Genomic DNA, 72,089 nt, shown 5'->3' with positions numbered 1-72,089 from the left:
AATTGAATCAATTACTCTCAGAAGTTGCCAAAGAGGTGCAAATATCTAAATATAACCATTAAAAATGGAGTCACTATATAGGCTGGTCTCAACACTGTATAACATTAAAAAAAAAAAAGACACCTGTTTGGAATTCTGAGCCTGTTTGGAGTTCTAAAAAACTTGAACAAGCAATTTTAATCTTTAAAAACATAGTCTTTCCAAAATATAGCAAAACAAATAAGCAAATGAAATACAAACAAAGCTGAACAGAAAGGATTTATAGTCACAGTATATTCTTAACCTGTTAAAATCATCTTTTCCCTCTACCTCTTTAGAAATGTCTCAAAGGTGTTCTCTATCTCTGCCTGAGCACCCCACAATCTCCTACCCTCAGCTTTTGCAGGTTCCCCGGGCTCCCTAGTGCCTTCTCTCTGCTCTTGCCAATAGAAACTCAACTATTCTTTTTGGTTTTTCCAGTTTTCCCCTCATCAGTGCCCCCATCAGGGTCACAAAAGCATACCAGTTGGGGGATCTTGGTAAGCCAGAATTCCTCTGGATGGATGTGAGTCAGGGATTTTGTGGGTAACCCCCTTCTCCACTTACAGAAGCTGTTATGGTGCATTTAAATTCACTAAAGACAGCCTAAAATGGGTGTTCCACTAACGGTTTCTGAGACAGGGAATTGCCATTACTTCCTAACTAAAAAAGAGCATGTAAGAGCTTGTTCTGGGCTTGGTTCCTGATGGCCTTTTTTTGAGTTGGGCCTTTGGACCAAACAACCTCAAACCAAGGTCTGTGGGACAGTGGTCAGCTAAGTGGAAGCCGGCCTTGCTGCTGGTTGGCAGACATCGACTCCCAAGCCACACGTGAGAGTGTGAAGAGCCGGCACCTTCAAAACCATTTGTTACCCTCGATGACAGGAGGCTGCCCCCTCCCAGGGTGTGAGTTGACAGTAAGCATTTTTCAGCTTGTGCTTTCAGAATGTAACTAGTGTAGTATTTTTTATTCCAGTGCTGCTTGACTTGCTTCATTTGCTTTTATGACAGTGCTTGGGTACGATTAAATGACAATTTAATGCGTATAATAACTCATTTAAAGTTTTAGCGAGGGCTTGAATGAAGGTGATGGGGCTTGGGCACATTTTTGAGCAGACTCTACAGTGTAAGCCTAAGCAAGAGGGTAACTTAGGAAGATTTCTTACCTTAGAACAGCTCGAATTTCTACGCCTTTCTCTTTAATTCAGCAATTTTTTCATTGCATTTAGTCCTATATCTCAGTTGTGTAAGAAGGAACACAGGGGGTTCTGGGCTTAATCCCTGCCTCCCATTCCTTTATATCTTCTCGTGATTCACAAGCCATCTGAAAATTATCTTTGGTCACTGAAATTCCTCTTAGCCCCAGGCTCTATGAACCAGGAACAGTTTGGAGGGCTTTGAGGTTTAGGACACAAAGTCTCCAGCCTCTTGTTCTTTTCCTGTCAGAACGTGAAGAGAATATACCTTGTCATTTATTTGCCTCATATATGTCTTCTGAGGATGGTCATATGATGTTTGGTGACTTATTTTGCCATCATCCAGTGAGTAGCTGGTGGAGGAGAGGGAGGATGGGAGACAGGTGAGTTTTCTGTCCTCTGCAGGAGATCCCAGCCTGGATCCAGGAACTTGGCAAAAGGGAACAGGCACTGCCACCGCTAAGCCGATGGCGCACCGTCCCCACCAACTGCTGCCTTCTGGGGCTGACTGCTGTGCTTGTGGCCCAGGAAGGGTGGAAAGTGATGGAAATGCTCACCCACGGGCCATTTCCAGCTTTCAGTATCCTCCTCCAAGTGAAAGTGGGCTGAGTGGGTTGGAGACTGGCTTTTTCCTAGGACCAAAGCTTTTGGACCTTAAGCTCTTAACAGTCTGCTAATGACCAGAAATTAATTTGAAAATTAAAGTTTTTTTTTCCTTTACCTTTTCAAACTTCGAAATGGCTATTACAGAGCACATCAGTTTTAGAATAGTTTATTCGTAACTAATAGTAGTTCTCCTTAGGCCCAGAGCTCAACTTGCTAGGAACCTAGGGCGCCTGCTCCCCAGGAGGAAGAATTGCCTAAACTTCAGCACAGACTGAAGCAAAACTGCTGAAATTTGAGAGCCACTGCTTTTCACTCTAGATGTCCTTAATCCTGATTCCAGGAACCTGGAGTTGTCTGCCCCTAGAAGACATTTTTAGATTCCTTGTCTCTTCTTGGCTGCTTTGTACTGGAGGGTGTCTAAGCTGTGCCAAACTGGCACGGACAGAAATGGCCCAGCTTCTAGAAATGTGACCTATCACGATGTCTTTTTTCCTTTTAAATTATTACGTATTAAAGTTGTGTTTTAATTCTTATGTTAGTCCTGGGTGTCATTCTGGGGAAAAATAGCTTTCTTTCTCTTTCATAACTATCTCTTGCCTCCAGACCAATGAATAATCCCAACGTAATGACTTTAGCTTGACCACCAGTCTCTGCTTTATTGCCAAGCAGAGTCTTGCAAAAAGGACAGAAAGGCAGGTTTCAGCAGCTCATTTCCTCCCTGTTTGAGAGGCATCTGAGCAGAAGTATCTTAGCACAGCTGACTGTGAAGGGGCTGTTGAGAGAGGCTGAGTGGAGTGTGAGTGGGCAAAGAAAACAAGGCTTGGAGGCTCTTACTGGGGAAGCCTTTCGAATCCAACTGGAAATACATGTCTGAATTACAGAAGCTTTTGTTTTATTTGTTTTGTTTTTTCTTATATAAAGAGGCAGTTAGTTTCCACAAAGCACAACAATGGCGTTTTGGAATGTCGAATTTGACATTCATTTGGTTTGTGTTTCAATGCTTATTTTCAAAACAGGTTCAAGAGATCTATTCTACAGCACGATGACTGTAGTTAATGACAATATATTGTATTCTTAAAAAACACTAAGATAGTGGAATGTTGTGTTCTCAACACAAAAATGATAACTATGTAAGGTGATGCATTTGGTAACTAGCTAGATTTAACCATTCCACAACGTATACATACTTCAAAACATGATGTACATGATAAAAATCATACCTACAATTTTATATGTCAAAAAATAAAAAAGAATGGATTAAAGACAGACTTGTTTTGAAACGTAAAAGAAAATTGTGAGAGAACAGAAACACAGAAAAAAGCAACCAAACAAAAAAAAAAACACAACAGAATAGGGGCAAAGAGAGTGGTTTGAACATTCTGAGAATAACAGGGTAGCCAGAGCAACAGTGGGGATGCCACGTAATAGGGCAATCAGAGGGAGAGCTGAAATCACAACCTCTCATTTATCCACTGGTAATAATGCCCCCAGAATTACAGGGTGTTTTACTGGAAAGAACATTTGTTTCTATAGAACAGGACTAGATTTGAAAATGCATTTTGGGCTAGCAACCCCATTTCCCCCTGATGGGGGGATAAGGGACGTGAATACCACTTTTGCACTCACTGGCTGATTGTGTGTGTGTGTGTGCACCCACGTGTGTGATGGAGGGATGGGAGGGATGGGAGAAGGCCATGCAGGAGGAACGTGAGAAATAAGAAGGAACATAAATATTCTCCCAGTCCTTTGGAAAATGCTTTTGTTCCTGATTTTTACCCTTGGTGCCCAATCCAAGCAGGAGTGAGGAAAGAGAAATGGGCACTGAGTGGGAGAATGATGAAAAAGATGGAGGACCAAGGGGTGCATTTACTCTTTGTCTTTATCACTAGCATCTAATATTTGCCTCTGAAGGCTAAATTTCAATTCTTTTTTATTTTATTTTATGTTATTATTATTATACTTTAAGTTTTAGGGTACATGTGCACAACGTGCAGGTTTGTTACATATGTATACATGTGCCATGTTGGTGTGCTGCACCCATTAACTCGTCATTTAGCATTAGGTATATCTCCTAATGCTGTCCCTCCTCTCTCCCCCCACCCCACAACAGTCCCCAGTGTGTGATGTTCCCCTTCCTGTGTCCATGTGTTCTCATTGTTCAGTTCCCACCTATGAGCGACAACATGCGGTGTTTGGTTTTTTGTCCTTGCGATAGTTTGCTGAGAATGATGGTTTCCAGTTTCATCCATGGTTCAATTCTTTAAAAAATATTCAACTTAATTTTAACTTTTATCTTAGAGGACTCAGCTGTATGCCACATATTTAATTTAATCAAGATTGTGCTCGGCACTGCTTTCAGTCCTTGCTGAGAGCTCTATTGAGTCATTTATTAACTTGATGACTTAAATGGAATTCACAGGCCAGACACAAACCTAAGAGAGAGGAGGAGGCTAGGCTTAGGAAGGAAAGGGGAAGAGAGTTGGCTTATTTCACCTTGGTGATAGAAGGCCTTGGACAATGTAGCAATGGTCTCTAGACCCAGGAATGTTTATTATGAGAAGGATGGAGATCACTGTCTGCCATCAGTATAGAGTGGACAAATAGTTCATTGCTTAATTTTGTTGAATTTTAATAGTCACTTAGAGGCTGCTCCTGATCAAGGAGAGCTTGTCATTTGGGGGATGTGTCTCTTTGTTCCAGTGGAAGCCTCTGAAGACAGGACGTCCCCTTCACTACTTGCTGCAGTAGCAATACCTTGCCTACTCAGTGATGAATGTCTCAAATGCTCAACCTAGTCATTCAGGCTTACTGAACAGGGAGGTGTGTCCCAGAAAACCCGGCCCAGTTCACCTCAGACATGAAAGTGATGATGGGACTCCAGCTGCTGGCATGTGAGAAGATCTCTTGTTCATACCAGGACAGTACTCGGTGACTTCTACAGGTCTTATTTTCCTGATAGTTCTTTTCCAAGCCTGTTACTGCTCCCAACCAGTTGGGGGTGGGCACATCTGTATGTCACACCCTCTGCTTTCCACTTTTGATATCTTCCTCTATTTTGTATGCTCTCCACTGTGTGAAGGAACAAATAGCAAAGGCCCCCTTTTCTGTGATAGGTCTATAGCCTTATCACAATCAACATTCTCCCATGCAGCCACAGTAGCCTGTCTGGATTCCAAGGTGAGATGTGATAAACCGGACGTGGTAGCTCCTAAGTCACCCAATCAAGCACTCTGGCCCATATAAGTATCTGATTATGGCAGTTACATTCTCAGCATAGCTTTGGGGCCTGTGACCCCCAAAACAGGAGCTGAGGTACTGGATGGTTCTACAATAGTCTGCAGCAGCAGACACATTCCAGAGTGGAGGGATGTCTAGGCTTCAATCCCATCATGTATATTATCCTTCAGTTTCATGTAATAAACTTCTCTTTTAGCCAAGTAAGCTACTCAGTAGTTGTTTTCAGTTTCAAAATGAAATGAGAAATTCACAAACCATTCCCTAAGCTTGGCAGCTGCTTCCTAGATTCCCTCAACAAGGCCCTCAGACCAGGTCTAAGTGAGAAGACTCTGGAGATGGGTGGCAGAGTGCAGCTGTCATCTTCTGTGCTGGAAGACAGAGCTACACTACAGTTCAACAGTGAAGAGTAGGGGGTGAAATTTAGCCTGTGTCTGAAGACAATGTCAGCTTTCAGGAAGTGGTGCCTGGTTTTTTTCCCCCAATTTGCAAAAAGGCAACATCTGTTTGCCAAGCCCTGCATGGAGTGACTTTTTTTTTTTTGCACACAGATCCTATATATTAGTTCCCCCTTATTTGTGTGGAATATGTTCCAAGATCCCCCAGTGGATGCCTAAAACGGTGAATAGTGTTGAACTTCTTATACCTATATGAACTATTATTTCCTGTATATGTGTGTGTATATATGTATGATATCATAAAGTCTAATTTATAAATTAGACATAGTAAGAGAATAATAATAATAAAATAGAACAATTACAACAATATATTGTAATAAAAGTTATGTGAATATGGTCTCTCTCACTCTCTCTCTCAATATTTCAGTATTTTTGGACCGTGATTGACTGTGGGTAACTGAACTTGCAGAAAGCAAAACCACAAATAAGAGGGGACCGCTACATGCTGTCATCCTTCTGCATCTAGCATGCCATGGGTCCCATTGCACATTGCAGAGCCAGCACAGGGGCTAAAGAAAAGGTTTAAGATGATCCCTTAACTGTCAATCCACCCAGCTTCCCCCAATAGAGTCATCATACTTATCGAGAGCAGTGTTCCATTTTTTGAGATCACAAAGAATATTCTAAAAGCCTGCCCCTCCCAGGGCTCACATTATTTCATTAGCAGCAAAGTATTTGACACAGTTGATTACGAAGGAACGTAATCATGTTATGGGAGGGCTCAGAGGAAGCAGGACAAGTGGAGGCAGAATGGAGGACTCTCACTTTCCCTTTTTCTTTTGTATGCAGCTCTCATGGTTGTCTAGTAAAGGGAGGGATGCTGAGTTACGAAGAAAAGCAGAGTAAATTTCAGGGAATTGATACACTCCCATAAAAAGAAATGCAATGTAAAATGTCCCCAAATGTAAATGCAAAGCGTGGAGTTTGTCTTTGGGCTGTCCTCAAGAAACACGCTTAAATCCAATTGCTATGGTTGCACAAGACTCATCTGATCCGCAGGCCTTCAGTTCCACAGGGGCTAGAACTGTTTTGTTTTCAAAGGGGAAAACCTATCTGTTTGCCCTTCTTTGCTTTGTAAAATTGAATTGCAGAGAACTCATGAATAATAGAAAGAACACTAAGGACTGTGAAATTAACACTGGCACGAAACAGAATTTCTAAAAGGAGAAAGTCTGAAGGAAGGCTCATTTCACCCTCCCCTAGTCAGGGGCTTGGAAACTGGGGCATCTTAGCATGGGAGGGTGGAATAGGTTGTTTAGAGGTCTACTTTGGTTCCTGATCTCAGAAGGGTGAATATTTTTAAATCCTTTAGGTTGGATTGGTGTTTCTTGTCTAATGAAGATCTTCAAGTGTGGGAACTATGGTGATTTATGGCTCCAATGAGAATCATAGATCAAATGATGACATTTTCCCACGGGAGCCATTGCCTTACTCTTTAATAATAAAGATTGCTAACTTGTATGCACCAACTGTATGCCAGGCACGGTACTTTACACACATTTTCTCGCAGAATTTCATAACTACCTAGTGAGGAGGTAACAATGACCTCCATTTTATAGATGCAGAGACTAAGGTTCAGAAAGCTTAAGTCACACAGCTCACACAGCTAGTAAGAGATGGGGCTGGATGCCAACCTAAGCCTGAATGACTATGATTACCTCTTTAACCGATCACAGCAGCCCTTCATCTTTATGTGTCCTCTTAGCCTTTTGTCTGCAAAGCTGTCCTGCAACCTACAGGGAAGGCCTAGTGACCTCTCTTTTTTCTCCTTTCTGCTCCCCACAAGGCAGCTTTCTGCCCTGTGGATGCTTTGTGTTCCAGATCTTCTCCAGGTTGTCTTGGGGTCCTATAGAATAAGCCGGGGGGAAAAAGAAGCATCCTACAAAAGTGTACTTTTTGAGACAAATGATGCTGTGGGCTGTTTCAACGCTGAAGTCACCACATCATATGGGAACGTGCTTAAAAACTGTGAAACACTGGGTAAATGCCCATGGAGTCTGAACTTTGGAATCAGACAGACCTGGGGGTTTCATTCATTCATTCATTCATGTGTGGATTGTTAATTGACCACCTGCTATGCGCCAAGCACTGTGCTAAATGCTGAGTTTGAATTTCAGATCCACTACTTACAGCTGTGGACTTTGGGGGATTTACTCAACCTCTTTAATAAGAATAATAGTTATGTCTGGGCTTTCTAAGCTTAGGAGCTGGCACATAGTAAGAGCTCAGTAAATGGTATTGTTAATAAAAGGACAAAAAGTGATGTAGTTGGGCCAGTGCCCGCTTATATTACTTTCCTTTGGGACCATGCTTGCCAAGGTTTCAGCTAGCTCGTGTGCATCACCAGGGCCTGGGAAGTTAATGTGCTAAACTAAGCTATTAGCCTTTGCAAAGGCCTTTTAGAGAGATAATGACTTAGCGCAAAGCAATACCTAATTCTGGGCACTTGGCAGACTCAATGGGAGTCATTTCAGCAAGGGACTTGTGTATCAAACCATCAAAAACCTGGTTGGTTCTTTGCCTTTAGTAACTGCTTTCTTCTGACAGATAAGAAGGTTTTGTGTGTATGATCAAAGGAATAGGTAGTGCTTAGGAAATATGGATACATTTGTTTTAAATAATGAAAGAATTTCCATTTGTCCTTCTAGGTGCTATCTCACCTCTATTTAATGCATAGTCCACTGATGTTAGCACTGGAGGTTTTTCAGATGTCCTCAATAACACTACTTGGCTAATCTAATGTGATTCGGCTAATGGGTTTTCAATCAGTGTTTATGGAGCATCTCATCTATCCACTCTCCTACCAGAGAAGTGTGTATATGCAGCAGGCCCAAGATATCCCCTATTCTAAAGCAGCTAAATCTGTTTGAAGATCAGTGTATAGAATTTTAGTTTCCATGGCGTGTTCTCTGAAACAGAACAAAAGCCATTTTCCTTTTTCTTACAAGTTCATAAAAGAGTAAAGAATGAGTCTTGAAATAGTCTTCTTTTTAGAGGAAAGCTGTTTTTTTTTCCCCACAAAGGCTAATGGTTACTCATCATAGCTGTTCTAGGATGATTTAAGTTATTAGTAGGAAATAAAGTAAGATCAGAATGAATGCAGGAAGATTAGACTTGATAAAATAATTCCATTGTAAACCTTTTATTTAGAAATGATACAGACTCACAAGACATTGCAAAGGTAGTACAGAGAGGCTCCTGTATCGTAAATTGTTTTCCCCCAGTGATGCTATCTTACACACAGTGTTCCACTCCTTGAGACCCCAAAGAATATTCTAAAAGCCTGTTCCTCTCAGGGGCCAGGCTGGAGGTGAGTGGCTTGCTTCTTAGCCACTATTTCTTACCTGGGTTCATGTGGAGGCCTGTTTAGCAACCTCTGCTTACAATTCAATTCTCAGGACAGCAGTCAGAGTATTTCCTCACTTTCCTCCCCAGCAGCCTTCAGTGGCTTCTACCTCACCCAGAGTTCCAGCCAGCCAGAGCTCTGCCCTGGTTGCAATGCTCTTTCTGGCATTCCTTAACTCCTTTTTCTGCTTAATTTTCCATCTTAGTACTTATCCCTTTCTCACATACAACATATTTTCTTTTTCTTTTTTTTTCTCTTTTTTTTTTTGAGATAGAGTCTTGCTCTGTTGCCCAGGCTGGAGTGTAGTGGTATGATCTCAGCTCACCAGAACCTCCGCCTCCTGGGTTCAAGTGATTCTCTTGCCTCAGCCTCCCGAGTAGCTGGGACTACAGGTGCATGCCACCGTGCCCAGCTAATTTTTGTATTTTTAGCAGAGAGGGGGTTTCACTGTGATGGTCAGGCTGGTCTCGAACTCCTGACCTCGTGATCCACCCCTCTTGGCCTCCCAAAGTGCTGGGATTACAGGCATGAGCCACCGCACCTGGCCCATATTTTCTTATCAATCATTTATTATGTGTCTACTTTGTCTCTGTCTTGTTCATTGCTGAGTCCTCAGGGCCTAGAAAAGTACCTGGTGTGTAGTTGGCACTCAGTACATACATGCTGAATTCGTTTGACCATGGATGGATTCTTTAGTCTTTAGTTTGTTAAATCTCACTAATCTCACCCTTGGTGTTAGGATAGAACAACAAAAATTATACCTCACTGTTGTATAGAAACTTAGAGGTTCTCAGGAACTTTTGTACCTAAGCTATTGAAAAGCAAATATTCAAAATATATCCAGAGAGCAGCAAAAGTCTATTTGGGATTCCAAATAAGTCAAAATTTGGAAGTTGCTGTAAAGCCAACTCAGAGCAGATATCTACATACTAAAAGAAATCTACATATAAATGAAAGGCACATTAAAGACCCAGATCAAAGGACTAAAGGAAGCCCAGGAAAAGAAAGCAATTGGCTTGCAATCTTAGCTTCTTTCCTAAAATTGCCTCTGACCTAGAGGCAATTTTTCTAACCTCTGGGACTCGTTATTTTTTTCTAGAAAGAGATGAAGTTCCCCCCTTTCTTTACCTTATCATATTTTATTGTTTCAGTCATTTGCTTTGAGATCTTTAAGCTGTAACATGTTATTTGTAATGCGCCAAGGAAGGTAGGTTGACTCATTTGAAACTTTCATTATTGTTAAAACTAATGCAGTGAAGTTGAGCCCTCTCCTGGGGCTCCCCTATAGCCATTGCTTGTTATTAGTAAATATTCATAAATCCGCTCTCATGGAAATTAAGTAGAATGCCTCAAAATTACTTTGGGGGCATAAGGAAGGCCCTGAAGAGTGAACTGGGAAGATGCATTTCATTTGCAGATTTGGAACGAAGAAAGTGTTCTTTTTGTCAGTGGATGATGTGCTCTACCCTGGAGAAGAATTCCAAGGAACCCAACAGATTCCTGTAACACTTATGCAGTGGGTACAGCAGTTCTTATCCACACCAGAGTCGGATCCCTCCCAAGGGGCTGGTGGCAGCTTCTTAGGAATTCTCATCAGTAAGGGCTGTGGCACTGACTACATTTTAGGTTACACTTTCTTAAGACTCCTTGTGCTAATTAGAGGATTTTCTTTAAGACAATACCCATTTACTGCCTTCAGTAGAGAAGATGGCCCAGTATAGAAAATCTCATGGAAGCCCAGCCTCATGTGTGGAGTTGTCAAACTAGGGGACTTCTGATGGGACCATGCTGTTAAGGCACATCTTACTGCAGAGTTGAATCATTCCCTCCCTTCCCCCTTTCATTACACTCTGTGGTCAAATCCAGGTTCTGGGGTCAGGGGCAGAATGATTGGGTGATTCCGGTGAATTGAAGAAGGTGGTGGGTTTAATCAGAGGCTGTTTCCAGAGACAGACTTCTGTTCTTTAGAATCACTTAAAGGAGAACTATCATCTAGGAAATTAAAAGCATCAGCAATATTTGCAGTTGTGGAACGTCAAGGTCAGGAGAAAAAAAAAGTCTGAGAGGGCAGTCTTGTCACTGATTTCAAAGGAGCTAATTCTTAGGGTTATTAGCTGCCTCAATTTACAACGCCATGTACTCTTGAGCACCAAATGCTCATTATCAAAAATTAAAGAAGCATGGAGCTGAGATTTGAATTATATTTTAGATAATAGATTTTGGAACATGCTTCATATTGTTAAAACTGACCCGACCTTACAACTAATAAAGGCTTCCAGTGGACATGGAATCTCAGTTGTAATACCTTGTTTCCATGAGTATGAGAAAAACAAGGAAAACCTTCTTTGGTTTTATTTCCAATGTGGTGCCTAGTAGCAGGCAAAATTGTGTAGGAGGCAAAGCTTGGCTTCAGAATCCACAGCCTGTACTCTCTTTGGGTGCTCTGTCCTCAAAGTTTTAGTCACCTATCCCATCTTAATTTTTCCTTAGGACAGAAACATAAGGATCCTCAGTTTTGAAGGATGGACAATAGCTTATTGGGTGTTATGGGTTGAATTGTGTCCCCCCAAATTCATATTTTGAAGCTCTCACCTCCAGTACCTCAGAATGTGACTGTATTTGGAGATAAAGCTTTGAAAGAAGCAGTCAAGATTAAATGGAGTCATGGTGGGGGCCCTAATCCAATATAACAGGTCTTCTTATAAGAAGAGATTAGGACACAGACAACACACACAGAGGGAAGGCCATGTGGAAATGCAGAGAGAAGATGGCCACCTGCAGGCCAAGGAGAGGGGGCTCGGAAGAAACCAACCCTGCTAACGCCTTGATGTTGGATTTCCCAGCCTCCAGAGTTTGTGAGAAAATAAATTTCTGTTGTTGAAGCTGCCCAGTCTAGGGTATTTGTGTTTTGGCAGCCCTAGTGAACTAATGCAATGGCTTTATAGAGTGTCAGAGAAAACCGTTCTAACAGTAGACTTTTAGACTTCTGCTATCTCTGTGGGGGAGTGGAAGGGGGCGGTTACACACAGAGTTGATGTGTGAGGCTGGCTCACTGCACTCCCTCTCTAGCTGGTTTTCACACCCTTGCTCTTCTCTTACTCCAAGGCAACCAACAATTCTGTAATCAAGAGTGACTGCCCATTATATACTGTCACCATCACAGCCCATTTGTCTGACTTCCGTAGTCCTTTACTGACCCTTGAATTCTCTTTTGTTCTGTCAAGAACCTTCTGGGCCTTCCATTTTTATTCTTAACAAACACATTTCTCATGATTCCCTGGGCTTTATTCTTCAGCCAAACAAATTATTGTCATGTCTTGGAGTTGCTTATAATGACTTCTGTGCCTCAGCCCTTGATATTTTACCTCCAAAATGTTTTTTGTCTCCTGTCCCACCAGGCCATGTATCTTTGCTCAACAAAATTTGTCTAAAAGCTCGTTTCTCAGCTTGAAACATTCTGATGGCATCTCTGGAGAAAGAGACTCATCAGCCATTTTTAATAATTTTTGAAAGTATTTCTGGCCAAAAATATCTTTAATTTATGTCTAAATTAAAGCCCTTACTTTACGGTTTAAACCCATTTGCTTTCTTTTTTCTTATTCTGTTTTCTTAGAATTATGAGAAAAAGCCTGCCATCCTCTTCCATTTAAGAGTGCTTCATAAATTTAAAGCTTGTTATAAAATTGCCTTTTAATCTGTTCTCCCAGCTCAGTATTCTCAGTTAAAAAAAAATCTTTTTCTTATGGGATGTATTTTCTAAACTTTTAATTATTATCTGTAATTTTCTTTTCATAGCAAATTTAGACAGAAATATTGTATGTCTTCAATTCTAAGATGCACCTTTTGGTCACATTTTAACATACTAAATTTCAACATTTAATAGGATTCATTTTATAATTCATGACATCTTACTGTTATAAATTAAAGTACTATTTTTTTCCTTAGTGATAGTTAAAATGAAGGTGTAACTTGAGTGATTAAAAAAAAGTGTGTGGGGGGTACTATATTCAAAAAGACTAAAGAGACATGACAATCAAATGCAATACATGATTCTCAATGAGCTCACACATTGAAAAAAGCAAATAGCAATAAAAGAATTTTTTTTCATAATTTGGAGGAATATGAGTATGTACTATGTATTAATATGCTCTGGCTGCCATAACAAAATACCACAGACTGTGGGCCTTAATCAACACAAATTTATTCTCAGAGTTCTGGAGGCTGGCAAGTCCAAGATCGAGGTTCCAGCAGGGTTTGGTTTCTGGTGAGGCTCCCTTCCTGGATTGCAGATTGCTGCCTTCTTGCTATGTCCTTACATGTCCTTTTCTCTGAGCAAGGGGGAGAGAAAACAGAGAGTGGGAGAGAGAAAGGGAGCTGGGGCAGGCTTTCTGGTGTCTTCTCCTAAAAGGACACAAATCCTATCTGATCGAGAGGCCACTCTTATGACCTCATTAATGTCTCCAAAGGCCCATGGTATGAGTGGTTCCAGTAATTCTTAAAGAGTAGGGAGAACTATGGCCTGAATAGACAGTCCCAGTGGTGTCTCCCACCTGACTTCAGGAAACCAGCAGAAGAAAAAAAGGGAACTTGCTTTCTGGAAAGACAACAAAATATTTAAACACATCTCCTGCACCTGTTTTGTGTACTACTAAGGGCGTGCCTCTCTCAGTCTGCTCTGTGGGATGCTTCTTCTTACTTTATTGTCCCTGTTGTCAATACCACTCAAACCACCAAAATCCAGTACCCTGTTCCTAGAGAACACCCACTGAAGCAGAGCTAACCCAGAGGAATGGGTTACTGCAGGGGATGTTTAGTTATTAGTAGGAAAGAGATTTGGGCCATGAGGTTGGGAATGGGGAGTTAGGAGGAGACATGAAAAGACCTGTTAAGTTCCAAAGTTGTGCCTTTTGGGCAACTTTGTGTTTTAACTATAGTCAAGGCTCAGTCCACCTCTTTCCAACAAACTTCATATATAACTAAGTCCTGAAACTTGGAATCAGCATTCGTTAAAATTCATATTAAATTGCTGTTTTTTCTCCTTCCTATTTCAACTAGCTCTTGGCCATTTTTTGCAACTGTTTTTCTTTTTCCTTGAAGGATTCTCTCCTGAGAGCCGTTTCTGAGCCCAGCCCTGTGGGACACATCATAGACAGGAAGGCCTCACTCTCTATGCTGGAATATTTTTGTACCTCCCCCATTTCTCCTCTGGCTTCTCTTTCCAGGAGGCTGATTCACACATGGAGCTCTCACTGACTTCAAAGGGCTCTGAGGTAAAGTGAGAAATGACTCACAGAAATTTCCCAAAGATATTTTGGATTTATGAAAAAGCGTTGGTAATGTTTTAAAAAAGAGTTGAATATTAGTTCTGGAAAATGAGTGAATATTATGAGTGCCGGCGAACCAAAGCCAAAAAATTCTCCTCTGATAGTAGAAAAACCTCTTATAAATTAGTAATACTTGGCAAATGCATTCATCCTTCTGGGGAGAAATTTTTAGGTTTTGTTGTGGTTTCAAAAGCATAAAGATGGAATCTTTTATATCCAATCCCTGCTTTACAAATGTCAAATATCTATCACATTTCCTTTGTAACATGAATGTAAAAACTATAAACTATTTTAAGAAAGATATATGGTACATATAATTTAAAGTAGGTAGTTTCTGAATTTTTATAAACTTCAAACTTCCCAGGAAAATTTACTTTGCATTTCAAGCAGGATCTAGCCAGTGACTAGTTGTGTCTAATGTCGTTTCACAGTTTGGAGAGTATCACACACCTGTGTTAGGCTGCAACTAAGACTCACTCAGACATCTTCAGAAAAAAGGAAACTTGTTCTAAAGATACAAGGGTACGTGGGGACAGGAACTGGAAATAAAGACAATGAGGCTCTGGGGACTGACTCTTTGCCGTCTCTTTGAAAAATTGACCTCAAAAACTTCTCTTGTGCTGTTGTTTACCTGCTTTTTCCAAAGTATTTTCCCTCCCACCTGGCCAGTTGGGACTTAAAGAAACACTCTTATTCCTTCATTCTGAACAAATGTCCCTAGATCTAGGTTTTTTTTTCCCCCAAGCAAATTTAATTAATAATTGCCCTTTTAGAAAATTTGTTTTGAAAGTCAGTCATGTATTAATGTCAATAAGAGACTTCATCTTGAAGAAAAGGGTTAGGCTCCAAATATGTCATTGGAGACAAAGCATGTAGGGTAAAGGCTGTCCTCTGAAAGTCAACCTTATTATCATTTGTTGGTTAGCTGGCAGACATGTCTGACATGTCAATTCAATATTCTTTTTTTCTGTTTTCCAGAATGTTCTATTTCCTCCACCGGAACAGCAACTCTGGCAGAGCAGGGGAGAAATGGTGGGTATCCTGGATGCTCCTCTCAATGTGGAAACAAACCAAAATAGATGACATTGAGAGTAGAAAAGAGAAAAAAAGCCCAGGATTCTTGTCTTTGGCAAGGATGCTGTGAGAAGAGAAAACTGGCTTAGCTAGTATGATAAAGAAATGTCACAGAAGTCAAAGAAATAGGGTTCTGTGGTTAGGAAGTGAGTGGACGGATATTTTCCTTTGGTCAAAGAGAACTGTCATTTCTATGCTGCCTCAAGCTTGGCATTCTTTTTGTTGGTCATACGTTCAGTCACACTGAATGACCACTACCTGCCTGCACTGCACCACGGAGGAAAAGAAACAAGATGATTTTATGATAAATTAGTCACTAATGTCTTTTGTTTCCATGAGCCCCCGGCTAGAAGTTCACTGGCAAAGTACACACCTGATCTTGAGCTCTTGAATTAGCAAGTGAGCATTTAACATTCTCATTACCAGGTATGTAGCTTCATTGGCATATTAAGAAATAACATTTCATTGGGAAAATACAGCACCTTTTAAAGGGAAGAATACATAATATCTTCCCTAAGTTAAATGGAGAGCATGATCTTCATGCTCTGTCTATCTACTCACTAACTCTCCTTATCAGGTATTATATATTCCTGTTGGCAGTTTGATTTAATTGGGCTTGTGGTAACTGATTCAATTGAGTACTTTAATTAGGTAATTATTTTGTTATAAGAGCCACTTTCCAGCTTGCTACAGAGAGGGAGTTTTCCATTTTTCTCAAGCTAAAAATGGAACCTGTATTCTTTTCTTTTATGACAAAGTGGAAACCGATCAGATAAAGAATTAGGCTGAGACTGTGCTGTAGAAGGAAGAAAAATAAGCTTGACTTATGTATTGATAAAAGACAAGTGTGTTTTTGAGGAATGAAGGTACAATTAGAGTTCCTCAGATTGTGAGTACTGCCACCAGCTATGATCATGCTTTTGAATAGAGTGATTACCCATCCTCTACCTCAGTTTCCCTCCAGCAGTGTAGATTTCTTTCTCAGACCCTATGCAAGAAAATAACTGCAGGGAAAAAAATAAGACATAAAGAAATATCCTTGTCATTTTATTCTGAACAAATGTCTCTGGATCTAGAGATTTTTTTTCCCCAAGCAAATTTAATTAATTATTTCCCTCTTAGAAAATTTATTATGAAAGTTAGTCATTTATTAACTTCAGTAGGAGACTTTGTCGTGAAGAAAAGGCTTAGGCTCTGAAATTATTGCCAACGACTAAACATCTAGGATAAAAGCTATCCTCTAACTCCCACATACTTGTGAGAGCGAACCTTATTATCTTTTGTTGGTTGGCAGGAATGATTGTAAATAATCTAAGGATACTTCAGATCAAACAAACAATTAGAGTTGACACTAGAAAAGCCAACAAGACCCTAATTAATTGATTTGCTAATAGCTATTTTCTATTTACAGACATTAGCCCAAATTGTTTTTAAGTTGTGACAAGGTCCGCAAGATACACATTTTCTTTCTCTGAACTCCTGATTACGAGACAGCTTCCCAGTCTCACTGTTAACTAGTCTTGGAAATTTTTGTTCCATAAAGGGTTGAGGCTAACTCTAGATAGCTTTCATCTGAAACATAATATTCACCTATAAGCTCTTTGTAGAAGGGTCGGTCGACATAGTAATTATGTTTTGCTTTGGAATATTTCAGCTTTACCTTTTCATCAAGGAAGATAGAACAAAAGAAAACATTTCTCAATTAAATCCTTTAAACGAACGATGTTGCAAGTAAAACGGTCCCCAATAATGATAAGGATCATTCTGTTCCTGAAACCCAGGGGCCAGAGAAGGGTTGTGTTCTAGTTATTACTGTGCAATAAACCATCTTTAAATTTAATGGCACTAAACAGCAAGCATTTTATTTTCTGTTACAACTTTGTGGGTTGACTGGGCTCAGCCAGGCTGTTCTTCTCTTCTATGTGATGTCATGTCATCTGGGCTGCAGACATCTAGGGACCTGACAGGGCTGAAAAGTGCAAATTGGTGTGCTTACACTGCTGGCAGTAGGTACTGGTCATCTACTTGGAGCTTAGCAGTTGACAGGAGTGTCTTGGTTTTCTCCATGTGCATTTCTTTATTTTTTATTTTTTATTTTTTTATTTTTATTTTTTATTTTTTATTATTATACTTTAGGTTTTAGGGTACAGGTGCACAATGTGCAGGTTTGTTACATATAAACTAGTTCAACCATTGTGGAAGTCAGTGTGGCGATTCCTCAGGGATCTAGAACTAGAAATACCATTTGACCCAGCCATCCCATTACTGGGTGTATACCCAAAGGACTATAAATCATGCTGCTATAAAGACACATGCACACGTATGTTTATTGCGGCACTATTCACAATAGCAAAGAGTTGGAACCAACCCAAATGTCTTTTTTTTTTTTTTAAATTATACTTTAAGTTCTAGGGTACATGTATGTGCACAAGGTGCAGGTTTGTTACATAGGTATATATGTACCATGTGGTGTGCTGCACCCATTAACTTGTCATTTACATTAGGTATGTCTCCTAATGCTATCCCTCCCCCCACCCCCCACCCCACCACAGGCCCCGGTGTGTGATGTTCCCCTTCCTGTGTCCAAGTGTTCTCATTGTTTAGTTCCAACCTGTGAGTGAGAACATGCGGTGTTTGGTTTTTTGTCCTTGCGATAGTTTGCTGAGAATGATGGTTTTCAGCTTCATCCATGTCCCTACAAAGGACATGAACTTAACCTTTTTTATGGCTGCATAGTATTCCATGGTGTCTATGTGCCACATTTTCTTAATCCAGTCTATCATTGTTGGACATTTGGGTTGGTTCCAAGTCTTTGCTATTGTGAATAGTGCCACAATAAACGTATGTGTGCATGTGTCTTTATAGCAGCATGATTTATAGTCCTTTGGGTATATACCCAGTAATGGGATGGCTGGGTCAAATGGTATTTCTAGTTCTAGATACCTGAGGAATTGCCACACTGTCTTCCACAATGTTTGAACTAGTTTACAGTCTCACCAACAGTGTAAAAGTGTTCCTATTTCTCCACATCCTCTCCAGCACCTGTTGTTTCCTGACTTTTTAATGATTGCCATTCTAACTGGTGTGAGATGGTATCCCATTGTGGTTTTGATTTGCATTTCTCTGATGGCCAGTGATGATGAGCATTTTTTCATGTGTCTGTTGGCTGCATAAATGTCTTCTTTTGAGAAGTGTCTGTTCATATCCTTTGCCCACTTTTTGATGGGGTTGTTTGTTTTTCTTCTTGTAAATTTGTTTGAGTTCTTTGTAGATTCTGGATATTATCCCTTTGTCAGGTGGGTAGATTGCAAAGATTTTTTCCCATTCTGTAGGTTGCCTGTTCACTCTGATGGTAGTTTCTTTTGCTGTGCAGAAGCTCTTTAATTTAATTAGATCCCATTTGTCAATTTTGGCTTTTGTTGCCATTGCTTTTGGTGTTTTAGACATGAAGTCCTTGCCCATGCTTATGTCCTGAATGGTATTGCCTAGGTTTTCTTCTGGGGATTTTATGGTTTTAGGTCTAACATTTAAGTCTTTCATCTATCTTGAATTCATTTTTGTATAAGATGTAAGGAAGGGAGCCAGTTTCAGCTTTCTACATGTGGCTAGCCAGTTTTCCCAGCACCATTTATTAAATAGGGAATCCTTTCCCCCTTTCTTGTTTTTGTCAGGTTTGTCAAAGATCAGATGGTTGTAGATGTGTGATATTATTTCTGAGGGCTCTGTTCTGTTCCATTGATCTATATCTCTGTTTTGGTACCAGTACCATGCTGTTTTGGTTACTGTAGCCTTGTAGTATAGTTTGAAGTCAGGTAGTGTGATGGCTCCAGCTTTGTTCTTTTGGCTTAGGATTGACTTGGTAATGCAGGCTCTTTTTTGGTTCCATATGAACTTTAAAGTAGTTTTTTCCAATTCTGTGAAGAAAGTCATTGGTAGCTTGATGGGGATGACATTGAATCTACAAATTACCTTGGGCAGTAAGGCCATTTTCACGATGTTGATTCTTCCTATCTATGAGCATGGAATGTTCTTCCATTTTTTTGTGTCCTTTTTTACTTCACTGAGCAGTGGTTTGTAGTTCTCCTTGAAGAGGTCCTTCACATCCCTTGTAAGTTGGATTCCTAGGTATTTTATTCTCTTTGAAACAACTGTGAATGGGAGTTCACTCATGATTTGGCTCTCTGTTTGTCTGTTATTGATGTATAAGAATGCTTGTGATTTTTGTACATTGATTTTGTATCCTGAGACTTTTCTGAAGTTGCCTATCAGCTTAAGGAGATTTTGGGCTGAGACAATGGGGTTTTCCAGATATACAATCATGTCATCTGCAAACAGGGACAATTTGACTTCCTCTTTTCCTAATTGAATACCCTTTATTTCCTTCTCCTGCTGATTGCCCTGGCCAGAACTTCCAATACTATGTTGAATAGGAGTGGTGAGAGAGGGCATCTTTGTCTTGTGCCAGTTTTCAAAGGGAATGCTTCCAGTTTTTGTCCGTTCAGTATGATATTGGCTGTGGGTTTGTCAAAAATAGCTCTTATGATTTTGAGACACGTCCCATCACTACCTAATTTATTGAGAGTTTTTAGCATGAAGGTTGTTGAATTTTGTCAAAGGCCTTTTCTGCATCTATTGAGATAATCATATGGTTTTTGTCTTTGGTTCTGTTTATATGCTGGATTATGTTTATTGATTTGTATATGTTGAACCAGCTTTGCATCCCAGGGATGAAGCCCACTTGGTCATGGTGGATAAGCTTTTTGATGTGCTGCTGGATTCGATTTGCCAGTATTTTATTGAGGATTTTTGCATCGATGTTCATCAGGGACATTGGTCTAAAATTCTCTTTTTTTATTGTGTCTCTTCCAGGCTTTGGTATCAAGATGATGCTGGCCTCATAAAATGAATTAGGGAGGATTCCCTCTTTTTCTATTGATTGGAATAGTTTCAGAAGGAATGGTACCAGCTCTGCCTTGTACCTCTGGTAGAATTCGGCTGTGAATCCGTCTGGTCCTGGACTCTTTTTGGTTGGTAAGCTATTAATTATTGCCTCAATTTCAGAGCCTGTTATTGGTCTATTCAGAGATTCAACTTCTTCCTGGTTTAGTCTTGGGATGGTGTATGTGTCCAGGAATTTATCCATTTCTTCTAGATTTTCTAGTTTATTTGCATAGAGGTGTTTACAGTATTCTCTGATGGTAGTTTGTATTTCTGTGGGATCGATGGTGATATCCCCTTTATCATTTTTTATTGTCTATTTGATTCTTTTCACTTCTTCTTTATTAGTCTTGCTAGTGGTCTATCAATTTTGTTGATGTTTTCAAAAAACCAGCTCCTGGATTCACTGATTTTTTTGAAGGGTTTTTTGTGTCTCTATCTCCTTCAGTTCTGCTCTGATCTTAGTTATTTCTTGCCTTCTGCTAGCTTTTGAATGTGTTTGCTATTGCTTCTCTAGTTCTTTTAGTTGTGATATTAAGGTGTCAATTTTTGATATTTCCTGCTTTCTCTTGTGGGCATTTAGTGCTATAAATTTCCCGCTACACACAGCTTTAAATGTGTCCCAGAGATTCTGGTATGTTTTGTCTTTGTTCTCCTTGGTTTCAAAGAACATCTTTATTTCTGCCTTCATTTCGTTATGTACCCAGCAGTGATTCAGGAGCAGGTTGTTCAGTTTCTATGTAGTTGAGTGGTTTTGAGTGAGTTTCTTAACCCTGAGTTTTAGTTTGATTGCACTGTGGTCTGGGAGACAGTTTGTTATAATTTCTGTTCTTTTACGTTTGCTGAAGAGTGCTTTACTTCCAACTATGTGGTCAATTTTGGAATAGGTGTGTTGTGGTGCTGAGAAGAATGTATATTCTGTTGATTTGGGGTGGAGTGTTCTGTAGATGTCTATTAGGTCTGCTTAGTGCAGAGCTGAGTTTAATTCCTGGATATCCTTGTTAACTTTCTGTCTCTTTGATCTGTCTAATGTTGACAGTGGGGTGTTAAAGTTTCTCATTATTATTGTGTGGGAGTCTAAGTCTCTTTGTAGGTCTCTACGTGTTTCCGGAATTGGTGGGTTCTTGGTCTCACTGACTTCAAGAATGAAGCCGCGGACCCTAGCGGTGAGTGTTACAGTTCCTAAAGGTGGTGTGTCTGGAGTTTGTTCCTTCTGATGTTTGGACGTGTTCGGAGTTTCTTCCTTCTGGTGGGTTTGTGGTCTCACTGGCTTCAGGAGTGAAGCTGCAGACCTTCACGGTGAGTGTTACAGCTCTTAAGGCGGCACGTCTGGAGTTGTTTGCTCCTCCCGTCTGGAGTTGTTCATTCCTCCTGGTGGGTTCGTGGTCTTGCTGGCCTCAGGAGTGAAGCTGCAGAACTTCACAGTGAGTGTTACAGCTCATAAGGGCAGTGTGGACCCAAAGAGTCAGCAGCAGCAAGATTTATTGCAAACAGCAAAAGAACAAAGCTTCCACAATGTGGAAGGGGACCCAAGCGGATTGCCACTGGTGGCTCGGGCAGTCTGCCTTTATTCCCTTATCTGACCCCACCCACATCCTGCTGATTGGCCCATTTTACAGAGAGCTGATTGGTCCATTTTACAGAGAGTTGATTGGTCTGTTTTACAGAGAGCTGATTGGTCCTTTTTGACAGCATGCTGATTGGTGCGTTTACAAACCTTGAGCTAGACACAGAGTGCTGATTGGTGCATTTACAATCCTTTAGCTAGACACAAAAGTTCTTCAAGTCCCCACTAGATTAGCTAGACACAGAGCACTGATTGGTGCATTTACAACCCCTGAGCTAGACACAGAGTGCTGATTGGTGTATTTACAATCCTCTAGCTAGACATAAAAGTTCTCCAAGTCCACACTATATTAGCTAGACACAGAGCACTGATGGGGCATTTACAAACCTTTAGGTAGACACAGAGTGCTGATTGGTGCATTTAGAAACCTTGAGCTAGACACAGAGTGCTGATTGGTGTGTTTAGAAACCTTGAGCTACACACAGAGTGCTGATTGGTGTGTTTACAAACCTTGAGGTAGACATAGAGTGCTGATTGGTGTGTTTACAATCCTTTAGCTAGACATAAAGGTTCTCCCAGTCCCCACCTGACTCAGGAGCCCAGCTGGCTTCGCCTAGTGGATCCTGCACCAGGGCCGCAGGCGGAACTGCCTGCCAGTCCCGTGCCATGCGCCTACACTCCTCAGCCCTTGGGCAGTCGATAGGAATGGGAGCTGTGGAGCAGGGGCAGTGCTCACTGGGGAGGCTTGGGCCACACAGGAGCCCACAGTGGGAGGGATGCTTGGGCATGGGGGGCTGCAGGTCCCAAGCCCTGCCCTGCGGGGAGGTAACTGAGGCCCGGCGAGAATTCGAGCACAGCACAGGTGGACCAGCACTGCTGGGGGACCCGGCGCACCCTCCGCAGCTGCTGGCCTGGGTGCTAAGCCCCTCACTGCCCGGGGCCAGTGACACGGGCCGGCCACTCTGACTGCGGGGCCTACTGAGCCCACGCCCACCTGGAACTCATGCTGGCCCACAAGTGCTGCGTGCAGCCCCAGTTCCTGCCCGCGCCTCTCCCTCCACACTTCCCTGCAAGCAGAGGGAGCTGGCTCCAGCCTTGGCCAGCCCAGAGAGGGGCTCCCACAGTGCAGCAGAGGGCTGAAGAGTTCCTCAAGTGTGGCCAGAGTGGGCACCAAGGCTGAGGAGGCACCGAGAGCAAGCGAGGGCTGCTAGCACACTGTCACGTCTCATAAGGACTTGCTTTATGAATCTGGGTGCTCCTGTATTGGGTGCATATATATTTAGGATAGTTAGCTCTTCTTGTTGAATTGATCCCTTTACCATTATGTAATGGCCTTCTTTGCCTCCTTTGGTCTTTGTTGGTTTAAAGTCTGTTTTATCAGAGACTAGGATTGCAACCCCTGCCTTTTTTTGTTTTCCATTTGCTTGGTAGATCTTCCTCCATCCCTTTACTTTGAGCCAATGTGTGTCTCTGCAAGTGAGATGGGTATCCTGAATACAGCACACTGATGTTTCTTGACTCATTATCCAATTTGCCAGTCAGCGTCTTTTTTTTTTTTGAGACAGAGTCTCGCTCTGTTACCCAGGCTGGAGTGCAGTGGCCCAGCCTCGGCTCACTGCAAGCTCCACATCCCAGGTTCACACCATTCTCCTGCCTCAGCCTCCCAAGCAGCTGGGACTACAGGCACCTGCCACCACGCCTGGCTAATTTTTTGTATTTTTAGTAGAGATGGGGTTTCACTGTGTTAGCCAGGATGGTTTTGATCCCCTGACATCGTGATCCGCCTGCCTCAGCCTCCCAAAGTGCTGGGATTATAGGCGTGAGCCACTGCGCCCAGCCCAGTCAGTGTCTTTTAATTGGAGCATTTAGCCCATTTACATTTAACGTTAATATTGTTATGTGTGAATTTGATCCTGTCATTATGATGTTAGCTGGTTATTTTGCTTGTTAGTTGATGCAGTTTCTTCCTAGCCTTGATGGTCTTTACAATTTAGCATGTTTTTGCAGGGGCTGGTACTGGTTGTTCCTTTCCATGTTTGGTGCTTCCTTCAGGAGTTCTTTTAGGGCAGGCCTGGTGGTGACAAAATCTCTCAGCATTTGCTTGTCTGTAAAGGATTTTATTTCTCCTTCACTTATGAAGCTTAGTTTAGCTGGATATGAAATTCTGGGTTGAAAATTCTGTTCTTTAAGAATGTTGAATATTGGCCTCCATTCTCTTCCAGCTTGTAGAGTTTCTGCCAAGAGATCAGCTGTTAGTCTGATGGGCTTCCCTTTGTGGGTAACCCGACCTTCCTCTCTGGCTGCCCTTAACATTTTTTCCTTCATTTTGACTTTGGTGAATCTGACAATTATGTGTCTTGGAGTTGCCCTTCTCGAGGAGTATCTTTGTGGCATTCTCTGTATTTCCTGCATTTGAATGTTGGCCTGCCTTGCTAGGTTAGGAAAGTTCTCCTGGATAATATCCTGCAGAGTGTTTTCCAAGTTGGTTCGATTCTCCCCGTCACTTTCAGGTACACCAATCAGACGTAGATTTGGTCTTTTCACATAGTCCCATATTTCTTGGAGGCTTTGTTCATTTCTTTTTATTCTTTTTTCTCTAAACTTCTCTTCTCACTTCATTTCATTCATTTGCTCTTCAATCACTGATACCCTTTCTTCCAGTTGAACAAATTGGCTACTGAAGCTTATGCATTTGTCACGTAGTTCTCATGCCATGGTTTTCAGCTCCATCAGGTCATTTAAGGACTTCTCTATGCTGGTTATTCTAGTTAGCCATTCATCTAATCTTTTTTCAAGGTTTTTAGCTTCTTTGTGATGGGTTCATAGTTCCTCCTTTGACTTGGAGGAGTTTGATCATCTGAAGCCCTCTTCTCTCAACTCGTCAAAATCATTTTCCATCCAGCTTTGTTCCATTGCTGGCAAGGAGCTGTGTGCCTTTGGAGGGGGAAAGGCACTCTGATTTTTATAATTTTCAGCTTTTCTGCTCTGTTTTTTCCCCCATCTTTGTGGTTTTGCCTACCTTTGGTCTTTGATGATGGTGATGTACAGATGGGGTTTTGGTGTGGATGTCCTTTCTGTTTGTTAGTTTTCCTTCTAACAGTCAGGAACCTCAGCTGCAGGTCTGTAGGAGTTTGCTGGAGGTCCACTCCAGACCCTGTTTGCCTGGGTATCAGCAGCGGAGGCTGCAGAACAGCGAATATTGCTGAACAGCAAATGTTGCTGCTTGATCGTTCCTCTGGAAGTTTTGTCTCAGAGGGGTACCCGGCCGTGTGAGGTGTCAGTCTGCCCCTACTGGGGGGTGACTCCCAGTTAGGCTACTCGGGGTTCAGGGATCCACTTGAGGAGGCAGTCTGTCCGTTCTCAGATCTCAAACTCCATGCTGGGAAAACCACTACTCTCTTCAAAGCTGTCAGACAGGGACATTTAAGTCTGCAGAGGTTTCTGCTGCCTTTTGTTTGGCTATGCCCTGCCCCCAGAGGTGGAGTCTACAGAGGCAGGCAGGCCTCCTTGAGCTGCGTTGGGCTCCACCCATTTCGAGCTTCCCAGCCGCTTTGTTTACCCACTCAAGCCTCTGCAATTGTGGGTGCCCCTACCCCAGCCTCGCTGCCACCTTGCATTTTGATCTCAGACTGCTGTGCTAGCAATGAGTGAGGTTCCGTGGGCGTGGGACCCTCCGAGGGGTACATATGCAGCTTTGTTACTTAGTTATACTGTGTGATGCTGAGGTTTGGAGTATGGTTTATTCTGTCACCCAGGCAGTAAGCATGATACCCAATAGAGAGGTTTATCAACTTTTGCTCCCCTCTCTCCCTTCCCTCTCTAGTAGTCCCCAGTGCCTATTGTTGCCATCTTTATGTCCATGTGTACCCAAAGTTTAGCTCCCACTTATAATTGAGAACATGTGGTATTTGGTTTTCTGTTCCTGGGTTAATTCGCTTAGAATAATGTCCTCCAGCTGCATCCATGTTGCTAAAAAGGACATGATTTTTTAAAAAATTTTTTTATGGTTATGTAGTATTGCATGGTATATATGTATCACATTAAAAAAAATCCAATCCACAGTGATGGGCATCTAGGTTAATTCCATGTCTTTGCTGTGTCTTTTCTATGATTATGAATAGTCCTTCCATGAACATATGAGTGCATGTGTCTTTTTGATAGACTGAGTTACTTTCTTTTGGATGCGTACCTAGTAATGAGATTGGTCGGTTGAATGGTAGTCCTATGTTCTTAGAGAAATCTCTAAACTGCTTTCCACAGTGACTGAACTAATTTACATTCCCACCAACATAAGCATTCTCAGGGATATTTCTTAAACAGGAATAGATTTGAGGTAAAAGTTATTACAAGATGAAGCAATGTTACCTTTCTTTTGAATTTTCTTATGTATTAAGTAGAGCTGAAAGGTGACAATCTGCACTCTTTTTGTCTAGGAAGGTTTTTCCAGGTATTTCTCATTTCTCTTTGCTTCAATAATGGTCAAATGCAGGCTCTGAAATCAAGTTTCTTGGCTTTGAATTTCAGCTCCTTCAATAACAAGTTATGTGAATCTTGGCAAGAAATTGGTACTCACAAGCCCCAGTTTCCTCATCTTTATAATGGGAATATTCATTCTACTGTTTAGACTGTGAGAATTGAGGTAATGCATATAAAGTGTTTATCATAGTACCTGACATGCAGTAAGGTTCAGGAAATTGTAGCTACTTTTATGCAATAAATAATGAGTGCATGGGAGAACTTAATACAAGCAGTTGAGCCTAAAGGCATAGGATGGGGAGAGGTCACAACCAGATAGAAGGAGATCCCCGAAGCCAAACATGTTTGAAGCAAGAGCAAATATTGCTGTACTAAGTAGATCTCCTATTCTTTGCTTTCTTTCTTTTTCTTGTTTTTCTTTTTTTTGAGATGGAGTCTTGCTGTCTCACCCAGGCTGGAGTGCAGTGGTGCGATCTCGGCTCACTGCAACCTCCGCCTCCCAGGTTCAAGCGATTCTCCCATCACAGCCTCCTGAGCAGGGATTAAAGGCACCCACCATCACGCCCAGCTAATTGTTTGTATTTTTTTTTTTTTTTAGTAAAGATGGGGTTCCACCATGTTGGCCAGGCTGGTCTTGAATGCCTGACCTCAGGTGATCCGCCTGCCTCGGCTTTAGGCATGAGCCACTGTGCCCGGCCTGAATTCTTTTAAATGATGTCATGGCTCCTGCAAAGAAAAGATTGGGTATTAGCTACCAGATGCGTATCAGAAATGAAGGTGATAATTTCCATGAATTGTGCCATCTGGAAAAGCAAAACTTGCATATTTCATTTTTTTTTTCCTATTTCTCACATTCATTTGCCATTTACTATACTGTGTCCCAGTGGTTGGAACAGGGAAGCTCACCAAGGATTTGCCTGTCATGGGGATTTCTCCTTTCTTCTAGCCTTATTGATCGTCTGTGCAGGGACCTCTGGCATCTTGTCTCACCATTATTTTTTATGAGTTACATGAGTAACATGCACTGGTCTCTGATTCTTAAGTGAAGAAAAAGACCCCAAACCCCGGAATATGTTCTCTTATTTACCTTCTGTACTACTCTACATAAAATGAGAAAACCCTTGCTGCAAGTGGCATATCTTCCTGCACATGGCTTTCCCAAGGTCTAGTGTGGGAGTGAGGGGCAGGAAAGGGTCATAAATTATTTGAGTTACAGATTGAAAGGCTGATATGGTTTGGCTCCGTGTCCCCACCCAAATCTCATCTCAAATTGTAATCCCCATGTGTCAGGGGAGGGGCCTGGTGGGAGGTGATTGAATCATGGGGTGGACTTCCCTCTTGCAGTCCTCGTGTTAGTGAGTGAGTCTCTCGATATCTGGTTGTTTGAAAGCATGTGACACTTCTTTCTTCACTTTCTGTCGCTCTCCTGCTCTGCCATTGTGAAGATGTGCAAGCTTCCCCTTCACCTTCCGCCATGATCGTAAGTTTCCTGAGGCCTCCCAGTTACACTTTCTGTTAAGTTTGTGGAACTTTGAGTCAGTAAAACCTCTTTTCTTTATAAATTACCCAGTCTCTGGTAGCTCTTGGTAGCCATGTGAAAATGGACTAATACAAAGGCCAATCTTTCAATGGGCCTGCCAGTGCTGATACCATAATTGTCAATGCATCACCTTTATTTATCCATCGGTCCTAAACCAGGAGAAAGAAGAAAAGGGTATTATGTATATTATGTATTAACTCTCTACAATTCCAACGATGACGTTTTCTAGCCTCCACTTGCTGGAGTTATCTGAATGATTGAGACCAATGTGATTCAAGTGAAGCCATATACATTTTTCTTAAAAGAAATGAATATTTCTTTAGTGTCTATATATGAGCAGTAAAAACCTTTTTTTTTTGAAAGGCAAACATTTACAGAGTTCTGAAAAAGCATTGCTTCTTGCATATTCACAGTATCTCAGTCAGTGAGACAGGTGTGCTTCTCTTTACCTATTCAACAAATATTTATTTAGTGCCTTTTACATGCCAAATACTGCCTTAGATGTTGATGCTATCTCTGGGAAGCAAAAACAGATGAGGCTGCGACTCTTCTTTTTGATCTTATATTCTTCTAGGGAAGACAGGCATGAATCTAAAAATAAATAACACAAATAAGTAGAGACTAGTATGATGAAGCAACAGGACATGATTCTTTGAGATTGTTTAATAGATGCCCTGACCTAGACCATGTGTGGGACTGGGAGCCTGGAAAGTTATCTCTGAAAAAATGATGCGTGAGCTGAGGATAATCATAAATAAATAAACAAGTGAGTTGAAGTTAACTGGGTATGTGTATCTATGGAGAAACAATTAACTGGCTCTCTAACTTTTTATTTTACCATCTGTAGTATTATCTTAAGCCTTTCTGAATATCCAGATATGTCAATGAATTCTACCGTACTTTCCAACTGCCTTGGCCAGATTTCCCAAACCTAAAACGAGAACACATGACCTGTCAGAATATTATTTCCTGAGTTGTCAATTTATTTTTATTTACTCACTCACTCTTCTCATTAACTCATCCACTCATCCACTTTTCCACCCATCTACCCATCAACCATTTATCCATCCATCCATCCATCCATCCATCCATCCATCCATCCATCCAAATACACATTTATCAAGTGCCTGCATGTGCCCAGCATCATGCTAGGGAATGAGGTATAGAAAGGTCTAAGAATGAAATATTGGTTAATTGACATTAACTATATGTTGGGCTCCTACACTACTGTGCTTCTCTCTGCCCTTTCAAGAATTGTGTTTATTAATTTCTGTGTCTGTCTCCTTCATGAGACTCAGCTCCTCAGTCAGGTACCATTTCTCATTTATTTCTGGTTTCCCAGTACCTAATATGGTGACTGATGCATAGTTAGAATTTAAGAAATACTTGTTAAATAAATAAATGTACTGTATTACTATTATTGAATAGCATAACATTAAATATCAGATTGATGATCAGTGTTGTGTGAGCTAACATTTGAGTAACTTGTTTGATGCTACAGTGTAAACTAATAATGTCACATCTTAAAAGAAGTAGATGGTTTCTGGTGAGACAGTGACAGGCATGGCCAGGAGACATCCATACTGGTTCCTCTGCTATTCTCTTATCCGATCCCTCAGCTGAACACTTTGTTTCTCAGTGCCTCAAGTCTTGGAATCATTCAGGTACCAAAAGCAGTAACCACATTACCCTGCTCCTTGGGAAGGTTAATGACATGAGATAGGTTGAGAGATTCTATTCCTTGTACACAAGTGCTGCATAAACCAGGGTTTTTAATAATTATAGCAACCTACGACTTGGCCTATCTTAATCACACCACTACATTGTGTCTCGAGATTTTAGAAGAGTTTTGATGAAATAGTGACAAGCAAAAGGTATTTGAACTTTCTTCTTAGCTTCAGAAATAATTTCTATAAATTTCACAGTTGAGTTCTCTTAAAGTGAAGGCTGTTTGAGAAGAGTGAATTAGGTACCTCACACAGATCTCTCAACTCTCAAAATAGACCTGTGAGATTCAGATGTAAAAAGGGACCATAATTTCTTCTCTCACAGGTGCAGTGCAAATCAAATGATTTCCATTTGTTTTTCTTGTCGTTTTAGCAACCACTATAGCTTTATTACATCTTTGTGTTTCCTTCCTCTTTGCCCTCTGAATTCCTCCTAAGATTTTCCACAGTTCTCAGCTGAGAAGTAAACTTATAAATTACCTGACAGTGAAGTCATGGGATAAGTAAATCACTATCCAGTCTGATCACAAAATCAAAATGTTTGTGATATGTCAAACCTTTAACAAGCCAATTGCTTCTTTTGAAAAATGTGTCTGTTCTCCTTCATGCTGAGATCAACCGAGTCATTCCACGAATTTTGCTCTGTGTAAGACTGAAGTCGTAATGTCTTCAGACTGCAAATTATGTCAAACACCTAACAAAATGACTAAGCAGTATTTGTGTCTTTTTTATTTTTAAGAATCTTATTTCATAGTTTAATTTCCTAAAATACAGAGTTGAGCTCTGTATCTTTGGTAACTCAAGTAGATAATGTATAATCTGTCCTGAAGTTTCAGGGGGGAAAAGTTTCATCTATAGACCCTGAGCCACTTATGCCCACATATTCTGTCCCATTAATGTCACCAGACATTTTCCTTCTAACTGGTCTTAAGAATGATGCTATGTGTGTATGTTTATACATACTGTATATATATGTGTGTGTATATATACATATAACTTCCTCCAATCTAAGCATTGTTCATCAGATCCTACTGTGTTAATGGCTATTGTTCCTATTTGACTTCAATTAATCTCACCCACAGATGACAAACTGGGAAGATTTATAGCACATCTGTCAAATGCAAGCTCTTTCAAAGTCAAAATAAAGATAGAATTCAAAAGATTTTGAAGTGTTTGGACATTAAGGTTGAGCAAGCATTTCCAAATCTTCTGAGTCACTGCAAACTCCAGGAACACTGAGCCTTGAGGAACTCAAACAGGGATTCCAATTTCCAGATGAAAATTTCATACTTAGAAAAGTGTCTTGGCTTTTTATATATACAAACCCATTTCTGAGAATGATCAATAACTGAAGCCTTAGAAAAAGACAGTTTCTTGATGGCAAAAATGGTCGAAGAAAACATTTCTGAGCCTTTCCAAATAGTGTAACTGGTAATCTGAGATGTAGGATGAATACTCTTTGCCAAATGTGAAAATAAAGCAAGAAATGTGCTCTCTTTCTTTCCTTCATCCTTTCTCATACACACACTTGAACATACACAGTACACACACATGTAGAGCCCACATAATGCTTTTCAAACTTAGGTATAAATTTTTGTGGATGAAAGTTTCTGAACAAAATATTGTGGGCATGGAAAGGACTGCAGGATCTTTTATTCTTGAACTTGTTACCATCTCTCATTTTGCTTCCTATCTCAAACAACTATTCTCTAGGTTACTAATGAGTCCTAAACACAAATTCCATACTTTTGAGTTGTCCAGCCAACTAATAATCATTTATTTTTCTTGCTCATATATGTCATTAAAGTTGCATATTCCTCTCAAACATCAGGTCCATCATGACATCTTTTTTTTTTTTTTTTCGAGACAGATTCTTGCTCTGTTGCCCAGGCTGGAGTGCAGTGGCATGATCTCGGCTTACTGCAACCTCCGCCTCCTGGGTTCAAGAAATTCTTCTGCCTCAGCCTCCTGAGTAGCTGGGACTATAGGTACATGCCACCATGCCTGGTTCATTTTTTGTATTGTTAGTAGAGACAGTGTTTCACTGCATTAGCTAGGATAGTCTCTATCTCCGACCTTGTGATCTGCCCACCTCAGCCTCCCAAAGTGCTAGGATTACAGGCATGAGCTACCATGCCCACCTTATATATAAGGCTAAAATAAAGATGAAAGGTGAAAGGTGGGAGCCTTCAGTGGTTGTAGCCTGGGAGACAAGTAGTCTTGTAACACCCTCCCTTTATAGCCTCTATTATCATTTTTCTCCTACAATGAATCAGATCATCTTGGATCTCATTAGCCAGCCCTCTCAATGGCTTGGCCTGCTTCAAATGGACTGCTAGCTGCAGATCATGCATGCTCAAATATCTCATCAATTCCACATAATTCCCCTAATTGAGAAACTTGTACTTTCACTGCATCCTCAAAAAGCAATTTCCTAATGACTTATTAAAATAATGCCATTTGTCAACCCTTTAAAAAGTACCACTTTTGTATGGTGTCATGCTATAATTAGTAATACAGTATCAGTGATTAAGCTGAATACCAATTTGAGGCACTTGCACAACCTTAACAGAGTTCTGTCACTAATGGAGTATGGCACTTTGATTGTTCCTTGATACCTGAATGCTGCAGCAATATCTAGATCTTGGGATTACTGTGAAATGTTGATTTCAGACTCTTGAAACCATGGCAACATTTGATTCAAATGAATTCCAGAGCTTTAAAGACCAAGATTTTGTTGCTGAATTTCTTTTATTTTTTTTTAACCCCTGGCTCACAAAACTCATGGGAAAATAGTTATAGCCAGACTTTGTATAAATGTGGGTATCCAACCACGTTTCTATGGGAAAGGGCAAAGCACAGGGATGATTCTTTTCCCACAAGGGAAGGGAAAACCTACATGTGGACCCCTTAATTGGTGGTCTAAAGCAGCGGTCCCCAACCTTTTTGGGACCAGGAACTGGTTTTGTGGAAGACAATTTTTTCCATGGACAGGGCAGGGGTTAAGGGGGACGGTTTCAAGACGATTCAAGCACATTACATTTGTTGTGCACTTTTTTTCTATTATTATTATTACATACACACCGTGATGTAGAATCAGGGGAAGCCCTGAGCTTGTTTTCTGGCAAATAGATGGTCCCATCTGAGGGTGATGGGAGACAGTAACAGATATCAGGAATTAGATTCTCAAAAGGAGCACGCAACCTAGATCCCTGGCATGTGCAGTTCACCGTAGGGTTTGTGACTCTAAGAGAATCTAATGCCACCACTGATCTGACAGGAGGCAGAGATCAGCTTCGCTCACTCACCCACCACGTATCTTCTGCTTTGGAGTCAGGTTCCTAACAGGCCTATACCGGTCTATGGCCTTCGGGTTGGGAACTTCTGTCATAAAGGTTACATGATAATTAAATGGTAATAGAAGGTAGCAAGAAAATAGAATGGTATTTGCATCCACCCCGTTGCCCAAACTCTGGAAATTACCCCTCCCAAATCCACTTGGATACCTCCAAATTCTACTGACAAAATAATTTTTGTATTTCTCCCATCCTATTGCTTCTCATTACCACTTCCCTAATCTAGACAAGAGTTCATCAACCCAGCTCCTGCCTGTCATCTGGCACCTTTTCAATCCATCGTCATGGCTGAGTGATGCCCAAGTGCTCTTGTTGCTTGAGAACCTGTGATGGTTCTCCAGAATCAGAATAAAATCAAATTTTTGACATGAATTTATGGCTCTCTATTCAACAGACCGGCTTGGTCTACCCTTCTGAGCTTATCACTCTTTGCTTCTTCTCACACACACAGATTCTAGACATACCAGATTACTGATGTTCCCTGAGCAAGGTCTGTCCACTCTTTTGTTTCTGACTTCGTTTTTCCTGTCCTCCCAGTTCTCCTAGAGAATGCCCTTTCCTTACTGGGTCTGTCTGATATCCCATCAATACATTTTTGAAGTCTCAGTTCAAATGTCCTCTCCTTCCTAAGTTTCTCTGACATCTCTGCCCCTTCCTCTATTACCCAGCAAAATGCCAGCCATGTTAAATTTCACTTAAATTGATTGTACATTTCTTATTTCTGCTGTATTATGAATTTGTTGAAGGCCAGAAACTTGCCATATTTACTTCTGTATTTCCAGCATTTAGCACAGTGCTTCCCACATGAGAGTCACCCAGTAAATGTTTATTGAGATGAATTGAATTGTTGCTAAACAATTGTTGTCCTGATTCTATGTCCATTCCTTATTGAAATAGCTCAAGACAAAATGGTCAAAAAGTGCAAACAGTTTTTTTTGTCTTTTCCATTTTTCTCAGACCTGACCTTTTTCACCATCTTAAAACCTGCTCATCAGTCTAGTTTTAACATTGCTTTTGAAGCTTGACCAGCATATAGACAGTCCCACTCTATTTGACTCCTTCAAGACAACATCCAAAGTTTTCTCCCAGTCCAAACAAATGCCACAGAAGAGGAGACCAAGGCAGAGGTTAGGGAAGCACTTAAAGACAAGTCTGGGTTGGTATTGGGATGCTAGGATTGGACTGAATGCCCCTCAAGGGCCCCTGCCTTATCATCCTCCTTACCACCTCTCCACTCCCTAATATCCTTGACAAACACAGAATTTCATTTCTTTACAGACTGTTACACTCAACAACTCTCTCAGACTCTGCGGATATTCTTTTCTCCATTTTGGAGAAGTCTTTCTCCACCGCTGCCTGGATTTCTGATGCCTCCTGGCAAATAGGTAAGTTACTATGATCACTTGAGAAGAGTAGGTGGTCATGGTCCATTACCAGTTATCTGATCTCCAATAGCATCTGAAAATACCAGAGATTAAACTCCAGGACTACATTTTTTTCCCCTTGAGGAGCTGCCTATATATACTTATTAAAGAACCTCAATCATTTCACCCTGAAATCCCCAGTGCTATACTGACCCATCTGAAGGGTCAGAAAGTTGTCCAGCAGCAGCAGAAATTATTTAAAACTCTTCCCTGTTTGTGATTTTTTATGGCTGATCGACAAAAGGAGGGCAGAGAACAGCAGGCGAAGTGAATCCTGTTTGTGATTGGGGCGGGGGCAGGGGTAGTAGAGACACTTCACTTAGTTTGTTCTTATTCACTTTCTTGTCTCTAGGCTTCTTTAACTCTTAAAACCATCTTTTCCTATTCCTAGTTTTATCTTTCCTGTTCATGGGTTCCATCACATTTATTTAAATATTTCTTTGTTATTTCTTGAATTCATTCAATCAATTGTTTCAAACAGATTTGATTGAATACCTAGGATATTTGTTAGGGTAAGTAATGTTGCAACATTCTCAGGAGTTTTGCACAACAAGGGTTTATTTCTTGCTCACTTAAAGCCTAAAGTTCAGTGTGCATGTTCCTGCTAAGGCAGTTCACCTCCCATGGGTGAGGCAGAGATTTGATCTCTTTCATCTTGTGGCATAGCCATATTCAAGGCTGTGGGAGTTTCTATCCAGCCATATGGATAGAGAAAGAGCCTATAAAAGTTTGAGATGTTTGATAGCCAGGTCTGTTAGTGCAATATATTGTACTCATCCATGTTCCATCAGACAGAACCCTGTCATGGGATTCTATGTTCCAGGCTGGGAGTGAGTGGATGCAGGAGGACAAAAACATGTATTAAAGTTGAATATCGGCCGAGCATGATGGCTCATGCTTGTAATACCAGCATTTTGGGAGGCCGAGCTGGGCAGCTCACCTGAGGTTAGGAGTTCAAGACCAGCCTGGCCAACATGGTAAAACCCCATCTCTATAAAAATACAAAAATTAGCTGGGCATGATGGTGGGCACCTGTAATCCCAGCTACTCAGGGGCCTGAGGCAGGAGAATCACTTGAACCTGGGAGACAGGTTGCAGTGGGCCAAGATCGCGCCATTGCCCTCCAGCCTGGATGACAGAGTGACACTCTGTCTCAAAAAAAAAAAAAAAAAAAAAAAAAAATTAAATAAATAAATAAATAAAGTTGAATATCCAGGACAAGGAGGACTGATAAACACAATGCCAGGCATTTTGCTGAGTATTAGGAATTAAACAAAAATAAATAAGAAATAATGCTTAGTGTCAGGAGCTCAGAGTCCAGGGGACCAGACTCACTGTGGAGACTGAAGCAGCTCTATCTTGGATGCTAATCCACCATGCTGACTTTTCGTTAACCCCAGTTCTGGGAATGGATCTGAGATTTCTGCTTTCACGTACTTACCATAAATCCTGCCCTTAGGTCAAACAATCTTGATGTTATCGTAAACACATACTTACCATAAATCCTGCTCTTAGGGAAATTTCCTATGGTATATAAGCCCTGGGTCTGGAAGGTAGCAATGTGGGAATCCACCATCTCATCTCAAGGCCGCCTGAGACAGGGCTTCTGTTCATAAATCCCTATTAAATGTTTCTTTCTGAGAAACTGGATTTGTCAGCCTCTTTCTTCCACTTCTCAGCTTCCTTGGGGCCTTTGGGGGTAGGTGTGTATAGACCTACTCGCTGTAATACACACATAAACAGAAAATTAAATATACTAAAGTATAAACAATTATTAGACCTACTCACTGTGGAATACACACATAAACAGGAAATTAAATATACTACAGTATTAACAATTAACAGTATTAACGAGACAATTAATTTATGCTCTTAAAATAGCTTCATGACGTAGGTACTTTTATTCTTATTTTTATTTTTAGTTTTTAGACGGAGTCTGTCTCTGTCACTCAGGCTGCAGTGCAGTGGCACGATCTCAGCTCACTGCAACCTTTGCCTCCTGGGTTCAAGTGATTCTCCTGCCTCAGCCTCCTGAGTAGCTGAGATTACAGGTGAACGCCACCATGCCCGGCTAATTTTTGTATTTTTAGTAGAGATGGAGTTTCACCATGCTGGCCAGGCTGGTCTCAAACTCCTGACCTCGTGATCCGCCCTCCTTGGCCTCCCAAAGTGCTGGGATTACAGGTGTGAGCCACCGCGCCTGGCCATTATCTTCACCTCATACATGGGAAACTGAAGCACAAAAGTTTAAGGAACTTGCTCTGGGTCACACTGCAAACAAGTGACCAAGCCAGGATTGAAACCTCGGTAGTCTTATCTCTAAAGTTTCAACGCTGAACCATTACATTATACTATAATGACGAAGAGATGTACACAGTGTCAGAGGACTGCAGGGGAGACCCGGCTGGGGGTGGGATGAGTGAAGAGTATTCTGCAGTTGATGATCCCTGAACTGAGCTATGATGGCCAAGCTGGTGTTATCCAGTTTTGGGGCAGGAAGAATTCTAGCAGAAAAAACCAGATGGGAAAAGGTAGAACAGTGACAAACGTGTTAGTATTTCCCAGGATCTACAAGTAGTGTGATATCATGGGTCGAGGTCCAGGCTGAGAGTAGAGAGAGGCTGGCTGTAGAAGTAGATGGGGCCAGGTCATGGAAAGCATTTTATGGAAGAGTGAGGGGCCCAGACTTTATCCTAAGCCATGAGAGCCTTTGAAAGGTTCTAATTTGGATAATTTTCGTTTAATCTATATTCCACTGGTGGCTCTGTGAAAGATGTATTGGAGTGGGCCAAGAACACTGGCTGAAGGATCAGTTAAGAAACTTTTAAAGTAGTCCAGGAAGGCTAAAATTTAAAATATCTTTTTTCTTTTCTTATGGAACAAATAAAATGATAGCAAATTCTTGAATATTATTTACTATGTGCAAAGTAGAGCCATCGGTTTATCCTCACAACAATCATGTGAAAAAGATATTGTTATAATCCCCATTCTATAGATGAGGATACAGGGGCACAGATTGTTTGTGTAAATGGGTAGTAATTGACTGCACTAAGACTCAACCCCCTGCAGTCTAGTTCCAGAACCTGTACAATGAACCCCTAGTGTAGGTGGTCTCCCTATAGGAGGTACTGAAACACTTTATAGAAGATACAAAAAGCTGGGTGAGATATGCGTGTGAGGAAGAGGACTTGAGCAGCAGGGTCAGCAAGAGGTGAGCCAGTTGCTGGGTACAGAGACAGCCTCCTGAGGAGCCAGAAAGAGGGGGTCTTGGAGGCAAGGTCAGGAGGTCAGGTGTGCCACATTTTACAGATAAAAAAATCAAGACACAGAAAAATTTCAGTAATCACCTAAAGTCCAAATAGCTAGAACGTGAGTCACAAAGAGACAATATGAAGCAGTGAGTTATTTCTGGGTTCATATTCTTAATGCTTTCTCAATGCTTTAAATTACTATGCATTATTGACCCTATTTGTTCCAGACCCAGTCAGTTATTTAGAGTGAAAAGTATTTTTCTGCAGTAGGAGGAAATCTTGGATGAATACAAAATTTAGAACTGCTCCAACCCACTTTCACAATGATCAGTAAACACCTTTTATCAATAACAAAATAGAGAGCCAGTCATGATTTGGCACATGCTTGTAATCCCAGCATTTTGGAAGGCTGAAGCAGGCAGATCACTTGAGGTCAGGAGTTCAAGACCAGCCTGGCCAAAATGGTGACACCCTATCTTTACTAAAAATACAAAAATTACCCCTGTGAAGTGGTGCATGCCTGTAGTCCCAGCTACTTGGGAGGCTGAGGCAGAAGAATTGCTTGAACCTGGGAGGTGGAGGTTACAGTGAGCCGAGATTGGACCACTGCACTCTAGCCTAGGTGACAGAGCGAGGCTCTGTTAAAAAAAAAAAAAAAATACAAAATAGAGGTAGTTGTAAAATATGTATCACTTTGGTAAGGGTGAGAGCCCTTTCCTAGCAAACTTTGTTCATGGTTTGCTAATGAGTTGATGCTGACAGATATCATGAGGTCGTTTTAAATCTATGTATGTCAAATCTGGTGGTGTTGGGAAGTGTCTTCATTTACTTAAAGTTCTCTTGGGGCCTCCCTGCCTTCATTTTCTATTATCCTGAAATATGCAGCCCCCACCCCAGGGCTACCATAACAGGGCTGACTGCATAATTTGTGGGGCCCAGAGCAATATGCAAATACAGAGTCCTTTATTCAAAAATTAGTAAAGATTTCAAGATGGCAAAGACAGAGCATTTGACCAAGTGACTGATCTTGAGGCCCTGCGTGACTGCATTAGGTCACACAACCATGAAGGTGGCCCAGGTGCTGATCCTGTCCAATACTTGGCTCAGTGGTTTTCTGAAGGCATTGTTCGTAGTTTGTAGTTCTGCTGATCACTAAGTTTATGGTATTCGTGTCTTTAAATTGCTAAATCTGCTCATTGGTGGGTTCCTTACGTTTAAGGCTTTCTTAGTTTCCCTCATTGTCCAGGAACATACAAGAAAATGACCCGGAAAGAATCCTATTCCTTTCCCTGCAAGGCACTCTGCCCATCTCAATCAGGTCCTATCTCTCTGCCTCATGGCATCTGGGTGCACAAGTAAGGCTACTGGCCAAAGGGAAACAGTGGCCTTTTTGGTTTTAAAAAAGTGACAAAAGGGTAAGAAAAAAAGAAGATGTTTTTGATACATGTAACTATCACAAGATTAGTTTCAAGAATATATTAAAAAACCCCTATAAATCAATAAGAAAAAGACAACATAAAAATGGGCAAAAGACATGATCAAGCATTTCACTTAAATTATGAATAGCCAATCATCTTGTGAAACTATACTCTGTCCATGAGTAATTAGGGAAATGGAAATTAGAACTACAAAGATACACTTTAGTGTTTGTCAGTTGACAAGGCAAAGCTTGTTAATACCAATTTTTCGTGAAAATACGGATCACTGGGAACTTGAAAATCGGTCTAGCAACTTTGGGAATAGATTTGGTTTGGTCCAGTAAGATGAACGTGTATATCCTATACACCAGTGTACCTCCCTTAGCTAAGCACCTGTGTTCAAAGAGTGGTCCCCCAACTAATAGCCATGGGAGGTGGTTACCTGGATGTTTGCTATAAATGCAGTGTCTCAGGTTCCAGCCCAGACGACTGAATCAGGATCTGCAGGTGACTTACGTGCATCCTACAGCTTGAGAGGATCTTCTCTAGGACACTATTTCTTTTACATTCTTGACACAGACTTATGTTAAGAAAGTCTTAAAGTAAGAAATACATTCTACTACATAACATAGCCTCCCACTCCACAAGTGAAACAAATGTTTCATGAAACAGTATTTACCAGGTGACTCACGTTATACTCTGATCTTTTAAATTATAGTCTACACTGGTGGTTGAGACTTACTAAACTGACTCCACTAATGGGTGGAGTCTTGTCTGGAAAACACTGTCTTAGAGAAACTCTTACACATATTCTCTGGGAAACAGAAAGGAATGTTTGTAGCAGCAATGTACATACTACTGAATACTCACATCCTGGAGTACTACACAGCAATGAAAATGCATGAACCACTGCTATTTGCATCAACAAGGATGAATCTCATAGACATAATGTTGAGTGAAAAGAAGCCCAAGCTGCAGAGTGCATACGGTGTAATCCCTTTACGTAAAGTTTGAAAACATGAAAAGTTAACATATTTCTTAGAGATACAGCTATGTGAAGCTAGAAAGACAAGCAAGAAGTTAATGCATAATTTATGACAGTGGTTGAGAGGTTAGGATTAAGGTGGAGTCTGCAGGAGGTGTGAAGGTGATGTTCTAGTTCTTTAAGCTGGGTAATGGTTACATGGGTGTTAATTTCATTGTTATTCTCCATACCTTGTGTATTATAAATATTCCTTTGTACATATTTAATATCAACAACAGCAAAAACAAAGATAAAGAAAAGGCTGAACATCAAAGCATTTGTAAATACAGCTTCCAAAAAACACATCTTTAGAAAGAAGTTTTTTATTTTTTAAAAAACAGAAGTAAAAAGTAAATTTATTAGAAAAAGATCCACTATCTATCCTCTCTTCTATATGACTTGACTGATAAGATGGAAGCACCAAAGTTGATTTAGAAACCACCCCTACAGCATAAATATCCCTTTAATCACTGTGTTGGTCAACATATTCAATTATGGTACTTTATTCTTTCATTTCAATGTCAGAAACACATGCTTTTTCTGATGACAATTATGCTCTCACATTACAATGGGGGCAGATGTCTGCACTTAATCCAAGAAATTATCTGCGTTTCAATGTTGTGAATATCCTTCATGATAATTAATAACAGACTGTGTAAGCAGACCCTTTCACCTCCCTGACAAATTCAACCAAATTGGTGATACATAACCGTCTACAAACCCATATGCCATATGCTCTGTGCAGCATTCCTTTTGGGGCTGGACACTAACTAGTGGGGATTTATTAGGCCCTCATCTTTTTCTGAGTTTTCAATTTCTTTGTTATTTATTCTTTACCAGACCTGAAGAATAGGGCTTGATTGCTACTCCCATTTTGCTGGGAAGGCAGTGAGAGGGGAGGTAATTTACCAAAAGTGGAAGAATGAGATGGCGGCAGGCCCGAAATGAAAGCCCATAGTCCCAGGGGGGAGTTTAGATTCCACCACCTTTGTGAGCGGGTGCCAGTGATGTGTTTATCACACACTTTCATCCAAGGTTGTGAAGCATTTCATGAACAGAAATCCTTTTCCTCCTGGTCTCTATGGCTCCTACAGGATGTATCTATCATACCACTTAGCACCTATATGCTTCTGTTTTCTTCTTTACATGTTCCATTTGTGTAAAGGATTTAAGTGTCTGATAAAGTCATGAGCTCCTAAACAGCAGAAAGCATGTGTGTCTATTTCTTTGGGCATCCTCTCTCTTCATCAGCACAATGTTAGCCATCTGGGTCAGCCCTCAAGAAATATTGTGCTCTGAGCTCTTATTACGACATCTTGTAAATTAGGTGGCCAAAGTGTAGGATTCCAATTTGCATGACAAAATGAAATTTTTCTCTTACCAAGAGAGATTTGTGTTTGGACTACGTTTGAAATATGACTAGACTTAACAAAATTCAGTGTTGACATCATTCCATATGTTCACATTCAGCAGGGTTGGTGTATGGGATAATCACCTAGGGGATCATTTGCCTATGTAAAAAAATTATAGAAACCATGCTCTATGCTCCCCGTGAACATTTGCTTGGGAAACTGGAAATGTGTAGGGCACCAGCACATCTTGACAATTCAGATCTTAAGTTTCTTATTTAATTAACTGTGCATGGCCTATATGATTTCCAGATTTGTAAAAAAAAAAAAAATAAAGGAACGGATAACAGAATTAGACTGCTTGTCAATGAATAGAAGAAAAAAATGACTGAAAAATGTTAATCTTGAGTTTGAGTTATGTTAAGGTCACTCTAAAAAGATTAGTCATGTAAGAGGATCTCTCAGTCCTTCCTTCCTCTGCTTTCTCCTCTCCTTTTCTTTGAATTGTTCCATTTTGTTTGCTTTGGAGACTCCTAAGTATTGAATCCATCTACCCCAGCCTGACAAATTGCACAGCCGTCCCTGGCAGGGCTGATATGCACCAGTTCCCACTGACAGACATAACAGCTGGCATCCATTCTGAGTTGTCAGTCACTGCACCATAGTAGTTGTTAAAGATTTTGACTACTGCCCATCCCTTGCTTTACGTGATATGAGCTGACTGCATATTTGGATTCTCTTCTATCCAAATGTTCTTGCTGAACTTTTCTTTTCAGCTCCACTTTGGGTTTCCAAAGTTGAAGATAAACAGGGTGTGGTGAGCCTTTATTATTTTTACCTGCCCAGCTTCTACTGACTCTACTTCTGGTAAGAGCCCCCAGATTTTTTATGGGGCTCATCCCTCCTTATCTCAGTCCGTGAGGTCCCAGGAGGGCTGACTTCATCTCAGACATGTGTTTCAGACCTGGCCACACTGATTCAGGAGCATTTGATTCCATCATATTCATTAGAGGTCCTAACATTTCCTGGGACCACTGGCCTTGAAGTAAATTTTCATTTCCAATGGTCTTGGAGTTGTGAGGATGGAGGGTCTGGGGCACCTGAAGCCACCTTGCTAACATGTGGAGTCTGAGAATGGAGTCAGCCCAGAAACAATAGCACCAGGAGATGGAGAGTGAGAGAAACCTGGCCTTTATGATGTCAGTTGAATCCCTGTATCCACCTATTTCTAGTTCTATACCTGGAATTTAAAATTAAATTGAAAAAATTGTCGTCCTTTGACTGAATTATGGAAACAACCTCCCAAACTGATCTCTCTAACTTCAGTCTTGTCCTCACTCCAATCTCGCCAGAGGAATTGTTCTGATTTGCAAAACAGATTATATCACTCCTGTGCTTAATCTGTGTGACCCTCTCCCGTGATATACTAGTGTTGTTGGGATAAAATCCAATTATCTAACAAGGCCCACACCCTCGGGTGATCTAGTCTCCTTCTCTCAGCACTCCCTTGTTCCAGCCCCACCAGGCTCTGTCAAGTCCATGTCAGCTGTGGCACCCGTGAGTCTTTGCACATGCTCTTCTTTGCCTTGAAGACTACACACCCCAGCTTCTTTCTCCTTTCTTGGCCGGCTTTTCCACATCCTTTATTTCTCAACTCAGATATTATTTCCTTCAGAAAGCCCTTCCTGATTCTGTAGCTGGGGTTAGTTCTCTCTGCCGTATGTATACTCATAATATGTCTACTTAGCACTCACCATCACACTAAATTGTTGTGATGTTCTAGCCTCTCTCCAGCCAGCCTTTGATGTGGACCACTCCTGGAACCATGCCTCAAACTTAGAAGGTGCAAGGATAGGTGGGTGGGTGGCTGGGTTGGGGATCCTAGATCTACTACATGAAGATGGGGATAAAACAAGTTGGGCTCGCATGTAGTCCCAGCATTTTGGGAGGCCAAGGCGGGTGGATCATGAGGTCAGGAGATCAAGACCATCCTGGCCAACATGGTGAAACCCCGTCTCTACTAAAAAGACAAAAATTAGCTGGGCATGGTGGCACATGCCTGTAGTCCCAGCTACCGGGCAGGCTGAGGCAGGAGAATCACTTGCACCTGGGAGGCGGAAGTTGCAGTGAGCTGAGATCGTGCCACTGCACTCCAGTCTGGTGACAGAGTGAGACTCCATCTCAAAACAAACAACAACAACAAAAACCAAGGTGGGCTCCAGAGCTGGGGGGAAGGGTAACTAAGGGAAAGGAAGAGCATATGAAACTCATCAAGGAAGCAGGAAGGAAAGAAAACATTATCTGGTAGCTGCTTTTATGAGTCTGTCTATGAGATGCATTTCTCCTGTGAGATGCCTGTAATTTTCATTTTCCATAAAAGGTAGAGAGATGTGAGACAATTACCCAAATCAAGCAATTAGCAAAAGGCAATTAACAATTGATCAAGTTGCCAGATTTAGGAAATAAAAATACACAACACTAGGTTACATTTGAATTTCCAATAAATGACTATATAAGTCCATTTGTGGTGCTGTAACAAAATGCCACAGCCCAGGTAATTTGTAAGTAATACAAATTTATTTCTCACAGTTCTGAAAGCTGGGAAGGCAAGATCAAGGCACTGGCTGAGAAGGGCTGCTCTCTCTGCTTCCAAGACAATTCCTTGTCTCTGCAGGCTCCAGAAGGCAGGAACACTATGAACTCATATGATGGAAGAGCAAAGGAGCAAGAGCGTCAAATTCTGAGTGAAGTCTCTTTTATAAAGGTCTTAATCCCATTCACAAGGGAACCCTCATGACCAAATCACCTCCTAAAACGCCCACCTCTCCAACACCTCCACAATGGGAATTAATTTTCAACATGAGTTTTGGAAGAGGCATATATTCAAGCCATAGCAACAACAAAGACTTTATAAGTGTGTCCCAATTATTCATTATCTGAAATTCAAATTTAATTCAATGTCCAGAATTTTATCAAGCAACTCTAAAAGGTGGGCACCCTGTATGATACTCATGGCAGGGAACTTCATGGTCAGAATAAACCATCCTAGACAAATCAGTTGTTGAGAACATTGAATGTGAGAAAGCAGTGGGCAGGCCAAGGTTGTCAAGGTGGCAAGGAAACTGTAATTCTGATGTCCTTCATGGCAGTAAAAGTGTCCTGTCAAAAAACCGTGAGGTGCTATGTTTCCAGAAGAGTCATACCCTCTAACTTGCATCACGATTCTGGAATTTTAGAAAACAACCACCTTAAATCCCCTAGAAGAAAGTGAGGTATCAATTAATCATCAATTGATTTCTCAAGGAAAAATTCTAAAGTACAGAAATGTTTTTGAAAAGATGCTTATAATTTGTAAGTGCATACACTCCTCTAAATAGAAATAACACTGGATTAATGATCATATCCGTGCCATAAAATATTTTGCAGCTGTTAGGAATGATGATTTCAGAAGTGTTTTTATAACATGAGGAAATGTGTATGCTACAAGATAGAATACATAATTGTACATACAGGATGATCACAACTGTTTGAAAGGAAATAAGGGAAGAAAGAATGAAACCTTGTACTTAAGAAAAAGATTGTCAAGAAATACACCAAATGTTGAAGGTGGATTTGTTGGGGTGGTAGGTGACTTTTTCCCCTCTCAACTTTTCTATATTTATCAAAATTTTTATCAATGATATATATTACTTTTATAGTAAACTATCAGTATTTTATTTTAAAAGAAAGGAAGTAGACACTAATATCATTTGTTGTAACGTCTGTTTTCTCCAGTAGATATAAACTTTTAGTATTATATTTGAGTGTCTACCACATATACATAGTAGACACTCAATAAATACTTAGTGAATGAATAAATGGGAACCAGGGGTGTGTCAGTACTGTTTACCATTGTATTCCTTATATTCAGCTAAAGAGAATTGAATGAATGGGAGATTTTAGCTTTTGGTGGTTTTGGATAAGCCTCCTTGTCTCTCTGGGATTCAGTTTCATCACTCACAAGTTGAGAGCTTGGATTATCATCTCTATGGTGGTCTCCAGAAACTGAAATATTTTATGATTATTTGATTATATAAGCGAGGTTCAGGCTCAGGCAGCAAGGAATAGAAGCCAGTTGCTGATTTGCTGATCTTGTAATTCCAGGCCACATGTTAGCTCTAAGTGTCTCTACTTTAGGGTCAAGCAAACATTTTATGATGGACTATTTAATAAGACAGGGATCACTTATGATTAAATCCACTGCTTTCTGCACTTCAAACATTTTATTTTACATTGCTCCAAAGCTTTCTGAATTATTGCTTTGTTCTGTAATGGTAGCAGTTTCTGGCCTATTTTAGGATTGTTGGCAGTTGTTGTCATCTCTCTAGAGCTGGCTGGGCAGTTTGGCATGCTGGTACTTTATCAGAGAAATGGCATGTTGAGAGGACAAGTTTCTTCTATTGTTACTATTGGTTATTTTGTGTTTGGACAGTCAAAGAAATATTTCATACAAAAGCAAATTATCAAAAAAAGAGGAACTCAGGTGAGCCGAGATTGCGCCACTGCACTCCAGCCTGGGCGACAGAGCGAGACTCCGTCTCAAAAAAAAAAAAAAAAAGAAGAACTCAGAAACCCTTTATGTTCAGGATTCTGTTTACCCGTTGGAAGCTCATTCACAGATAAAATGGAAATGTGCTCAGCTCAGCTGGTTACATTAAGAGGGTGTTTCTGTGTTCAACAACTTTTATGATGGGCACGGGCTTTCTTATTTTTAAGCCTTTTGCTGTTGCCATCTCCAAATATTTTTTCCCAGTTCTTTGCTTATTTTCAGAGCTGTTTAGCAGCTATTTACTACCTTAGATCAACAGCCTGTAAGATATGTTCTTAGTTTTAAATTATAGATCTTATTGTTTTTACATTTTCTCAAAACTACTTGATTTCCTTAATGAAAATTATTTCAATTGTTATGTGAATAGTTTATTCTGTAAGGAAAACAAGAAAGCTTCCAAATGTGGGTAAGATAATTCTGTGTACAGCAAGAGTCAGCTGAAATGCCATTGGTCCAAGGTTAAGTCAACTGTGGAAATCTCAGGAAGGTTGAATATTTAAAGCAAAATGTTGCCTATGTTCCTCCTTATTTACCAGGATTTATACCCTATCTCCTCCAAGAGAGGTTCAAATAGAGATTAGGGTGCAGAGAAAAAGTAATAATTCCACGAAAAGGCAATGAAATGATGAAAAACAGTTCTCTAACCTTCCATTTAAAACACCTATGTTTACAGCATACAGACAAAATGCCCAAAACACGAGCAATGGATGACTCTTACAAGAGCAGCAGCCTGTCTTTTGAGAGAATGTAGCCATCAACATCAGCTTGCCCCCTCTAATTACTGCCGAACTTTGTAATGTGTTTAGCTTTTTTCCCCTCACAAAAGCTTATTGATTTTGGCAAAAATGCCATTATTTCAGAAAAAAGAATAATATCAGGTATCGAACCGACAGAAACATTCATACAACTGGTTACTTGTTTATTCCACTCCTCGCTCTCCAGCTATTGGGATTTGGCTACAATTGTGAGAAACTGAATATAAAGGAAGAGGAGGCATCAATACCTATTGCAGAAGCAGTTTCTTCCAATCTTGTCACTATCAAATTGAGGGGAAAAAATAAAAATGAAAGACACTGTTTCTCTAATAAGGATGTGGATTTTGAATTTAAATTCATCCATTGGAGAAGGAATAGTTGGCTTGAGAAGAGATGCAGAGTAAAGTGGAAGTACATTCTTCAGTTCAATGAGAGTACTACAAAGACCATAGGTTTTTATGAAAAAAAAAAAAAAAAAAAAAAAAAAAAAAAAAAACCCAACAGAATAAAGAGCAGATAAGAGATAGCATGTTCTTTATTTAATAGGACAGGCAGCAGAGCAGGAATTGATGCATATATTCATAATTGTTTCTTTGGTATTTGACTTTAGGACATCTGGCCACAGCCTATCTTTCCCTGTTAGCTCTTCCTCGTTGTGTGCTTCCATTGTGTGCTAAGAACATTGTTCTACTTGATTCTACAAACATGCCACCTGGTTTGATTTCTTAAGCTTTGCATATGTGATTCTCCATCCCACTGTTTCTACTTGCCCGTCTCCAAGTTATACTTGAAGGGTTGGTGGAAATATCACTCTTCTGTGAAGTTTTTCAGATACCTTTCGACAGAAATAATTGCATGTAATCTGTGACTCCACCATGATTTAAATATATATATTTTTAAAAGCGTTCATCAGATTGTAGCTAGATATTTGTGCCTATCATTTCCACTAGACTGTGAGCTTTCTGAGAACATGCTAGTATGTTAATTAACTCCATTTCATAAAGCACTCGGTACAAAGTAGGCAACTAACTTCCTTATCTTCCATTTTCTTTCTGTCTATACATGGCAGGATGGGATTTTTCTCCACCATCTTCTTGGTGGTAAGAAGATCTTTGTTAGTTGCAGTAAAGAAACAGTGACTTTGCATAACATGCATTCAATTAAGTTGTAAGAGTCATTCAGTATTAGCAAGATAAAGATTTATCTTGTTTAACTCTAAAAGATAAAAAGAAACTAAGCTTTCGCACACAGTGAACTGTGAGATTCTTCCTCCACCTGAAAAAAACAGAGCCTTGAATGGCATTCATGGTCTCAAGGACATTGCAAAATATCTCCAAGATGGAAGTGAGATAAAGATGGATCTTTGGGAGTTGAAGGAAATGAAAAAGATCAAGGAAAAGCAGGAACTCCTGGAATTTCTTCTGAGGAGACTCCCATATGGAGGGAAAGATGATTCAGAGGAAAGACCAAACAGATCTTTTATACCATCCTCAGGACTTTGTGTGTTGATGGTCATCTACAGGGAGGGTTGTTTTCTTTGGAAATGGGTTAGCTACGCCTTAGATGGGAGTCTCCCCCTCTGGTGCTGTTTCCTCTTCTTTATACCGCCCCTTCATACCAAGACCCCAGCTTTGTCTTTTCCATTCCTCTCTTCTCCCCTAGGATCCCAACTACATCTTCAAGGCTCAACTCTGACTTGGTGGAGGAATACTACCACTGTGCTTTAATAAGTAAGCATAGGTCCAGCTGGTGTGGACTAAAATCCTCGCTCACCTACTCCATATCCCTGACACTAGAAAAAAAGCCAAGGTGACAATTTCCATCAGTCCAGGGAAAAAAGGCCTTGGAGTCTAAAAGCAATTTGAATTATAGAAAATATAGTACTGTTTCTTGCACACTTGTGTTGGTGGACTATGATTCATACTTGCTAGCTTTGTACATTTTTATTTCTTTTTCATTAGATACATATTAAGAATACAGAAAAGCATACAAATGCCACCAATAGTTTTAACATTATTTTATCCAATTTTTGAGGTACAAAAAGTAAATAAATGGGGCCAGGCGCCAGTGGCTCAAGCCTGTAATCCCAGCACTTTGGGAGGCCGAGGCGGGTGGATCACCTGAGGTCAGGAGTTCGAGACCAGCCCCACCAAAATGGAGAAACCCCATCTCTACTAAAAATACAAAATTAGCCAGGTGTGGTGGTGCATGCCTGTAATCCCAGCTACTCGGGAGGATGAGGCAGGAGAATCTCTTGAACTTGGGAGGCGAAGGTTGCAGTGAGCCAAGATTGCACCATTGCACTCCAGCCTGGGCAACAAGAGCAAAACTCCATCTCAAACTAAATAAATAAATAAATAAATGGACATTTATTTCCTCTACTCATGCCCTCAATTCATAACACCTTGCCATCCAACCCATAATTCTTTTTAATCTACTTAAATATAGAAATGATATAATATGTTTAATTACTTCTGTAATTGAACAATTTAAAAATATTATTTAAGTATCCTGAGTATGGGGTACTAAGGTGGGCTGCAGGAAGTGTGTGTGTGTTTGTGTGTCTAAAGGTAAGCTTAATTCTTACCCTTGAGGAACTGATTAAATTGGTTAACTATGTGTCAGAAATACAGAAATGAAAAAGATGAAAATATTCCAAAAAGAAATACATAACTACACACAAACAGTTTAGCCTAAACACAATTATTTCTTAAAAATAGGTTAAGTTTTGGGGAAAATAAATTATCTTTTTTCAAGGAATGAGATCATGTCCTTTGCAGGAACACGGATGGTACTGGAAGCCATTATCCTCAGCAAACTAACACAGGAACAGAAAACCAAACACAACATGCTTTCACTCATAAGTGGGAGCTGAACAATGAGAACACGTGGACACAGAGAAGAGAACAACACACATGGGGGCCTGTCATGGGGTGTCGGGGGAAGGAGAGAATCAGAATAAATGTCTAATGCACGCGGGGCTTAATACCTAGGTGAAGGGTTGATAGGTGCAGCAAAGCACCATGGCACACGTTTACCTATGTAACAAACCTGCATGTCCTGCACATGTATTCCAGAACTTAAAATAAAATAAAATAAAATAATCTTTTTTTCAGGCCCTCCAGTGACATTTAGTACTTTACTTATTATACCTTTGAAGTGACTGCACTGAGTCACGCACTCAGAAATTGAATCATCTTAGATGGCTTTATAAAGAAAATGAAAAATATCATTTTTTCTAGGCCAGCTTATCACCTCTTATCTTTTTGCCCCAGTCTGCCTTCCGAGAAGCACTGTGTGAGGCCAAGCATGAAGAATGATTGGGAAAAACAAGCCCCTCCATGGTACCGGTGGGAAGTGAGTAAATACAGCAATCTTTCATCTTATAAAACTAAATGCCATTTCCTCCCTCATGTTGGTTTAGGCTTGCTTGAGCATGAAAGGGGAATTTTCTTCTTCCTTTCAGACTAGCATTTATGAACCTCTAAGTGGAAGTCCCTCTCTGCTTCTTCACTCAGATGAGGGACCTTGCTGCCATATCCTCAGGGTGTACTACACGGACCATGGACCACCGAGTGGGAGACACAATCCTGTTTCTGGCACTGCACCCTGGCTTGCTGGGTGACCTGATATCAATCTCTTACACCTCTCCATTAACCTGACTGCAGGACAGCCACTGGAACATTCTCCCCTGTCTCTAATGTCATAGCCAGTCTCTTGCTGCAGGCTGGAGAACAGGACAGAGTTATGTCACTTGTCAGGGGAGTCAGGCACTCGGTGACTCATTTTCTCTCATATGATTGAATTGCCTTGGAGAAATCTACTGCAAGCTCAGAAGCAGATGGTGTGATTTTTACTTTAACCAATTAAAAACAAAAAACAAAAAACAAAACAAAACAAAACAAAACAAAATCCTGAACCCTACAAACATCTCCCCAAAACACTGAGGTAAAGTTTTGTAAAATTTTAAGAGTTAGACTTTTGGTTTTCCTGGTAATACATACATTTTTAGTGTGAAATAAGAAAATTTTGGAGATATTGGTAATCATAAAACTTTCTGATTAGAATACATTTTGGAATTAAGAATCAGCTGAAGAATTTTAACAAGAATATACATTCTCATATCCCAACCAAAATATGTTAATCCAGGGAGCCTAGGCATCTGCATATTAAGAAAACTCCTCAGAAAATTTTAATGGTCAGTTAAATTTGGAAATGATGCATCAAGTACACTAAATTAGACCTGATATCTGCTTTCAATGCATTTGAATACTTGCAAAGTTGGGAAAATCACTAGTTAGAGAAAGAGTAAATTCTATTTTGGAGTTGCTTGGGAAATTATCAATTATTATCTCATTTGATGAAGAATGAAAACACTACTATGCCTCAATTGCTACTGGTAGGTGATAATATGTATTGGATGCTCTCTGTGCCACCGATACTCTGTTATGGGGACCAGCTGTCCTGGTTTGTCTGGTATTCTCCCAGTTTTAACACTAAAAGTCCTGCATCCAGGGTGGTTGGGCATTGAGGTATTTTTCATGCACTGTCCCTATTAATTCTCAAAATCAAACTAGGAGATAGATCCTGTTGCTGACCTCATTTAACATTTCAGAAACTTGAGGTTCAAGTAGATTAATGAGCTTGCCCGAGTTTACTCAGCAGGCAAGTCGAGAATTGGGATTAGATTCTAGAAAATTCAACTCAAGAATGCTTTTTCTTCCTCATTATTAATTCCTCCAATCCTTTCCAGAGTCATTCTTACGTCTTCAGTTAATGGCAGATTCACCACTGTTGGTGCAAAAGGGTCCTTTCTAAAGGTCCTGTTTGGGGCTCTCTGTTGGGACCTGTTTAATACTGGCCTTTCTGGGTGACAAGATCTAGTCTTGCTATCGTGCTCTGGAAATGGATATAGGGTCTTCTTCTGGATTTTTTATTCAGCCCATACTTGGTTGTAAAATAAGTATTACACATAATGGCCTCAAAGGAGAAGATAAGCCACAGCAGAATAACTTGAGGGACTGACATTGAGGAGGCAGAAGGTGGTTTTGCCTGGCTGTAGACTGCAGGCTGTTGGTTTAGGAAGCATTTCTGGTGTAACTATGTATGCACTTCAAGGTTAGTTGTTTTATTTATTTTGCTACTACTATTATTTGTATTCTTTACCATCTATTAGTAGAACTCTCAGCTTGTCTTCTATTGCCTGACCCTCATTGTTCCAAGAAATACTCCAAAGAAACTTGAACACTGACTGAATATTTTATGATTAAGGAATTATTGCTACTTTGTGATATAGGATAATGATCTTGTGGTTATGTTAAGAAATACAGGACTCTCTTAGAGATTCATACCAAAATGCTTATGGATGAAATAATTTTCCGTGTGGATTTTCTTTAAAATAATCCAGTGGAAGAAAGGAGAAATGGCGAGGTACGTAGATGAAACAAGATTTGCTGTATATTGATAATTCCTGAAACAGGATGATGGCTACGTGGAGATGTTTTGCTGTTCTTGCTACTTTTGGTTTGTTTAAAATTTTCATAATAAAAACTGAAAGACAAGTCCCAAAAGGAGGATCAGAGAGGAGTCCTGCTGTACCTCTGGGTAATCACATTACATAATGTCACTCCAAGTGTTTTTGCTTTGATGTTCCACTTGAGATATTTTATTTACTTAACGTGACCTTGCTCGTACTGAAGAGGCTTTACAAGATACTACATTAAACATGATTTTATTTTTTTAAAAGTCTATATCCCATGGACATTTCCTCTGTGTGCAGAAAGTGCCAAGCCCTAGGGGTGGGGTCTGGGAGAGGCTCATAGGCTTGGTCACTGGCTTCTGGATTAGGACAGCATTAGGCCAGGAATGGGCTTAACGTGAGCCAGATGGGGATGGAGTAGGGTCTAAAAGAGGGGACTTTGCTTCCAGTGTGATTTGATTCTGCTTTTGCACAGCCTCAGGCAGGATTCCCACATCAGATTTCCCATTTCTACCTACGGCTCATCTCATCTCTGTGTAGTAATTTTCTCTTTTCTCTATTTCTTAAAAAATTCCTTTGCTTCTGGACACCTTATTAAAGCAACTCTCTTCTGGCTGTTAGCGTTAAGAATCTGTCAACATTTTCTATTATACACCTACCTCGGCTGACACTCTATTCTTAATTGGCACTATTGTAGTGGAAAAAAAGACAAAAAGCTTTAGTTAATGCTAGGGACCAGGCTAGGGCTTCAGTCTTAACACTGTGCATCCTAGGTTAGTAGGTTCGAGCTAGTCCCCTAATTTACTTGAATATCTTTTAGTCCCAGGGAAATTCTCTGTTATTTGCAGTGAGTGCTTTGTTTACACACACTGGGACATTCAATAGCCTTGTCAGAGTTCTTGTCACCGCCTCTTCGGGACAGCGTACACTATGGCAATCATTTTAACAACTGCTTTCTGTGTTAACCAACCAAAGGGAAGTCCCTTTGCCAGGGTGATTAGATTCTTCACCTAAATTCAGCCCAAGCTCAATAGTTTTCCAAATAGGCCAACTCTTGGAAATATTGGAGGAAATACCAATTCTTCCAATTGGTATACTCCAAAGGATAGTAACACTATAGAATATACCAATTGGAAGGATTTTTAGAAATTTTCTTGTCTACTACTTTCATTTTATGGATTTTAAAATAGGCTAGAGTATTTGAATGGCTATTCAAAGTCAGAAATCTATTTAGTACAATACAGTCTCTTGACTTCCATTTAGAAATGGATTCAGCCATTAGTATTTTTAAAATTCACTTTTTAAATAAAAATTTTCATCATAAATTAATGTGGGAGTTGAAAAAAGATATACTTCTTAAATATTTATTTTACCTTAAAACGTGTCAAATATCCCTTCATTTGCAGTTTGTGAAAGCTGTCCTAATTGGATACCCATAAGTATCATCTTTAATTTTCACTTTCTTTAAAGGAACTTAAGTGGACTAAAATGTATAGATATTTGTTAAGCAATCTGACTGCAGAATTCTAAATTTTTAAGACTAACTCTTTTACCATTTTGTAGTTAATAGCTAACTTAGCAATATTTTTAGCAACTCACCTTTATTGAGTCTTTCCAAAGAATTCAAGCTGTTTCTGTAGAAACAATAAGTTCTTCTCTTTACATACTCATATGTTATCAGTTACCTTAATACTTAATTAAATTATGGAGTTAAAATTACATGTACCCAGGCAGTGACAGGTTTAGAAAGCAGTATTATTGGTTCTTGGTAAGCATAGTAGCCGAGGGACACAAAAGTATAGGGGTATACCAGGGAATTACCTACTATCCACAAACAGGTTTTAGTCAGTAGGTTTGCAAAAGTAATAGAGAGTTTTAGTTTATCTGGCTGGATGGTTATGTGGTGGCCATTTAAAACATCATTTTAAAAATAAGCACTTTTCCTACTGATGTGCTTTGGGGCTTGTGGGCTAACGTAGGAGACCAGGTTCCAGCTTCCCTGTCTCCTGGAACCTTTGCCACCTCCCTATTCCTGGTCCTAGGGCCCGTGTCCAGGAGCATAGCTCTGTAGGAAGACTGTGGGATTAGCTTACACTTCCTGCTCTGTGAAATCTCTTTCTGCCTTTAAGCACCTGGATGTTTCTACTTCTATATTTCAAACTCAGTTGCGCATTACTTTTTTGGATCATATTTTATCCAGAACATCTATCTTTTTTTTTGGAAAAGAGAACCCATTCCCATCAGCTTAGTTCATTTGTCAGCAGTCCTCTGGAAGACCTTCCTAGTCCAAGTAATATTGATTCAGGAAGAAAGACCTGTGATTCTTCTAGTGAAATGAGTCGCAGTGGGGTCTTTGTTTGTTTTCAAGAAGGCAGGCACAGGCTTCCTATTGGGGGAGTCTCCTTTGCTTATGCCTACTCAATAGTAGAGGTGTCTTTGCTCTGATGTCCTCCCTAGCCCCTCACATTACTCCCACATTGCCTTGGAAGTACTCCAAGTTATCATTGCTTTTTGTCTCCCTGGAAGCCAAGTTTTAATTCCACTTCCTATTATCCCATCACTCTGTCTCTTGGACATTCTTCCTTTGATACAGAACTGTCAGGCCCCTTTGTAAAGTGTAAACTTATTACAGTCCCTTTACTCACCCCGGCACTAATGTCTTGACTTCAAATAAATGTCCCGAAGCGCTGTTGGCTGGCCTTTACGGAGCAGCACATTTTTAAGTTACTTTCCATCTACTGTCCCCTTTTACTTTGTTTAAGATGTAAAATGAGGGCAAAGAATCAGGGGCTTAACTTATGGTGTGCAATTTCCTGCTGTCTCTATACCTTTTTTATGACATTAATTCATTGCCACTTCTCTGACCTGCGGAATCTCTTCTGGATAGAAATGACTAGGAGTTAAAATAAAGTTAAAAAAAATACCAATTTGATTCAATAGTCTTGTCAGAGTTCTTGTCACTACCTCTCTGGGACAGCATACACTACTGCAGTCATCTTAACAACTGCTTTCTGTGTTAAAACACATATTTTAATTACTCATCTCCTCTACCTGAAGGTTACAGTTTTGATTTAGTTTCCTTTGGTTAGAAAATAAGTGACATCCACTTAAAGTACTTAAAGTCATCTAAATTTCCTGCCTCTACTGACTTCTCTATTTTGTTAATTTTCTCCAAACAGATCATTATGGTACAAGTACCAAGAAAAACATCCAGTTTGAGTTTTTGTGTTCTCAGCATTATCATTTGATATTCCACTGTCAGAGTTTCTCAAATGTATAGGTAGGTTGTTCGGGTTGTAAATAATAGATGCTGATTCTAGTTCATTTAAACACACAATAACAATTTATTGGTGGATACTGGGTGCTCTGAAAATCAAGAGGAGGCCTTCAGGAAATGGTTGGTGTGTTAATCAGTTATTGCCACAATAATGTTACATAAAAAAACACCTCAAAATTCAGAGGCTTGAAACAGGGTTGACTGTGGGTTGGTGGATCCTGGATGGGCTTGGCTGGGGTGGTAGGTTGAGTATTTGCTTCCCAAAATAGGTATTCCTGTGACATGGGGATATAACCTTAAATGGCAAACATATAGTAGTTAAGGACCTAGTGATAGAAAGATTATCCTGGATTATCTAAGTTGGTCCTAAATGTATCCTAAGTGTCCTTATGAGAGGGAGGCAGAAGGAGATTTTGCATGGAAGGCAGATGTGTGATGTGCGAGACAGAGATATTTGAGGACACCATGCCGCTGGCTTTAAAGGTGGAAGAAGGGGCCATGAGCCAAAGAAGGAAGCTCTACAAGCTGAAAATGGCAAAGGAAACAGATTCTCCCCTAGAGTCACTGGAGGCAGCACGGCCCTACCCACACCGTGGTTTCAGTTCAGTGGAACTTCTTTTTGGGCCTCCAAAACTGTAAGAGAATAAATTTGTGTTGCTTTGAGCTACCACCTTTGCAGTAATATGTTGGAGCAGCCGTAAGATCCTAATACAGCTGTGGAGCTCTGCTTCGGGTTGCAGGTTGGCTGGGCTCAGCTCCAGGCTTTGAGTTGGGTTTAGATGTGCTCCATGTGTGTACTTCCAGGGACCCAGGGAGAGGAAAGACCCTTCCTGGGCCATGCTCTTTTTATGGCAAGTCACTGGAGCATACACATTAAGTCAGGCCACACAAGCATGTTTAAGGCCTCTGTGCATCCTCTTGGCTAATTCCTTTGACCAAAGCAAGTTACGTGGCCAAGCCCCACATCAGTGGGGCAGGGAGGCATAGTCAGCCTACAGTGGAAGGTAGGGGTTGAGGAGAATAAATGTTAGCTGAACTATAATCCAGTCCATTACTGGCAGGGATCAAGTGAATTGGCTGACTTGAACCACAGCCAGGGTGGTCTACCTACCACAAGGACAGCCTCCTTGTAGTCATTCTATATTGGGGGCTGCTACTACTGGCTCCTGGGCACAGGAGGCTGCCATTACCACTTAATGAATTCTAAACTGCTTCTTCCTTTTTTTTTTTTTTTTTTTTTTTTTTGTTTAAATCACCTATCAAGTGTCATGTCCTACGTACAAACATTTGATTGGCCAAATCTAGGTTATAAGTTCAGAGAAAGCAATTGTCTCAACTTTTCAACTTCTGTATCAAGAGGCAGGGTCCTGCCTATTGCATATGAATTTTGGGTAGACACAAGCATTTAGACCACAGCAAGCAATTTACCTTTACACTAGGGCAGCAAGTGTTGAACATTCACTCCCTGCATTCTTCTGGCTGAGGTTCAGGTGATGAGGGCTGGTCTTCTCCCAAGCTCTGACCCTTATTCTCTTGGCCTGGGCTTTGTACATTTGTGTTTTCCTTGTCTCCCTCTATATGTTAAGAAGTTTTCTCCTGCAGTGAGACCCAACATTGTAAAGGATAGATGGGTTTATTCCATAAGGAAAGTATTAGAAAACCCATTTAGGGGAAGGTTCAGGTGCAGTCTTGAATCTGGCATTGCCAGCTATTAAGCTGATATTTTGATGTCGATTTGACCTCTGTGTCTATTTCTCAACTGATTCCAAATTTATAATATGAGGAGGTGCAATTGGCAACATCAAACTAGCTGACATTATTTTAAAGGGAGGCAAAAACTAAAGCTTGAAGTAGAGAGTTGTCAGGCACTCTCAACTCTAGCCCTATCTTATTGAGCTCGTTTCGTGTCCTATAAAATAGTTTATTTTTATATACATGAATGGCTAAATGCCTAATGTCAAAAATAACCTGAGAAGGCAGATGACAATAGTTGAGTGGTAACCACAGTGATGAGCAACCTAAAGTGTTTGTAGTCCTGTGAGTGGGCTCAGAGAAGATGACTATGACAGCAGCACATTATTGGGAGCTGGGACAGATCAGCTACTGACTGCCTCCCATGTGTTAAAGTTTCTCTACTTTTGGATTATACTGGCTACATGCTTTCTGGGGAGTGCAGACGGAGCTGAGCGGACCTCACTCCAGCTCTTTCACCATGTGGGTGCAAGGACTTTCGCAGCAAGTAGTCTCTAGAGTGGGAAGTCATTATGGTCTTCTCAAGGTGTTAATAGTTATTTCTTTTCAGAGCAGCAGGAGGGTGGACAGAAGAACCATCCATTCAAGGGTAATTCTTTCCTTTAATTTCTCCATCTTGACCCAGTCCACACTTCTTTTCAGATTTGAGTATCCTGGACAAATCTAAGATGAAGCTCCACTTTTCTATGTGTTTGGAGAGCATGAAAGATACCAAAGCTTATCCTGAAGTATACTTCCTCTGCAATTCAGAGAAATTAGACTTGAAAATAGTTCCTCAAGTTTGTATAGTTATGTAGATATGTCTTTAATAAGACCTTTCCAAAGTGAATTTTATAGATCAAAGCAAAGATGCAACCCAAGATTAAAGACACCTAAATAGAAAGTTAATGAAACCTTGATACAAATGACAGACATATGTAGCTAGAGTTATATGAGAGTGGCATGGACATTGGATTTTATTTCCCACCCAGCATCATTTTCCAGTCTTCTGATACTAGTAATCTTATTTTTCTTGAGTGAAATCACCCCTCCTCTACCCTCATTCTGTGTGATTTGGGTGGGGCTGACTCTACTTTTTGCATATTGAGAAGAGCTGTATGATCCAAATTGATCCAATGAGCTAAAATCTCATGGATTTTGATAGGACAACTAGAGGTCCTGTGGGTGGATGGAGCAACAGAGATAAGCAAAATCAAGAGATAAAGAGAGTAACAACTAAGTACTAACAATATAAGTTCAATACCTGGGTTCAGTCAAGTCTGAAGCTCTGCTGCCTCTGGACTTCTCAGGATATTTGAGCCAACGAATCCGCTCCTTTTACTCAAATTTGGATTGTACTTTTGTTACAAATTAAGGAGCTCCTACTCATATAAAGAGCAGGCAGAAGATAAGAAAAATAAAGGCAGCATGAAATAGCAAGTGGAAAGAGCACAGGCCTGGGTTATTAGCCCCAGTTCCATCACGAAACACTTCTGGGACTTTTTCTTTACCCGTGAAATGAAGCTAAAGTTTTTTCAATGTTATTTGTTTAATTGAGGATCAAAAAGATTACAGAGCCATGCAGCTAGTTTCTAGCACAGTCCTATAAGGAGCAGCTGACCTATGTTCTCATTTTAGGGTTCTGTTCACAAGCTTTTCTCTCCACGACTAGTTTCCTTTTATGGTATTTGATTGACACTCTCCATGACCTTTGGGAATTCACATGGATAAAATGATAATAAGAATAGGTCATGAACGAATATTTCTTTTATGACAGAGAAACACTCAGTATTAGATACAAGAAGAGGCAATGGAAAACTGACCCATGCTTCAGACCAAGGATTGATTCATTAGAGATTTTTCTTTCTCATTATAGTCTTTGAGAAGGGTTTGAGAAGGATTTAAGTCAGTTATTTATTAGATCGCCATTGCCTGGTAGTATGCCTGCTTCACAGTGAGTACTCAATACATATTTAATAAACACTTGAGTATTTGGGGTTATTTCTGCTTGGATTACAGAGTCCTTCATTTAAATCAATAACATTTCTCCCCCAAAAAAGGAGATCCCAGAAGTCTATTTCCTTTTTTATTACTAAAAAATGTTTAAAAGTGGTATTTTCTTATTCATGGCAACACATTTTTTAAAAGGGACTTTATGTGTGATAGTTATTGCATTTTTTTTCTGTAAAATTTTACATTTGGCCCCTTATTCATTTTCTCAAATTTGTTTGATTTACTTTTCATGTTTCTCTAAAAGATTAACTTCCTCCTTTCTAAAAAAGTCAATATTATTCATGGTTGAAGTTGTATTTTCTTAAATGTTAGCACATTCAATCCTCTTCCGTCTTATTTGCCATGTAGTTCCTTTACTGCACAGAGAATCTGAAACAGATTTAGATAGAATCGGGTCACAGATTATTAAATAACCAGCCTCTCTACCTAGTCCTGTAAAATTTACAGATGAAAATATATTTCCTTTTTTTTTGTCCATCACTGCAGAGCATTTCTCACCTCTGAAATTGAGGGGAAATTTGTTCATGATCTGAATTTATTCAGTGGTATCTGTTATTTGTACCCCTTGTTGAGGTCATTTTTAAGCCCTCAAACCAGGTTTACAAGTAGTTTTCCTCTTTTCAGCTATTTATTTTTTCATATTCTCTTCCTCTCTCATATATGCTGGCCTTGAATCTCTTCAACCATTCCATTATTACTAAACTTCCTTCCTTCCTTCCTTCCTTCCTTCCTTCCTTCCTTCCTTCCTTCCTTCTTTCCTCCTTCCCTCCCTCCCTCCTTTCCCTTCCTTTCCCTTCCTTTCCTTTCCTTTCCTTTCCTTTCCTTTCCTTTCCTTTCCTTTCCTTTCCTTTCCTTTCCTTTCCTTTCTCTCTTTCTCTCCTTCCTTCCTTCCTTCCTTCCTTCCTTCCTTCCTTCCTTCCTTCCTTCCCTCCTTCCTTCCATCTTTCCTTCTCTCCCTCCAGGCCTCTCTCCCTTCCATCCATCCTTCCTTAATAAATGCTTTAGAACTGATTTACTATTAAATGCCTTCCTTCTAGAAATTCTTGGCCACTCACTTGGGTCCAATGCTCAGGGATCCATTTCTATTTTTTGCTTTTTACATTCTCTTTGTTCTCCTCTGATTTAGGTAGCTTCAGACCTCTGGGGTTTTCTTTTTCATCTTTTCTGCAAGAAATAACAGTAAAATAGAAATACAATCTATCTTTCAGGAAGGAGAACTATGAGATTACTGTCTTGTGTTCATAACTGGCTCTGAGATGTATTTTCCTGGCATGTTAGCCTTTCTGTATGTTGAGCAGAAACATCTCATGTGCAGAGACACACATAGGCTCAAAATAAAGGGATGGGGGAAGATCTACCAAGCAAATGGAAAACAAAAAAAGGCAGGGGTTGCAATCCTAGTCTCTGATAAAATAGACTTTAAACCAACAAAGATCAAAGGAGACAAAGAAGGCCATTACATAATGGTAAAGGGATCAATTCAACAAGAAGAGCTAACTATCCTAAATACATATGCACCCAATACAGGAGCACCCAGATTCATAAAGCAAGTCCTCAGAGACCTACAAAGAGGCTTAGACTCCCACACAATAATAATGGGAGACTTTAACACCCCACTGTCAACATTAGACTGATCAATGAGACAAAGTTAACAAGGATATCCAGGAATTGAACTCAGCTCTGCACAAAGTAGACCTAATAGACATCTACAGAACTCTCCACCCCAAATCAGAGCAGAACTGAAGGAAATAGAGACACAGACTATAATTTCAAAGGGATTAAGGTATATAGCATTAGAAGCAAGAACAAAAGTCTAGAAAAAAATTCTTTGTATATTAAGGAAAATACTATGGACGTTTATTAAAAGATTTTTGATATATTTATATATTGTGAGAAGAGATATGTTACATATCTATTGCTGCATAATTGTCACTCCCAAATTAGAGGCATAAAACAACAACCATTTTATTTGCTCATGAATTCTGTGGGTCAGGAATTTGGACAGAGCAAAGAATGGATGATCTCGTTTCTGCTACATAATAGCTGGAATTTCTACATTGCATGAGTTTTACTTGGAAAGATTCAAATGACTAGGGATTGGAATCATTTGGAGGCTTCCTCACTCGTATGTCTGGTAATGGATAAATGGATTGAAGGCTTGGCTCAACTGGGACTACTGATTGGTGTCTGTCTACCTCTGCTACCTATATCCTCTCCCTGTGGCTTGGACTCCCTCAACACGTGGCAGCCTTAGGATACCTCAGGGCAGCCAGACTTCTTACTTGGCAATTCCAGGTGCCATGAGTATGTATGTGCTCCAGAGAACAAGGAGGAGACTCTTATGACCTAGCCTCTGAAGTCACATTGTATCACTTGCACCAAACTCTACTCATTGAAGTAGTTGTGAGCCTGACCTAACTCAAGGGGTGGAAATATAGTTAATGAGAGAAGTATCAAAGAATTTGTGGCTGTGTTTTTAATCACCACAAAAGGCTACAGAAAAGTTAGTTGCACATCATTCTAGTCGCATCTGCTGGTTGCAATGAGTAGAGTGGCCTTATTCAGAAAAACATAGGATTAATAAAGAGAGAATGTTGTGGAAGGAAAGTTTTTTAATAAGAAGCATCTATAGGAAAAATAGTGTTATGGTCCCAACCCTTTCTGATTTATGGTACTTTGATGTTGTCAAAATACTTGATTCTCTTTTTTAGCTTTCTCCCACTCCCAGATTATACAAGTAATATTTGTTTTGTAGAAATACAAAAAGTACATAGAAATACGAGGAAGCAGACTATGCCTCCATCAACCCTCCCACAAATAGTTCTACTACCAACAGGGAGATACTATTAGTATTCTAATATAGTTCTCTCTCTCCAGTTTTTTATAATAGTTTTTATGGTTTGCATAATACTATATATGTGACATTATATTGCCCAGTTTTTCAATTTAAGATTCTGTTATAAGCATTTTTCTTTACATAATTAAAAGTTACCTGTAACCTTTTCTCTTTGTCACTCGGTCTATTATTAGTAGGTTTTTAAATGAAAAATTTTAATTTCAATGAAAGCAACACATGCTCATGATAAAGCTTGAAAATACACAGCTGCATAAAATTTTAAAAAGAAATCTACTTCCTCAAGCAAATCTAAGTTATCGTCTATAACTAGATATATAATTAACATTTTTTTCAAAATAGGATTTTTAGTTTATTTATTTTTTTAAAACATTTTCCTCCTTAACATTAGTGAATGTTGAACGTTCGCTTTAACATTTCTAGACTTACCTTTATTTACATAATTCCTTATCATGTTTTCCAATATTTGATATTATAAATATGCTGCAACAAACATCTTTGAACGTGAAAACATTTTTTTTTGGACGCTTGTAAACCTTCTGTGTAGGAGAGACCTAGGAATGAAAATATTGGTTTGAAGGATGTCCATTTAACATTTTGATAGATAATGCTGCATTTGTAATCATCTGGTTTAATGGTTGCATAATAGTTTCATATATAAATGTAATTTCATTTGCTTAATCATTTCCCAGAATTGGAAAGTTAGGTTGTCTGTAGTTTTGCCCAATGATAAATAATGCTGCATGAATATCCTCATGTGAAATCTTTGTCAGCATTACTTTAGGATTGAATTTTTACAAAGGAAATTAGTTGTTATACCGTACACATGTTTTAAATACTCCTCATTTATATTGCTAAATTGCTTTTCCAGAAGTGTTGTATCAGTTTACACACCTGGTACCTGCAAACCTTTGAGCTTGAGATCAGGCTAAAATGTTGCTATAAAATGTTATGGCTGGCTCTTAGTTTCCCATGCTTAAGGTTAATAGTAACTGGTAAAAAAAAAAAAAAGGCCAGCATTTGGACAGAGAATGAATACTTCTCAAGTGATTCATATATTACTCAAAATGCTACAGAGTTTCTATTAAGAATGTCCTTTGCTGTCTGTTGGCTATCACTTCCTATTGCTGCACAATCAGGAAGTCCTGATACGTATTAGTGGCAGTCAGATCACTTACCTAATATGAGTCTATCCTATATGAATATGAAGTAGAGAATGCTCTATAGAGCTGCAGATTCTCTACTTCATATTCATATAGGATATGGCCTATTTGTCACTCTAGATTTAAAAAAAAGTTAGAAATAATCCCTAAACATTGTTCCTGTGATTGCAACTAGATTTCCAAAACTTTTAAAGTTTTTATTTGATAACTATTATTATTTTTGTCCTTAGAGTTAAAACAATACCCTGAAGCAAGTGGCTTTTGGATCTTTTGGGAAAAATGCTTGAAGTTCAGCATAAAATTAATACAGGACTGGATTTCCTAATCACTCTAAGTCTTGGTTTCTCTTTCCTTTTATCTTAACAATTTTTCACTTCTCATGTAGTCCATATTGCTAGGTATGACTAATTTTATTCAGTTTGTCTGTATATTTATGTTTAGTTTCAAAATTAGGTCCATAGCTTCTCAAACACAGTAATTATTCCCTGTATATCTGTGTCCCCTGATAGTGCTAAAAAAGCTCTTTGAACACAGTGGGTTCCTCATTCATTGAGACTATGTCTCAGTGCTCATGAAATATTCACATGGTTCCTTATATTTTTCAACCACCATTGCAGTTGTATTGGGGCCACGTGACTGTTTCTGACCAATAGACAGGGAATGTTTGTCTGAGCTGAGACACTTAAGAGTGAGTATGTTCCTGTTCACAATAGCAAAGACTTGGAACCAACCCAAATGCCCATCAATGACAGACTGGATAAAGAAAACATGGCACCATGGAATACTATGCAGCCATAAAAAAGGATGAGTTCATGTCCTTTGCAGGGACATGGATGAAGCTGGAAACCATCATTCTCAGCAAACTAAAACAGGAACAGAAAACCAAACACCACATGTTCTCACTCATAAGTGGAAGTTGAACAATGAGAATACATTGACCTAGGGAGGGGATCATCAAACACTGGGGCCTGTCAGGGGTTGGGGAACTAGGGGAGGGATAGCAATAGGAGAAATATCTAATGTAGATGACTGATTGATGGGTGCAGCAAACCACCATGGCACTTGTATACCTATGTAACAAACCTGCACGTTCTGCCCATGTATCCCATAACTTAAGGCATAAAAAAAAAAAAAAGAAAGAGTGAGTGTGTTGCTACTACTCTCTCTTACCCTGATGTGGCAATGTTGGAAGCCAAATACTGAGATAATATATCACAACATGGAGTCTAGATGCCCGTGTGGAGGCGCACTGGGAGTTCCCATGATCCACCTCAGACTTTGTGTGAGTAAAAAATAAACTTTTGTTGCTTGAAACCACTGTGATTTTCAGGTCTATTTTTTTCCACAGCAAAACCTATTCCATCTTGAGACACTGCCCTTAAGCAGCTCACAGTCTGTGTGAAGTAAGCACATGTTTGATTAATTTTGAGTAGGTGGCTGGGAGATAGAATGACCTGTGGACCTTGAGGTCTCATTATGGAATGAGCGTGCAATCCGGTTAGTTCCTCTGAGTTTTGGACTCTAACTATGTAGGAGTTGGAGGAAAAACAGCTTCACAGGGTCACAATTTCCTCATTTGTAAAATGCAAGGATTGGCCGTTTTTCCTGCTCTAATTCCAGCTCTGTTTATGAGCAGCTGTGAGAGTAAAGGAAACAGAGACCATAAGGACAGTCATATCTTTACAAAAAGAAGCACTTTTCTGTGATTTACTGGTTAGGCCCTCACAACACTACACTTGAAGTAGCAGATGGAGGCAGAAAGGGCCATTATCTTCTAACTCACACATAGATCTTTCAGTCTGTCTTCAGGGAAGCCACAAAAATTTGTTGCAACACATTTATTGCTATCAACAAGGATACCTTTTCTTTAGAAAGAGAATACTTATAACACTGTCAAACTCCCATTTAACCTTCCACACTGGATATTGCATCTTAGGGCAATTAAAAAAATGTCTTTTCATCCTCTTACAAAAATGAAGTTAGTCACTACCTCCCACATGCTATCTCTACATTCTAGACACACTTCCATTATTTTATTTATTACTTGATTTATGGTATTTTATTATTGTTTTTTAAGTAGGTGTTTCTGCTCTACTGGATTGCACTCTTCACAAAAAAAGGGCTTTTCTTCATTATATCCCTAGGGTCTAACCCAGAGCCAGTACCCCATAACCACTTAATAAATGTTTCTTAAATAACTGATTGACAGGCAAGTGGATCTTTCGTTGCAACTTAATGCTTCAAGATAAACTGTACTTGGAAATGGATGAGACAGTGCTAGTACTCAAATCAATTTGCTGGCATCATAATCTCCCTCCCTCTCCACCTTTTCTCTTTTCAGAGATGGGCCATTCTAGGTGACTTGCTATGCAGTTACATTACAGAAATCGTGTTTTAGCTTTAGCTTCTTAGCTTGTTTTGCAAGAGAATTAGGAGGTATAACGCATTTGTGTTGCTACAGAGCTTGACATCTGCTTAGGAAAGTCACTTTAGAATGCCTAAGCGCTGGTATCATAATATTTATTGAGAACTGATGAATAGAATTCCTAAAATAGTCTTGTTCATTGTGGTATCACTGAAGGCATGCTATACTAAATCCCATCTGTCTTGGATATAGGATTTCTGGAAGATGAATGAAAAGAGGAAATCGATGGATTTTGGAGTGGATGGTATAAGAATGAACAATTTCTATAAAAGTCCCTTTTCTTAAAGTGACAAATGTTAGAAAAATGCCTTTAGCTGTACCTACATGAGCTGGGTAATTACAAGTCTAAAAACAGGTAAATCCCACATGTTGCCAGATGGAGAATATGAGAAGCACCTCAACTTTGAAGTCTGTCCTGGGATGGGGCAGAGGATATGCACAGTCACTCCAGTCTCGAATCCTTAACGTTAGGTATGTTGTATTTGGTCATATCCATTCTCTGCAGGAGGGGAGGCTTTATTCTTTTGTTGTGTGAAGTTTGACAGCCTTGGTACTTATGTCAGGCATTGGTAAAACAACTAAACCAAATATGTCTTCAATGCTGAGAAAGGATCCAGTGGTCAGAGCAATTGCTCGCTGACGTGGGACAGTCATCTTCATTTGGGAGAACTTGGACAGTGACTCTCTGCTGTGGTTTGAATGTCCCTTCCAAGACTTATGTTGGAACTTGATCCCTGATGTGGCAGTATTGAGAGGTGGGACCTTTAAGAGATGATTGAATCATGAGGACTCTTGGCCTTGGACTTCTCAGCCTCCAGAGATTAAGAAATAAATTCATTTCCTTATAAATTACCTGGTTTTAGGTATTCTTTTATAAGCAACAGAAAATGGACTACGACCCTCTGGAAGACAGTGAGAGGGAAAAATAATGCAACTTTATTGATGATGCTAAAAATTTCCTGAAGTATATATCAAACATTGAGTCTAAAACACTGCCTTTTCTCCTCCCAAAGAAGAAGTCAGTGCTGGACTTAACGCTCTTCTCATTCCACTTCATTGCACTGCTGCCTAGTTACTCAGCTTTCTCTACAAAGCTCCTTTTCATAGTCACTTAAATCTCTCATTTTATTTCTATAAAAATATGTAGAGATTCCTGCCAAGTGCCCCCAAAAGTCCTGCCCTCTCTCAATTTTAAGTAATGAACATTCCAAAATAGAGAAACTAGCCCAGTTTTTGCTCTAGGGGAGTAATCACAACTATCATTATCAACAAACACCTATAGACTACGCTTTCTGTGTCACATTAATAGTAACAATTATTGAAAGCTTACTTAGAGGTGCTGACGCTAGAAAATTCAGGGAACTTTCAGAGTTACCATGTAGCAGAGGCAAGAACACAATCCAAGACATATAAATTCAGCCAAGAACTATATCTAAATGACAGCTCAATAGTCATCCATATTTAGCACTTCTCTCAGAGAGTTAGTTTTTTTTTTTTTTTTTAACTTTTAGTTTCAGGGGTACATGTGCAGGTTGGTTATATAGAAAAATTGCATGTTGTGGGGGTTTAGTGTACATATTATTTCATCACCCAGGTAATAAACATAATATCTAATAGATAGTTTTCGATCCCTATCCTTCTCCCACCCTCTGCCCTCAAGCAGTCCCCAGTGTCTATTGCTCCATTCTTTGTGTCCATGTGTACTCAATGTTTAGCACTCACTTTTAAGTGAGAACGTGCAGTGTTTGGTTTCCTGTACCTGTGTAAGTTCACTTAGGATAATGGCCTCCAGCTCCATTCATGTTGCTGCGAAGGACATTATCTTGTTCTTTTTAATGGATGTGCAGTATTCTGTGGTGTATATGAACCACATTTTCTTTATTCAGTCGACTATTGACAGGCACTTGGGTTGATTCCATGTCTTTGCTGTTGTGAATAGAGCCACAGTGAACATACACATGCATGTGTCTTTATGGCAGAACAATTCATATTCCTTTGGGTATATAGCCAGTAATGGGATTGCTAAATCAAAGGATAGTTCTGTTTTAAGTTCTTTGAGAAATTGCCAAGTTACTCTCTATGGTGGCTGGATTAATTTACATTCCTTCCAATAGCGTATAAGTGTTCACTTTTCTCTGCAGCTTCACCAGCATCTGTTACGTTTTTGACTTTTTAATAATAGCCATTTTGACTGTTGTGAGAGGGTATCTCACTGTGGTTTTGACCTGCATTTCCCTAATGATTAGTGATGTTGAGCTTTTTTTCATATGCTTGTTGGCCACGTATATGTCATCTTTTGAAAAGTGTCTGTTCATGTCCTTTGCTGACTTTTTAATGAAGTTGTTTTTTGCTTGTTAATTTATTTAAGTTCTTTATAGATTCTGCATATTAGACCTTTGTCAGATGCATGGTTTGCAAATATTTTCTCCCATTCTGTGGGTTCTGTTTACTCTGTTGATGGTTTCTTTTGTTGTGCAGAAGCTCTTTTGTTTAATTAGGTCCCATTTGTCAATTTTTGTTTTGGTTGCAAATGCTTTTGGCATCTTTGTCATAAATTTTTTGCCAGGGCCTATGTCTAGAATGGTATTTTCTAGGTTTTCTTCCAGGGTTTTTGTAGTTTTGGGTTTTACATTTCACTCTTTAATCTATCTTGAGTTTATTTTTGTCTATGGTGTAAGGAATGGAACCAGTTTTAATCTTGTGCATATGGTTAGCCAGTTATCCCAGCTCAATTTATTGAATAGAAAGTCCTTTCCCCATTGCTTCTTTTTGTTGACATTGTCGAAGATCAGATGGTTGTAGGTTTACAGCTTTATTTCTGGGCTCTCTTTTCTGTTCCATTGGTCTATGTGTCTGTTTTTGTGCCAGTACTATGCTGTTTGGGTTACTGTAGGCTTGTAGTATAGTTTGAGTCTGGGTAATGTCATGCCTCTCACTTTTTTCTTTTTGCTTTGTATTGCTTTGGCTATTTGGGCTCTTTTTTTGGTTTCATATGATTTTTAAAATAGTTTTTCTAGTTATGTGAAGAATGTTATTGGTACTTTGATAGGAACAGCATCAAATCTGTAAATTGCTTTGGCAGTATGGCCATTTTTTTTTTTTTTTTTTTCTTTTGAGACGGAGTCTCGCTCTTTCACCCAAGCTGGAGTGCAGTGGCGTGATCTCGGCTCACTGCAGGCTCCGCCCCCCGGGGTTCACGAGTATGGCCATTTTAAGAATATTGATTCTTCTTTTCTGTGAGCATGGAATGTTTTCCCATTTGTGTCATCTCTGATTTCGTTAAGCAGTGTTTTGTAATTTTCATTGTAGAGATCTTTCACTTTCTTGGTTAACTGTATTCCTAGGTATTTTATCTTTTTTTGTGGCTACTGTGAATGGGATTGCATTCTTGATTTGACACTCAGCATGGATGTTATTGGTGTATAGACATGCTACTGATTTCTGTACATTGATTTTATATCCAGAAACTTTGCTAAAGTTGTTCATCAGATCTAGGAGTTTTGGGGCAGAGGCTATTGGGTTTTCCAGGTATAAAATCATATCATCTGCAAACAGAGATAGTTTGATTTCCTCTCTTTCTATTTGGATGCTCTTTATTTCTTTCTCTTGCCTGATTGCTCTGGCTAAGACTTCCAGTACTATGTTGAATAGGAGTGTTGAGAGTGTGCATCCTTGTTCCAGTTCTCAAGGGGAGTACTTCCAGTTTTTGCCCATTCAGTATGATGTAGGCTGTGGGCTTGTGATAGGTGGCTCTTATTACTTTGAAGTATCTATTCTTTCAATATCTATTAATGGTTTATTGAAGGTTTTCAACATAAAAGGGTGCCAAATTTTATTGAAAGCATTTTCTGCATCTATTGAGATGATCATGTGGTTTTCATTTTTAGTTCAGTTTATGTGATGAATCTCATTTATTAATCTGCATATGTTGAACCAACCTTGTATCCCAGGGATAAAGCCTACTTGATTGTGGTGGATTAGCTTTTGGATGTGCTGCTGGATTCAGTTCACTAGCATTTTACATCTATGTTCATGAAGAATATTGGCCTAAAGTTTTATGTTTTTGTTCTGTCTTTGCCAGGTTTTGGGTGATGCTGGCCTTACAGAACGAGTTAGAGAGGAATCCATTCTCCTTAATTTTTTGGAATAGTTTCAGTAGGAATGGTGCTAGCTCTTCTTTGTACCTCTGGTACAATTTGGTTGTGAATCCTTCTGGACTTGAGCTTTTTCTGGTTGGTAGGCTTTTTATTACTGATTTAATTTTGGAAGTCATTACTGGTCTGTTCAGTTTGAATTTCTTCCTGGTTCAGGCTTGGGAAGTTGTATGTTTCCAGTAATTTATCCATTTCTTCTGGGTTTTCTAGTTTGTGTGCATAGCAGTGTTCATAATAGTCTCTGAAGGTATTTTGTATTTATTTAAAGGGGTCAGTGGTAACGTCCCCTTTGTCATTTCTGATTGTGTTTATTTGGATCTTCTCTCTTTTATTCTTCATCAATCTCGCTAGCAGTCTTTCTTATTTATTCTTTTCAAGAGCCAACTTCTGGTTATGTTTACTTTTTATACGACTTTTCTGTCTCAATTTCCTTGAGATCAGCTCTGATTTTGGTTATTTCTTGTCTTCTGCTAGCTTTGAGGTTGGTTTGCTCTTGTTTTTCTAGCTCTTCAAGGTGTGATGTTAGGTTATGAACTTCAGAACTTTCTAAATGTTTGATGTGGGTGTTTAGTGCTATAAACTTTCTTCCTAACACTGTCTTAGCTGTGTCCCAGATATTTTGGTATGTTGTATCTTTGTTTTTATTAATTTCAAAGAATTTCTTGATTTCTGCCTTAATTTCATTGTTTACCCAGAAGTCATTCAAAAGCAGATTGTTTAATTTTCACATAATTGTATGGTTTTGAGCAATCTTCTTGGTATTGATTTATATTTTTATTGTGTGGTGGTCTAAGAGTGTGGTTGGTATGGTTTCATTTTTTTAAAAATTTTATGAGAATGTTTTATGGCCAATTGTGAGATTAATTTTAGAGTATGTGCCATGTGCAGAGGACAAGAATGTATGTTTTTGGATGTAGAGCACTGTAGATGTTTATTGGATCCATTTGGTCAAATATTGAGTTCATGCCACCAACTTGCCACTCTGCCTTTTAATTGGGGCATTTAGCCTGTTTACATTCAAGATTAATATTTTTATGTGCGGATTTGATCCTGTTGTGTTGTTAGCTGGTTGTTGTGCAGACTTTATAGTGTCAGTGGTCTATCTACTTAAGTGTGTTTTTGTGGTGGCCTGTAATGGTCTTTTGCTTCCATATTTAATACTCTCTTAAAGACCTCTTGTAAGGCAGATCTGGTGGTAACAAATTCCCTCAGTTCTGGGGTGAGCTCAGGCTTTATGTTCCCTCCTCAACTTGGGGTCAGCAAGGACAGGGACCTTGGCAGTAGCAATGGCAGAGGGCCTTTCACTTCTCTCTTGGGGGTCCACCCCAGAGAAATGCAGGGCCGCTACCAATCAGAGCATTCTGCCAAGGGTTGGGCAGCTGCACTTCGGGCCTAAGTCAGGGGGCCCTGCCTAGTGATGAGCAGAAGGGTGAGGGGAAGTTAGACGAGTCCCTTTTCCTTAGGGAGACTGTGGCATGCTGGAAGTGTAAGTAAAGCACTCAGTGCCTTTGCTCCTTCCCAGTCTGAGGGCAGCAAGGGCAGTACCACCACGGTGGCAGTGGCAGAGGGACTGTCAGTTGCTTCTGGGAGCTCCACTCCAGAGAAGTGCAGATCTGCAGTCAATGGGAACGTTCAGCCAGGGAGTGGGACAGCTGCGCTGTGGGCCTGAGCTGGCGGCTCTGCTTGGTGAAGAGCAGGGGGTCAGATTCACACGGGGAAGAGAGACTGACCTCTTTCCCTTATGGTGACTGTGGTGTGCTGGAGGCACAAGTAAAGCCCTCAGGCTCTTTGTTCCTTCCCTAAGGGCAGCAAGGGCGGAACTGCTGCAGTGGCAATGGCATTGGCAGTGGCAGTGGCAGGCGGCTGTCAGTTGCCTCTGGAAACTCCATTCCAGGGAACCAGAGCCACTAGCAGTGGGAATGCTCAGCTGCTGGGGTGGGGCAGCTGCTCTGCAGTCTGATGAAGAGTAGTGGGTGAGGGCTCACAGGGAAGACAGACTGGGCTCCACTCTGTGTTATGGCTGCTGTGAGGCCTTTTGTCCCTTCCCCAGCCTGAGGGCAGTAAGGCTGGTACCACTGCAGCTGCAATGGGATTGGGTCTGTTGGTTGTCTCTGGAATTTCCTCCCCAGAGAAATGTAGAGCCACCACCAAGTGAAGTGTTTAGGCAGGGGCAAGGTGGTTGTGCTAGGGGGCCAGGTCTAGAGGCCTTGCCCAGTGAGGAGTAAGGGGGCCAGGACCCATGTGGAAAACTGGCCACTTTTCTGTGAGGCAGCTGTGCTGTGCTGGGGCCCACATTAGTCAGAAAGACAGGCTTCAGTGCTCTTC

Source organism: Nomascus leucogenys, chromosome 9 (assembly GCF_006542625.1).
Source record: "Nomascus leucogenys isolate Asia chromosome 9, Asia_NLE_v1, whole genome shotgun sequence".
NCBI classification, from domain to species: domain Eukaryota; kingdom Metazoa; phylum Chordata; class Mammalia; order Primates; family Hylobatidae; genus Nomascus; species Nomascus leucogenys.
This window is presented reverse-complemented; position numbering follows the sequence as displayed.